Genomic DNA, 72089 nt, shown 5'->3' with positions numbered 1-72089 from the left:
GTGTACGCGGCAAAACATGTAATTTCTGTGGAGGAACCACAGGTGTCAGCACAGCCCATTAACCCTTCTTTAGCTGAGTCCAAAGCTGTTTGCCCCACTGCTGCTGAGGACTCTACAGCGCAGCATCAGGAGACAGCTGGTATTGCAGCAACTGTGACCATTCCTGATGGGAAATTTAACATTTCTGTGACTGATAACAATCACCCCGGTACCAGTGTGATGAACAATCGTCCTGCTACAGATCCTGCCAATTCACTTCATACAGTTGATATTAATAATAATGTACAGACTTATGTGACGCCTTGGCCCTGATAAGCCTACCTTCGCTCAGGTGGTACGCTCTGCTCCTGGTAGCTCCGCCCCAAGCAGGGTTTTCCCCTACAAGCTACCACCTTGAGCCCCCCCGGGATCTGGTATTGGGTCTCTGGCTTCTGCTGGGGGTCCCAGACATAATATAGTCATTCTGAAATAGAAAGGTGGTGGCCATCCCTCCAGCACGGCGTGCAGTGGTGGATTTGATATTGGAAATGGGTTTTGGGGCAAATGACCTGTATGCCTTTATACATGTATCAGGGACGCGAGAGTATACGGTCAGCTTCAACAGGCCAGAGGGTCTTGACCTGTTCTGGGAACGATATGAGGCTCGGTGCAGGTCAAGACCTGAATGGGAAAGTCTGGTCCCAGTTGCGGTTTCTCAGAGGTCAACAGTGAAAAAAAATCACAAGTATCCTTACTAAGGAGAGTGTCCCTGCTCGGGATCTAGAGGTTTTGACCAAGCCCAATAAAATCCTCGATGAGCGTAACATCTGGACTGGGGGATGGTCGGTAACAGTCAGGCTGGCCAGGGATGGGAATGTTGTCCGTCACCTGCCCTCCTCGGCTTTCATAGGGAGGGATAGGATGACAGTGTTCTACCCTGGTCAGCCGAAGCTGTGCCACCGCTGTGGAGAGAAGGGGCACCTTAGCTCCTCCTGTTCGGCCTTGATATGCTCAGTGTGTCGGGGGCAGGGTCATATGGCCAAGGACTGCACCCAGAAGATCAGGTGCAACCTGTGCCTGCGACTTGGCCACCCTTATAGCAGATGCCCTGAAGCCTGGCACAATATGGAGAAGGAGGTAGTGGATGAGATGTCAAGGCTGGACAGGATGGAGGGGGAGGCCCCTGGTGTACCATCCTCCGCTGCGGTGACCGACCCCCCTGGTCCTGCTCAGGATCCCTCCCCAGTTCCTGTGGCCACCCCTCCTGTGTCTGTAAGTACTCCTTCTGTATCTGTCTCTGTGTCCCCCCAGCCTATTGTACCCGCTCCTCTTGTGTCAGAACCTTCCAAGTCTGTGCTCCCTGAGTCAGTTACCCCCCGGGAGTCTATCCCTCCTAAGTCGGATTTACCCCCCCCATCAGGAGTGATAGCGGGTACTAAAAAGGTCGCTTCAAAGAAAAAAACAAGGGATGAGGGCATCTCTGAGGCTGACCTGCGGTACCTGGAAGAGAGAAGGAAGGTTGGGAGGCGGAAGAAGCAGGCGGTGAGGACGGAACGGGGACGGGAAGCTCCGGTGCCTGTCTCCACCCGTCGTAGGTCCACTAGGTGTGACATTTCCTCATCTGGAGCTTCATCAGAGCTAAGCTCCGATTCAGAGATGGAGTTTGAGGCGGCCTCAAGAAAGAGAGAGGCTTCTGGTGATGAGCAGCAGAGGAGAGCTAAGAAGCAATCCACCCAATAACCCAAATGGCGGTTCCCCCTCCGTTAAAAGTGGCGACAATAAATGTCGCCAGCATTAAGTCAGTGAGAGCTCGTTCTATGGCCTTCTTTTTGTTCAGCCAATTAGATGCTGAAATTTTATTTTTTCAGGAGACTAGGCTCACCTCCTTGACAGATATTCATATGGCCAAGACAGAGTGGAGGTATGGTCCATCTTACTGGTCTCTTACGGCCGAGCCTTACGGCGGTGTGGCGGTGTTGTTTAAAACCGGCATGGTAACTGTCCGGCGGGTTATTGAGGTGGAGATTGGGAGATGTAAAAAGGCATATCCTGTCCCACTTTGTGTGCGGCCCATAGATATTAATTAGGCGCAGGTCCTGCCCTCCCACAAGGACGTCTAAGACCATACAAGGATCAAGCCATTTCTTTTTACATCCCAGCAAGTGGTCTTTGGAGGTGACTTTAATACGGTAACTAGGCCCAAGGACAGGAAGGACTGGGATATGATAAATAGTATGGTTAGGGATGCTGGTCTTGTGGATGTGCATATTGCGCACCTCCCGGATGACACCGGGTTCACCTTTCATCGTGGTAATATTCAGAGTAGGATAGACAGGTTTTTTTTGAAGGAGGCCTCTGCTTTCTCACCCCCAGTGGTGCAGGCAGTATAGTTCTCTGATCACTGTATGCTATCTGTGGCCCTGAATGCTTCAGACGCCCCTCAGAGAGGAAAGGGCATCTGGAGATTGAATTCGACTCTACTCAAGGAAGAACATGTTGGACAATCCTTTGAGGAATTCTTTCAGGCACAGGTGACCCTCCTGGACTTTTGTAGCAGCAAGGCTGAGTGGTGGGAGCTGACCAAAAAGAGGATCGCTGGATTCTTCAGGGGCCTAGCCAATAGAACACAGTTTAATAAATACATGACCTACCAACGTTTGCGGAGGAAGCTGGATATTCTTGTCTCGAGAGGAGGAGATCCTGGGGCAATCTCCGAAGTGAAACTCCTTCTCAGGAAGTGTCAATATGACCGGCATGCCTCTTTGGTTCTGGAGAGGGACTATGGGAAGTACCACTCGCCTGACCCTTACCAGAACTGCAAACAAGGTGTAGCTGTTAAAGCGGTCGTTGGCCTTAAGGACAGGACAGGTTCCGTGACAAAGTCCAGGTCAGGGATTCTGGAGGTCGTGAGGTCCTTTTACGCCGACCTTCTTGGAAGGAAAGAGCTTGACCGTGACAAGATGGAAAGCTTTTTGGACTCTACTCCAGGTCTAAATGGTAGAGAGGTTCCATTGATGAATTTGACAGAGGAGATCACAGTTTAAGAGGTGATGAGAGGGCAATTGAACAGCTTTTGTTAGATCACTCAGGGGACGCACATATTCATGCACTATTTATATAAAGTATATTTCCCCTATTATTATTAATAAATATATTTTTCACATAATGCTTTCACCCTACAACTAGGATTTAACACATATGCAATTATTATTATATATATATATATATATATATATATATATATATATATATATATATATATATATATATATATATATATATATTACATCAAATCTGGTTTATTTAATTTTAATTAATTTTAATTATAATTTATAAATTTGGCATTTTTTTTAGGAATGTAATTTCCATATTTCACCACAAGATGGCCTCAATACTTGGCACTAACTTTTTGTATATACAAAAAAGATTTTTTTTCTTTCGGCCACTAGAGGGCCATCCCGTTTTTCCTCTCTATTGTTTACATGTATCTATCAATGTTCACTGCTAATATATGTTTTTTTTTTTTTTTATGATAGTTTCTTTTATATCAGTCTAAAAAAGTAATTCAAGCGGTGTTTTTGATGAAGAGATGTTTGAAAGTAAAAAGTCTAACATAATTAGGGTCGGCTATCTTGACCAATTAATCTATATCCTTTTTGAGGGTTGTCATGCATTTGTTTCAATATAATTTTTAAGAAATCTAACGCATCTATTGTTATAACATTTGAAGTACTTATCTGCACTATGGTTGTCATGCCTTTGGCCTACAAGGAAATACAGTAATATCTTCTGGACTTTTAATTCAAATATTGTCCACTAGAAGTCACTCTTAACAAAGGACTGTTGATGGGCAAGTTCTATGATAATGTACATTTCCTGTCGTGTTATTGAAAACTGTCTCCAGTTCCTATCATCTCTCTTTCATCTCCTTTCCACTGGACAGTCCACATGGGGTCAGCTAAGCCTGCACCACATGTTTCCTAAGTCTTGATCCTCCTGGGACAGCATCGCTGGTATGATAAAAAAACGTTTATCTATATGCTTAGTAGACATTTGTTTGTGTTCATATAATTCTTATATGTTCATTTACTTGTTTATTTCTAGTTTCACCATTATTCATACACATCTTATATGGCCACCATCTGTTCATCGTAATAAAGATCCAAAGTTACAGACAGTCTGGTTATTTAGGATGCAAAGTTTAAGCTGTATGTTGAGCTACATACACACCAGGGGCAAACGTGTAGCGAGAACAGGACAATGGTCATCTCATGTCGCTTCCCCAACCATCTTCAATCACCCAAAACAAATATCAAAAAAGCAAGAGACTGTTCATTGACAATAGGAGTGTGTCTAATGGATGTCTGACAGCAGGGCGAAATGTGTGGATGTAGTAATTTTTAGCAACCAACGCTACACATTTTTTATGTTGTATTGATAAAGAGTAATAGTGATATGACTACGGGAGTCTGAAGGAATGTTGATATTCCTTCACACACACACACACACACACACATTATCTCTGTCTGTGTGTATATATATATATATATATATATATATATATATATATATATATATATATATATATATATATATATATATATATATATATATATTATATATATATATATATATATAATATGGCTGGTAAAAAGCAATGATAATAAATAATATGAATAACAGCACATTCAGTCCAATAAAAGGTTTGTAGCAGCACCACCATGTGTCTGCAAAACTTCAGTGTGAACACACCACCACCAAACTGAAAGCCGCTTACCAGACCCACCCAAACTAGGCATGTAGACAGATTCTATTCAATGGGCTCCACATCAGATTAGCATCAGACTGGGGAGGGATCCAGGGAGCAGATCTCAAATTGCATCACATCGATGATTGAACAGCGTGATACCGTACAAAATATTTAATAAAAATGCATAAGACATGTACTTACAAACATCTCATGATTAAAAGCGTGTATGTATGCCGGCCGGCAATAGGAGCCCTTCCTCCTTCAGATGGAACACGGTGACGTCAGTGTGCGCCTTCCCAGACGACGTTTCGTCATTAACAGACGTTCTCAATGGGGCCGGCATACAAACACGTTTTTAATCATGAGATGTTTGTAAGTACATGTCTTATGCATTTTTATTAAATATTTAGTACGGTATCACGCTATGGTCTGTTTTTAATTATATACCGAGGATATGTTCAATCATCGATGTGGTGCAATTTGAGATCTGCTCCCTGGATCCCTCCCCAGTCTGATGCTAATCTGATGTGGAGCCCATTGAATAGAATCTGTCTACATGCCTAATGTTTGGGTGGTTCTGGTAAGCGGCTTTCAGTTTGGTGGTGGTGTGTTCACACTGAAGTTTTGCTGACACATGGTGGTGCTGCTACGAAGTTATCTAGAAAGGAACTGCACAAGAGCATATACTATCCTCTTTTCCCACACTACTGCGAGGTATAGCCTATATTGCAGATGCCTCAGCAGAACTAGTGCGCATGGCGGCCAGATCATCCGCACTAGCTAATTCCACAAGACGGGCCTTATGGTTAAAGACATGGCAGGGGGACTGCGTGTCTAAGACCAAACTATGTGGCATCCCATTCACAGGGGATTTGCTATTCGGGCCAGGGTTGGAGAAGGTGCTAGATTGAACAGCGGACAAAAAGAAGGCATTTCCGCTGAAACGCAAAGCACCCTGGAATCTGCCACAACAAAGCAAAAAGAGGCAGAAAAGTGCAACTTGGATCCCCAGAGGTCCTCGTTACACTACTCCCAAGGTAGACAACAAAAAAACATGTTGTGTATGTTCTGCAATGTCCATGTAATCTCATGTACGTTGGTCGGACTAAGAGAAAAATGAGAGTACGCAATGCAGAACACTTACACAATATAGAAATAGGATACAAAGACCACAGTGTCTCCCTACACTTCAAAAAATATCACAATCAGGATCCTTCATGTTAGAAGTTTTGGGAAATTGATTGTATTCACCCAAATTGGAGAGGCTCTAATTTAGTAAGGGAAATATCCAAGAGAGAAACACGATGGATACATTTTATGGACACTCTGACTCCTAAGGGTATGAATGTGGAGTTGACTCCTAAGGGTATGAATGTGGAGTTGGATGTGAACTGTTTTATGAGTGACCATTTAGGGTATGGTATAATCAGCCATCCATATGAAATCTTTATCTAACTTTATCAATTTTTTATTGAATTTTGTATTTATTATATTTACTATTTTTTTTTAATTCTATTATTTTATGAATATTTTAGTCTAGTTTTTATCTTCTATTTCTTATTTTATGCCATTTCTACTATGGAACTTATAATAGCAGTAATATTAATGGTGACATTAGAGATTATCTGCATTATATATATAAATTAAGTTCACTATTAAGGAGCATAAGATTGCTGTGAATGAAATTAAAAATTATCTGTGCATTAGTAGTAGCATTCTCTTTTTTACCCAGTACGGGGCAGAGAATGCTTTGTTTACAATATCGCCTGTATAACATGCTCAACAGAGATGAGCCATCAGGGCGGGCGTCGAATAAAGTCCACATTGGCCTATGTTAATTAGCAGTGAGGCGAGCGGGGTGTATATATACTCCCACTAGCATCGTACAACCACACCCACAGATGAAGTAAACTCTATGACGAAACGCGTCTGGGTTGTTAGTACGACTGTCCATCATAGTGACGTCATCGCGTCGATCGAGACTGGCGTGATCACACAGCGCAGCGGGAGAAACAAACCATGAACCGAGTGGTGGATGCCGCCCTGGATGCTCGTTTCTGTGATTCGATCGAATGATGACCGTAACTTTTATTGCCTGACTTACTCTGCAAAAGTATAAGTGCACATTTTATATTATATTGTTCTTTTATTAAACCAAACGGAATTATGCTATGGGCCACTGTCTGTTTCTTTTCTCACATGGGAGAGGATATCTAATGAGGATTGGATTGGATTTTACCCCTGCTGTGATTTAAGTTACGATACAACGCTTATTACCCAGCGTTGTCTGGTATGAGTTTTACTTGCTCATTGCACGAGTGGTGGTGGATTTAAGGATATCACTGGATCGTCTCTATTGGAGATTTCTTCTAAGGCCCCATACACACGATAGAATCCATCCGCTGAAATTTATCCGCGGATCGGTTTCAGCGGATCGACGGATTTATCTGTTGATCCGCTGGAACGTACACACTAGCGCCCAAAAATCTCCGCGAACCAGAACGTATGCAACGTAAACCACGTAAGACGTCACTATAAAGGGGAAGACCAAAGTCAACGGCGCCGCCCTCTGTTCCGCTTTTGCTAGTTCCGTGTGACCGCGTGCTAGTGAAGGTTTGGTTAGAGCCGATTCGTGCTTTTCAGTCTCCGCGTTTTGACAGTAGGTATTCTCGGGTTCAGTGCGTTTGCTTGCGGGTTTGCAGTTGGCATTCGGGCACAGGCTTTCAGCACGTTTCCGCGTACTGTGCGCTCGTATCTGTGTGTCGTGCGGGCTTAGCAGGTTGTGCTGGATTTGCGAGTGCTTTCTGTTGGAGTGTGTTCTTGACTGACCAGCCGGCCGGTTTGAATCCATGATGGAGCAGCAGCGTAGATTCTCGCGAATTGGTGCTGGTTATGGGATTGCTTATGGCCATGTCCAGCGAACCTGTTTATTGGCCAGGAACACTGGGAGGAGGCGTTTCTGGACCAAGAATTGGTTGCGCCAGCGTGACCAGTTTTCTCATATGCCTCTGCTTAGGGAACTCCAGGAGAATAATCCGGATGATTTTCGGAATTTTCTCCGCATGACGGACCCCGTATTCAACCGTCTGCTGGAACTTCTGTCCCCCTATATCACGAGGCAGGACACTGTGATGCGCGATGCCATCACGGCCGAGCAGAGGCTTATTGCCACGTTGCGGTACCTGGCAACTGGGAGGAGCCTGCAGGACCTCAAGTTCTCGACAGGCATCTCTCCCCAGTCACTTGGGGTCATCATACCGGAGACGTGTACTGCCATCATACATGTTCTGCAGGAGGAGTATATTAAGGTAAGTTCCCTAATTTGAACAACACAATTTTTTTTTTTTACATGTGTGAGAAAGTAATTTTTTTTCTCTTCCCTAATAACCCTGAGATTGTAATCTGCTGTGTGTGGGATGTTCCCTTTTCTCCCCATGCATGTTGTTAACCTTTACATGTTTGTTTTGGGCCTACCTGCATATTTTGTCCTTACCCACCATAAACCTGTCCAGCATGCTTTCCTAGGCCCAAACACACCTAGCCTAAATTGTTGGTTATTTTTTGGCTAATCAATTGTAGCTCTGCCCCCCCCCCCCCCGAAAATAGTTTCTTGCTCTATCATCAGAGGGATGTGGAGTCTGATAATTAAGTGGGCCTATATTTTCCAAAAAAAATACTCACTTCACAATGCTTGTGTGAAATGTGAATCCTGTTGTTGATGTTGCACAATGATGGTTTTTCGATTATGTTTGCAATGTTTATGTGCCAAAGTACTAAATCTCTTTTTTTGTTTGTCCCCACAGCTACCCTCCACACCACAGGAATGGCAGTCTGTGGCTTCCCAATTTGCCCAGCGTTGTGATTTTCCGAACTGCGGTGGAGCAATAGATGGGAAGCACGTCCGCATTGTGCCCCCACCCCACTCGGGGTCCTACTATTATAACTACAAGGGTTATCATAGTATTGTGTTGATGGCGGTGGTGTCGGCACAGTATGAGTTTCTCTATGTGGACGTGGGGAAGAACGGCCGGATGTCAGATGGGGGAGTGTTCTCACGGACTGAATTCTACGATCGTCTCCAAACTGGTGATCTGGCACTGCCACCAGATGAAGACAATGTGGAAGGACTTCCGTTTGTGTTCCTAGCGGACGAGGCTTTCGGGCTTGGACCTCACCTAATGCGGCCTTTTCCCAAGAGGACCCTCACCTTAGAGAGGAAGGTGTTCAATTTTCGGTTGGCCAGGGCTCGGAGGGTAGTCGAGAATGCCTTTGGGATCCTCACCAACCGGTTCCGCCTGTTCCTGACAGCTATACATCTGGCGGAATATAAATTGAACACCGTTGTATTTGCCTGCTGCATTTTGCACAACTTTTTACGCAGGCATTCCCAGACGTACCTATCCGACAGCGTTTCTGAGGCAAGACTACTCTCAGATCCTTATATAAAAGCAGAACAATAAAAACGGCTCGTACAGAGCTGATATAAAGTCCTGCAGCAGCGCTGCAAACCACTGGTTTGATGTGTATGCTGTGTATGCTGACTCGATCAAAGAAAACAATAATATGTGCTCCAATCACCAATCAGGATTTCACCACGTGGGGGGATAAAGGGTCCCCTTTGGGGAAAGAACTCACCAGATGGCTACTTTAAAACCGCATATGATATAATGTATCGCTGTCAGATGGTAGATTGGAACAGCATACCCCTTTCCTCGATCACCGCATAGATTTCCACTCTCCAAGTAATAGCAGTTTATGTAAGGGAAGAAAATATCCACATAGCGCAATATAGTTTTGATGATGTTTAATGTAACCCAAAACATACATGCGTATCCCCTTTAAAAAACATGCGTACCAGATCAGTGAAATAGTCAGGCAGAATGTATAACAAGTATGGGTGTTTGTGTCACTCTCACTGTTTCTCGGGACCCCTGAAGACCGCTTGGATATCTTTCCTGTGGCTTGCTTCCTGGTTCCCTTCCACGAGTGGAGCGCACAACGTCACTTCCGGTTTTAGGATGCTGGATAGCAGCTCTGACGTTTCGTCCGTTCGGACTTCCTCTTAGAGCATGCCTATCACAGTCATCCTCCGGACTTAAGTAGTAATGCTCCGCCCCCCGACCAATGACAGAGCTCCGGCCGGTGTAGACACATCCTCCGTGTGTCATTGGTGCAGTCCTCTCCTCAGGGCGCCGTCTTAGCCACGCCCCGAAGGGGAGGAGCCATGCGGGACATAGCTTTGTACTGCGCTCCAGTTTCACTCACTGTTCTCCCCATAGAGCGAATTTGTGAGTGAAGACAGAGAGGTAACAGTAAATACTACTACATACAGGGGCCAGCACTGAACAAAGAACTTCAGCGCCTAGCATTTTAATACAGTGAGGAGATATCTACATCTGCATAAACGCTTATGTCAAAAAGTGTGTGGCCTGAGAGCAATTAACCCTGGGTGTCACACATAACCTCGGCAGTGTTACTGTGAAGTTTTATACTCATCTATGTGATACACTGTAGGCACATAGTAAGCATAAATGTTAACATACATTAAGCTGGATTCAATAATCATTAAATACATAAATAAACATCAATGATATATCGATAAATATATATATGTACATATACATACAAAATGAATTATATATATATACAGTTAAAAATATGGTACATATATATAAAGATATTAAAAAAATTGTTTAAAATGTATAGACCATGATTTTATGAAATCTTATAAAGGTATAAAAATGCAGCATTATTATATATATTAAAAATATATATTAAAAAAAGTAGACCAAATTAGAAATCTAAAAAATAGAAATCTAAAAGAATATATTAATTTTATATAGATAAAAATCTAAAAAATAATATATATATATATATACATATATAAAAAAAATTATATATATGTATAAATGTAAAATAAATTACGTAGAAACACGAAATTGTTACACATATAAAATAGAGGATGTATATGTATATATAAATATCCGTACATAAGTATATCCATTAGACATATTGGAATCTAGGTCTAACCTTATGTGAAACTATATACCCATATTGGACCAGCAGACCTTTTAGGGTATATAGTATTATACAAATAGTCCATTCTAATCATTATAATGTGCAACCTTGTATATTTAATATGCATGGGATATGTTCATTGGAATTTATATACGAAAAAATGTGTAGTGGAGCTTCAATGAAGGATGTCTATCAGGTGAGCCAAAATGTCTGAGGTAATGGTGAACTTATTAGAACCCTCTTTGTTATCCTATATATTTTGGCTACACCTTTGATCGTGCTTATAAGGACTCTTGCTCTTACATGTCATGACTCTATATTTGTCTATTTTCATTTAAGTGTCACTGATAAAGCAATTAATGTCCAGCTCAACGTTTAATCCTTTAGGCGTTAATACATCCGTCAAAAAAATCCAGTTCGTTTCTCTTTTTGAAAGTTCTCGTACTCTATGGGAGCCTCTCCAGTGGGTTTCCACATGTTCGATCCCCCAAAATTCCAAACCGGATGGATCTTGGTTATGTTTTATTTTGAAATGAAGAGACACGTTATGATCAGTGTATCCTATTCTGATATTCTTAATGTGTTCTCCGATTCTGATTCTAAGCCGTCTCTTTGTGCGTCCGATATACAGCAGGCCGCATGGGCATCTAAGTGCGTATACGACATGAGTAGTATTGCAGGTAATGAACTGCTTTATTTTGAATTCCTGGTGATTTGTTGGTGATGTGAAGCTATCCAAACCTCTCTTCAGTACTCTAACTTCTTTGCACGGTTTGCATCTTCTACAGGCAAAGAAGCCATTTTTATCCCAAAAACTTTGGGGTTTAGCCGGTAGGTCCAAGATTTTTTTCACAATCGTATCACCATAGGTAGGTGCTTTCCTGTAGATGAATTGTGGAAACTGAGGTAATATGGGGCCTAATTTTTTATCCAACAGCAGAATGTGCCAATGTTCATTAAAAATGGACTCTACTTCTTTATATTGGCTGTGAAATTGTGATATGAACCCCCATTCTGCCGGATTTGATTCCTGGGCTGTATCTATCACTTTCTCTTCTAAACATTTGTCTCTAGGAATTTTTTCTACTTCTTCCACAATTTTTTCCAAAAACTGTGGATTGTATCCTTTCGCCTTGAACCTGTCTGTCAGGATTTTAGATTGGCTGAGAAAGTCACTATTTATAGAACAGTTTCGCTTAACTCTCATAATCTGACCCTTCGGGATGTTTTTAAGCCATTTGGGGTGATGTCCACTTGTAACCGGTAAATAACTATTTCTATCTGTTTGTTTAAAAAACACCTTTGTTTCTAATTTGTTGTTTCTTCGGAAAATAGTCACATCTAAGAAATTGATGGTGTCATTGTTCCATTCGGATGTCAATCTGATGTTATTATTATTATTATTTAAAACGTTTAAAAACACATTCAATGACTCCTCTGTTCCCTCCCAGATAAAAAACAGATCGTCGATAAAACGTTTATAAAAAATCAGTTCAGCTTTCTTTTCTTTAAAAATTGACTTGTCCTCCCACTCGGCCATGAATAAATTGGCAATACTTGGGGCAAATTTAGCCCCCATCGCCACGCCTCGTTTTTGCGTATAAAACTTATTACTGTACCAAAAATAGTTATGTGATAAACAAAAGTTTAAAACATGGCCAATAAAAACTTTTTGATTGTGGGGTATATCATCCCTTTGGCTAAGAGCCCAATTCAGGGCTAGTGAGGCATCGTCGTGCTGGATGATTGAGTATAGTGAGGACACATCTGCTGTGACTAGTAAGACTTGCTGGTTTTCTGTAAAAGTGACATTGTGCAAACAGTTTAAGAGATCCTTTGTGTCCTTTAGATAGGACCTGGTCATTCTAACACTCTTTTGCAGGAACTTGTCGAGGTATTGGCCCATTCTTGCAGTTATTGAGTCTATACTGTTGACAATCGGACGAGCTGGAGGGTTAATGGGATCCTTATGAATTTTTGGCAGTGTGTAGATTGTTGGGATCTTACTGCTTGTTGGTGTTAGGTACATTTTTTCTTTCTGAGAGAGTACGCCAAGGGAAGAGCCTATTCGTACCAATATTTCCAATTGGTCCCTGTAGATATGTGTTGGATCTTGGTCCAGTAGGCCATATGTGGCTTTATCCGATAACATTTCTGAGATTTGGCCTTGGTAATATTCCTTCGATAGTATCACAACACCCCCTCCTTTGTCAGCTGGTCTGACTATTATGTCTTTTCGTTTTTCCAGTAATTTAATACCATCTTGAATATGATGTGAACCTACATTCTTTTTTACTTTTAATTGATTTAAATCACGCAAGATCAGTCCTTTAAAAACTTCAACTTGATGGTTGGGGTTGTTAGGTGGATTAAACAAGGATTTGTTTTTTAAGCCACTGTTAATTACCCCTTGATGATTATTAATCGATGCTGTTTGTGTGTTTAAACCAACAAAGTATTTTTTGATGTTTAATTTTCTGATGTATTTGTGTACATCGATATATACATCAAATTTATTTATTGTTTTTTTTCTTCCACATTTCAGCCCCATATTTAGGATATTCAATTCTTTGTGTGTCAGTTCTGCTTTACTGAGATTAAAGATACCATCTGTTACTGGTGACGACTTCTTTTCCTGGACCCTCCTTCCAGCCCTGCATCCTCTGGAGCTTGGTTTCTTGTTTGGGGGTATTGCGTTTGTTCCCGGGTCCAGTAATTCTGTGGTGGTTGTTTTACAGAAAACCAGCAAGTCTTACTAGTCACAGCAGATGTGTCCTCACTATACTCAATCATCCAGCACGACGATGCCTCACTAGCCCTGAATTGGGCTCTTAGCCAAAGGGATGATATACCCCACAATCAAAAAGTTTTTATTGGCCATGTTTTAAACTTTTGTTTATCACATAACTATTTTTGGTACAGTAATAAGTTTTATACGCAAAAACGAGGCGTGGCGATGGGGGCTAAATTTGCCCCAAGTATTGCCAATTTATTCATGGCCGAGTGGGAGGACAAGTCAATTTTTAAAGAAAAGAAAGCTGAACTGATTTTTTATAAACGTTTTATCGACGATCTGTTTTTTATCTGGGAGGGAACAGAGGAGTCATTGAATGTGTTTTTAAACGTTTTAAATAATAATAATAATAACATCAGATTGACATCCGAATGGAACAATGACACCATCAATTTCTTAGATGTGACTATTTTCCGAAGAAACAACAAATTAGAAACAAAGGTGTTTTTTAAACAAACAGATAGAAATAGTTATTTACCGGTTACAAGTGGACATCACCCCAAATGGCTTAAAAACATCCCGAAGGGTCAGATTATGAGAGTTAAGCGAAACTGTTCTATAAATAGTGACTTTCTCAGCCAATCTAAAATCCTGACAGACAGGTTCAAGGCGAAAGGATACAATCCACAGTTTTTGGAAAAAATTGTGGAAGAAGTAAAAAAAATTCCTAGAGACAAATGTTTAGAAGAGAAAGTGATAGATACAGCCCAGGAATCAAATCCGGCAGAATGGGGGTTCATATCACAATTTCACAGCCAATATAAAGAAGTAGAGTCCATTTTTAATGAACATTGGCACATTCTGCTGTTGGATAAAAAATTAGGCCCCATATTACCTCAGTTTCCACAATTCATCTACAGGAAAGCACCTACCTATGGTGATACGATTGTGAAAAAAATCTTGGACCTACCGGCTAAACCCCAAAGTTTTTGGGATAAAAATGGCTTCTTTGCCTGTAGAAGATGCAAACCGTGCAAAGAAGTTAGAGTACTGAAGAGAGGTTTGGATAGCTTCACATCACCAACAAATCACCAGGAATTCAAAATAAAGCAGTTCATTACCTGCAATACTACTCATGTCGTATACGCACTTAGATGCCCATGCGGCCTGCTGTATATCGGACGCACAAAGAGACGGCTTAGAATCAGAATCGGAGAACACATTAAGAATATCAGAATAGGATACACTGATCATAACGTGTCTCTTCATTTCAAAATAAAACATAACCAAGATCCATCCGGTTTGGAATTTTGGGGGATCGAACATGTGGAAACCCACTGGAGAGGCTCCCATAGAGTACGAGAACTTTCAAAAAGAGAAACGAACTGGATTTTTTTGACGGATGTATTAACGCCTAAAGGATTAAACGTTGAGCTGGACATTAATTGCTTTATCAGTGACACTTAAATGAAAATAGACAAATATAGAGTCATGACATGTAAGAGCAAGAGTCCTTATAAGCACGATCAAAGGTGTAGCCAAAATATATAGGATAACAAAGAGGGTTCTAATAAGTTCACCATTACCTCAGACATTTTGGCTCACCTGATAGACATCCTTCATTGAAGCTCCACTACACATTTTTTCGTATATAAATTCCAATGAACATATCCCATGCATATTAAATATACAAGGTTGCACATTATAATGATTAGAATGGACTATTTGTATAATACTATATACCCTAAAAGGTCTGCTGGTCCAATATGGGTATATAGTTTCACATAAGGTTAGACCTAGATTCCAATATGTCTAATGGATATACTTATGTACGGATATTTATATATACATATACATCCTCTATTTTATATGTGTAACAATTTCGTGTTTCTACGTAATTTATTTTACATTTATACATATATATAAGTTTTTTTATATATGTATATATATATATATATATATTATTTTTTAGATTTTTATCTATATAAAATTAATATATTCTTTTAGATTTCTATTTTTTAGAGATTTCTAATTTGGTCTACTTTTTTTAATATATATTTTTAATATATATAATAATGCTGCATTTTTATACCTTTATAAGATTTCATAAAATCATGGTCTATACATTTTAAACAATTTTTTTAATATCTTTATATATATGTACCATATTTTTAACTGTATATATATATATAAAATTCATTTTGTATGTATATGTACATATATATATTTATCGATATATCATTGATGTTTATTTATGTATTTAATGATTATTGAATCCAGCTTAATGTATGTTAACATTTATGCTTACTATGTGCCTACAGTGTATCACATAGATGAGTATAAAACTTCACAGTAACACTGCCGAGGTTATGTGTGACACCCAGGGTTAATTGCTCTCAGGCCACACACTTTTTGACATAAGCGTTTATGCAGATGTAGATATCTCCTCACTGTATTAAAATGCTAGGCGCTGAAGTTCTTTGTTCAGTGCTGGCCCCTGTATGTAGTAGTATTTACTGTTACCTCTCTGTCTTCACTCACAAATTCGCTCTATGGGGAGAACAGTGAGTGAAACTGGAGCGCAGTACAAAGCTATGTCCCGCATGGCTCCTCCCCTTCGGGGCGTGGCTAAGACGGCGCCCTGAGGAGAGGACTGCACCAATGACACACGGAGGATGTGTCTACACCGGCCGGAGCTCTGTCATTGGTCGGGGGGCGGAGCATTACTACTTAAGTCCGGAGGATGACTGTGATAGGCATGCTCTAAGAGGAAGTCCGAACGGACGAAACGTCAGAGCTGCTATCCAGCATCCTAAAACCGGAAGTGACGTTGTGCGCTCCACTCGTGGAAGGGAACCAGGAAGCAAGCCACAGGAAAGATATCCAAGCGGTCTTCAGGGGTCCCGAGAAACAGTGAGAGTGACACAAACACCCATACTTGTTATACATTCTGCCTGACTATTTCACTGATCTGGTACGCATGTTTTTTAAAGGGGATACGCATGTATGTTTTGGGTTACATTAAACATCATCAAAACTATATTGCGCTATGTGGATATTTTCTTCCCTTACATAAACTGCTATTACTTGGAGAGTGGAAATCTATGCGGTGATCGAGGAAAGGGGTATGCTGTTCCAATCTACCATCTGACAGCGATACATTATATCATATGCGGTTTTAAAGTAGCCATCTGGTGAGTTCTTTCCCCAAAGGGGACCCTTTATCCCCCCACGTGGTGAAATCCTGATTGGTGATTGGAGCACATATTATTGTTTTCTTTGATCGAGTCAGCATACACAGCATACACATCAAACCAGTGGTTTGCAGCGCTGCTGCAGGACTTTATATCAGCTCTGTACGAGCCGTTTTTATTTTTCTGCTTTTATATATGGACTATTTTATTTAAGCAGCTGCTTTTATTGTTTATATGGTGTTTTATTTGGACAGATTTTATTTCTTGGACCTTCAGTTTCATCCTAAGCGCAGGGCAGTACTTAAATAGGGGGGCCAGTGATTAGTACTTCTACATACTCTCAGATCCTCTCCCTGGGCTGGTCACTGGTCGCGCTGGCATTGGCACCCAATCTGCTCGTGAGGTACGCGACAAATATGTTGAGTACTTCATGGGTCGGGGGGCCATTGCTATGCCAGATCATATTTCTTTCTAATTTGGCCCCCCAAAGAAAGGAATATTCACAGAAATAATAAATAATTAGACCATTGGACTTTATACAGTTGTTTGTCATTACTGCTTTTTGTATTTTTTTCTGTCTTCCTGGTTAGCAAAAAAAATAGTGCACTTCTAGTGCCAAATGTAGGGTTCAGGTTTTAGTAAATAAACACAATTGCACATTATTCACTCATCTCCAAACTGGGTATTCAGCATCTTAAATAATCAAGCCACTCCTTGTAATGATTTTCAACACATTTTTTTTATTGTCAGCTTTTTCCTTGTTTTTTATTTAAGGGATTTTTTTGGTATTAAACATGCCAACATTTTTATTTTTCAATTTTTTTATTTTTTTGGGTTTTTTTTTTTACGTATACATTTTTTTTTTTTGGTTCAAAACCATTTTTTCGAATTTTTTTTGGTGTTCACAAACAATGTTGTACAATTTTTACCCCCAAAAATGGATTTAACAACTGCAAACGTCACAAAATCTTTTTGGTGTCATCAAATTTTTATTTTTTTTTTTAAAAACTATTGGTGCAGATTTTGGACCTTTTGGATTTGTTCATTCTTTTTTGGCGTAATTTTGTGTTAAAATATTGATCACATTTTTAAAACCTATTTGTTCACCCAATAATATTTTTATTTTTTTTTTGGAAATATTTCCAAACATTTTTTTTTTGATTATTTTGTACTTTTTTTTTTTTTTTTTTTGTGGTGTTTTTTTGAAATCCATTAAAAAGATTGATCTCATTTTTGGGATCGATGTGTTAACCAATCTTTTTTTGGTGATCTAATTTTTGATTATACCTCAGACAGGAGGCTCATATCGTATGCATTATCTTTCTTTAATAATGCCCATAGCAGAAATACAGTAAACATTTATTGTAACTTAAAAGAAAAAATTCAAAGAACTACCCTTACCAGCAGTCCCTGGGCCAGCGTAGCCCCTCCCAGACCGTAATCTATATAAGGGACTGTCTGAGGTAACCTATTCCTCTTTCTTTCTGCTCATGGCAGAGCACACAAGATAAGTATTTCATGTACCTTTATTATTTACAAGATAGGTATTTCATGTACCTTTATTATTTACAGGATAGGTACTTCTTGTATCTTTATTATTTACAAGATAGGTGTTTCATGAACCTTTATTGTTTGATTGTATATATGGTCTCTGATACCGAGTGCCCCGGTGTCGGGTGATTTTGTTCAGTCTTGACTGATATGTTTGAGGTATTGTGGGACATGGGGAGTTTCCCTGGAATTCCTCCCTGATACCGAATGCCCCGGTGTCAGGTATTTTGTCGGAATTGATTGTTCTGTAGTTTTGGAAGATGTGGAATACTGGGGGTTCTCCCTGCTATCCCCCGTTTCTGCGCTTTATTTCTGTCTGCCTGACACCGGAGCGGTGTCAGGCAGATATGTTTGAGAGGCCACGTTTGTTTCCAATTCTTTGATTCTTTGCTCGGGTTTTTTCCCTTTCTTTGATGCCGGAGCACTGCGGCGTCCGTGCGGGATCCGCGCTGTTTTTCATTCGCTCCCTCGGCGGGCACCATGCCTGGGCAACTGTCCCCCCCCCCTCCCTTCCCACGCTCCCCTTCGCGCGCTCAGGTGGGGGGCGGGGTCTCCACCGCGGCCGCTCCTCTCCTCCTCTCCTCTCTTTCGGTGCCTCTCTCGGTATCGAGAGCGAGACGGGGGAGAACGGTTCTCATCGACCGTTCCGTCCCTCACAACCTCGGGCCAATAAGAACTCCAGAGGCCGTAGTCTCGCGAGACTTCGCCTCTGGAGTTAGAATCTCGTCAGGCTCCCCTCACACCGCAGGATGTCCTTCCCAGCGGTGTCGTAGCCAGGAACCTGCTGCTGTTTCACCATGCTTTCAACCACTAGATGGCAGTACATCTTTTCAGATATATATATATATAAATATATATATTTCATTCCAATGAATCAATATCTAATAAATAAATAAATAAATAAATTAAATTAAATAATTTAAATAACCGAATCTACAATAAATAATTCAATATATACTCAAATTATATTTCTGAGGAATTTATTCCCTAGAACATATACCTTATTTATCCTAATAAATAAATAATCAATATGTAGATAGATCAATAAATCAATAAATTAAATAAAGAAATTATAGCATGTTTATCTCCGGGGAATTTATTCCCTACAACATACTCCTAATAAATAATGTATAGGATTGAATGAATAAATACATTTATTATTAATGATATTATTATTAATATATATTATTACTTATAATATATAACTAAATCCATTATTCAATTTTACAAATAATAAATTATAGATGGATTATACGAATTATATATTCATTATATAAATAAATTATACAAATATGTATAAAAAATTGCATTGAATTGTACAAAGATTCTACAATTTAATAAATATCATGGCATTGTTCATGCCGGTACCCCGGATAGGGTGGACACAGTCCTAGGAGGCCAAATCTCAACAGTGTTACACAGTTGCCAAAACTGATCGGTAGACCAATCTTTACGACCATGGCGTCGGTTACCCCCGCCTGCACACCATATGCCCCGACCATCCGGCAACGGTCTACCGCCCCTGAGAAGGGCTGGGCGTTCCAAAACGCTGCCACGTTTCTGTGGCCCTTGACTCCCCGACAGGGGAAGTAAATAATATGTCCCAGGCAGTACCCTACCCGGACTGCCGACCCACTGCCCTCCCAGACTCCGACCGACCCCCGAGCCTCGGGGAGATGCACATGCAGAGGCAGCGATCCGTTAGACGGACTAAGCCAGACCCATTCGTGGACTCTTCCAGAGTTGTCCGCGGAGTCTGAGGCGGCTAACACCTTGAGTCTGAGGTTGTAGATGATGAGAATGATGATGAGTGTTAGGGCAGTGGGCACATGGCGCTCTATGACGACGCCAACCCTGTTCCCAGGGTGACACTCTATGGATTCTCGTAGAGAGCCATTATAGATCCGGGGGCGATATGCCATCCACACTGCGATGACTGGGCACCTCCGCCCGAGGTGATCCAATATATCACATAATGGACCCGGAGATCGGTCGAAAAACTCACCGAATCATTTTCAGGGCGTAACCCCCTTCCTTTACCATTTATGGCTGTGCACACTCCCGAGGTGAACCCCATACCCTGGGGATATCCCACCATACACGGGAAATCCCCCAAGCTGGGAATAGAGAGGTCCTTCGGATCATACAGACCAGGGCCTTGGATCTTTGGGACCTATCACCATCATCCCACACCTTAGTGAGCAGGCCACGCCGCTGAACAGCCGACTGACCTGTCCCAAATCGGGGCTGGGCCCAACGGGCGGTCGCCTCCTGGGATGCGTGGACACTACGGGTCCGACTGGACACCGCCGCTTGAATCTTAACGTGGCTTGTTCCCCAGCTGTCTCACCTAGCCGAATCAGACCCCGGTCCGACCACCGAGGGCAGGCTAGTCGGGATCACGCTGATTAAGATATTCCAAGACGGCAGGGCTCTATTCCATCCCGGATGAGCCCAAACGTCATCAAAGTCTAACACGGTACAGTGCCGGTCTATCAGGATTATAGGACCGGAGATGGACCTAGTCCCTCTTTCCTCGGTCTTTAGACCTGAACACCGCCCTAATAGACAACGAATTGCAGGGCCTCTGGTTCACCCAAACGATAGTGAAGACGGACCCGCTCTCCCCGGGTTTCCCCAACAACGTCTTCCTGGTCAGGAAAGGAGGGCGGTTATCGCCCGGTAGTAACTTGAGAAATCTCTCGTAATTACTGTATACAGTGACGACATTCTGCGACACAAAGGGTGAGGTTGATTATCTACTTGGACGACCTACTCTTAATGGCTCGTACCCCTCGCCTGGCGAACGAACACGCCTCCGGGACAGTTCCCCATAGATCACAGGGAATCTATCCTCTCCCCATCTCAGGAGGTAGAGTTTTAGGGTTCTTGGTGGACACCAACCTAGTGATCCTTCGGCTACCCATGACCACTTGGCCGCCATCTGCACGAGGTCAGTATCGTGCTGGGCTATTGACGGGTATCCTTACGCGGACTGGCTCGCCTGGTCGGCCTGTTTCCGGCGTTAATCCAGGCCATTTGTCCAGCTTCTTTTCACTATCGAGACCTTCAGAGTCTCAGTCCCTACGTCTTTGCCAGGGGCTTCACTGTGCAGACGTCATCACTCTGGACACGGAAGCCATAATTGAACTACGGTGGTGGCTACGTCAGGTCGACAGACGGCACGGCAGGTCCACCTGCAACTCCACGACGGATTCATCTTGGAATAGGTTGCCAACCACCTCGGTTGGGGTACTCGATGTGGTCCCTCGTCCACAGGAGGGGCGTGGCCCACAGCGGAGTCTCTGCTGCACGTTCACACGTGGAAATCCTGACGACCGTCTTGCCATCAGGACTCTAATGCCACACACGTCCACCTACGGTGTGTTCTTGCGTATGGACACCGTATCCGCGGTCCAGTACGACCTTCGCTTGGGGGGTCCTTGACCCAAAATCCTAACGGATCTAGCAAGATCTCTGACATTTCTGCCTGGAACGCGACATCGTTCCAGCTGCGAAATGTAACACCATAGCGGAAGTGCCTGGGGTAGATTGGAATTCTCGTTACCCGCCCAATTCCATCGACTGACGACTGCACCGGTCAGTGTTCCTGGCCCTTGCTCCCTTATGGGATCCTTTCTCTCCCCAGTCTGTACGGGGATCTGCACCCTCTATTCACGACGCACGTCCTACTTCTCTTCGCATGGTTGGGTTTTCGGGGTGTCGGTCACGGACAGCGACCTTTTCTTTTAAAACGGGGGTTCCACTTGCCTTGATCTAGGCCTTGGGACTAGATATACATTTCGATCATCCGGAGGACTCTGGGTTAGTTGGTGATCAACGACAAGTTAACCTCATGAAGCCGTTCGTCTGAGATGACCAACTACCTGGTGGACTCGTTTGAGTCCGGGAGGTCCTATAGCTCCCCTGCGCCTTCCGCGCTGCGAACTCGGACTACCGCTCCCTTGTAGACTTACTACCGGTGGGATAACACCCATGGTGTACCGACTTAGTAAGCGTTAAGTTTCAACGCCCATCACACCCAGGGTATCAACGCTCTTGGGAGGTGATCAGTGGTCCTGACCACGCGCCAGGACTGGGGGGACAATCTCACTCTGTCGGAGGTTATTGTCGTTTGAGCTACTGCCCCCTCGTGTCTGATTCCGTCAGACGCATATCGGGTGTCACGACGTTGGCCATTCCAGGCGTCGGATCCCGCCTCGGAGTCGGGGTTTTTCCGTCGTGCGTAGGACAGCGGCGGGACTTCATCGTTTTTTTCTACCCGTTCTTCCCCGCACATCGTACTCCGTTATCTACGGATTTCTTAGTCCTTCATGGTCCCACTGCGATCTTCGCATCTCTTCCTACTCCTCATTCCTACGCTAAACCTCAGTTTCCGGTTTCCTCAGCTACGCTAGCCAGAGGGGTACGATCAATCATGGAAATGGCAGGGTCTTACGTAACCCCGTGGGCGCCCACCCCTCCAGAGGAGCGGTGGCTCCTAGGTCATCACCCCGGGCGGCTCCCTATAGGATTTACGGCTAGCGGCGGACTGGTAACCACGATTGCTTTTCGCCAATTCTGCTTGGATCGGAGGAACACATATCTATATCAATTTTGTAGTTGTTTCATTTGTTATCATCTATATATGCATTGTTATAGCTTTGAACTTGCATAAGATATGAGCCTCCTGTCTGAGGTATAATTTGAGATTTTCCTAGCTTGTGACGGAAAATATTGATTATATGAAGACAGGAGGCGAGTATCTTCCCTCCCGACCCAACCCTGTCACGAGGTTGTCTCTCTCTCGTTCTAGACTGTTGAACCACACACCCTGCAAGTCGGAGGCTGGTACGCCCTGGGAGTTCGTTTTCACTAACCCCGTCGGGATTGCTGTTCCGTTTCAATCCATGGGTTTAGTTCACCGCAGATGGAGGCTCCTACTACGTTCCAGATCCGGAGTCGGGATGCCGTTGACTGAATCCGTTGGTCCATGTTCCTGAAGACGACTGACCGGTCGGCTCCGAATGGTTTTGGTTTTCCTATAGTCCCCGTTGGGATGAAGTTGGTCCGGATGAAGTTGGTCCGTGTTGGCCTTGTCCTTTCGTTCCCTCCAGATTCAGATGTTGTGTTCCCGTCGGAAGGTTCCCGGCAGCCGCGGAGATGTCTAATTGGACTTTCGGTTCCTGTTTACACTAATTCGCATGAAGAAAGAGGAATAGGTTACCTCAGACAGTCCTTTATATAGATTACGGTCTGGGAGGGGCTACGCTGGCCCAGGGACTGCTGGGAAGGGTAGTTCTTTGAATTTTTTCTTTTAAGTTACAATAAATATTTACTGTATTTCTGCTATGGGCATTATTAAAGAAAGATAATGCATAAGATACTTGCCTCCTGTCTTCATATAATCAATATTTTCCGTCACAAGCTAGGAAAATCTCAAATTTTTTAACATTATTTTTAAATTTTTTTGTTCACTTTTTCTGTTTTGTATGGCTTGTTGAATGGAAGCCATTTTTAAACTAAAAAATATAAAACATGTCCCAAAAAATAAAACCACAAATGTGTCACTTTTGCATTCCCAAAAACAGTCATGGTGTGAGGTCACACCGGAACACGCCAAAATTTGAAGATGCACACATTCAGTGCTTTTCGCCAAATGTCAGTTATACCACAACAAAAGACTTTAAAATGGCGACATGTGCTATCTGCCATCATGGGTGAACAATGTCTGGGTTTTGTGGGAGCAAACCCTTCCTCGAACAATATTTTACAATCGAGGAGGGGGTTGTACCCACAAAGCACAGATATTCTATATTCTGTGATGGCAGATAGCACATGTTGACACACTGTGTGTGCATCTTCAAATTTTGGCGTGTTGCTGAGTCAGACATAAAAACAGGTTGGGGGATGGGCGGGGGGGGTTGGTTTAGTCTTTGACACGGCCCATCATGTCAATGATGTTCTCATAGTTTTGCTCTATAACCACCATTCTTTGCCGCATAGTGTCCAGCTCGGCACAGCAGTCGACAATTATATTGCGCACATTCTGTTCCATCTGAACCATCTGTTGACGCATATTCGCCATTTCGCTGCTGCACTCCATTACTTGCTGGATTATAATTCCCGCACTTGCCCGAGAAAAATGTGGAACAGCATCTTCATCCCCTACAAAATTATGAAAAAATATAAAATTAGCCATTTGACCGGCCTAGATACATCTAGGGTTGCCACCTCATCCCTTTAAACCAGAACACATATTAATTACACAGGTTCTGTGGCTGATTAAAAGGTGGTAATTTAACTCACCTGGTGCCATATCTGCATTACATTACATTACATCACAGAACATGTGTAATCCATATGTGTTCGGGATTAAAGGGATGAGGTGGCAACCCTATCTACATCTGTTTTGCCCTATCAAGCTGGGATGACACTGACCTGATGTCGTGTTGATTTCCTCCTCCACCACTTCTCCATCTTCAATAACTCCTCCTTCTTCTTCTTCCACCAATCCACCATCTTCAAAATCTCCAAAATCTTCTTCTGGAATTTCATCTTCCTCCTCAACAACTACCAGATCTAAAATTACGCCATCATCCTCTCTTCCTTCCTCCTCCTCCTCCACATCCTCATCTCTTCCTTCCACCTCCTCCTCCACATCCTCATCTGTTCCTTCCACCTCCTCCTCCACATCCTCATCTCTTCCTTCCACCTCCTCCTCAACATCCTCCTCCTCCACATCCTCCTCTATTCCTTCCTCCTCCTCCACATCCTCCACATGGCCAGATGGCAGATCCCGGGCGTGTCTGGCCCTCTCTGCCTCCTCGAATTGCTGGCGTCTTCTTTCCCCTAGAAAAAATAACCAAAAAAAAGGTATACTCATCAGCACACAGATCTTGTAGAGCAGAAATCGCACACATTGCATTGAAGTTTAGAGGCTTTTTTCTAAAAATATTTAGTTGTCTTATCACCCCAAACCTAGATTTTATGATGACTTCTAGGCCAAGCTCTGATTAAGTCCCTTTTTAGCAAAGTGACACACATGGATGTCCCCCCCTTCAAATTTTGAGCTGAGACCATCCACATTTTAGTGTAATCTTTTGGGGGAGACACAGGTGCTCTGGATTACAGATATGAAAACACCTGCTTAGTAGCACTGTTTGCATTTCCCATTCTTGGATTTAATTGTTCGATTAATAAATTTTTCCACAGTGTTTTTGGCAAGAGAGGCATGTCCAGGTGTGTTGTTCCTGGGCCAACATCGTATTTTTGAGAAGCAACCTGATGTGAACAAGGTTTCCTATTAACAGTCGTTGGCCAAGCAAATGATATTTTGATAAATACAATTATTTAAACAGGTTTTCAGAAGTACAACCAGGCCAAGGATACAGATGTAGAAATATACCTGACCAAACATTCAAATAATACAATTGTCCCCACCCCTCAAACCAAAAAAAAACTTACTTTTTTTGAGGATTTTTTTTATTTTCTTGAGTTGATGTGGCTCACGGAGCTTTAAGTCGGACCACAGCTTCCGTAGCTGCTCCTTGGACCTTGCGATGCCAAACATCCTCTGCATTTTACGTGCCACCTTCTCCATAATTTTCCCCTTCCTGCGGTTGGGGGTCTTGTATGGGCCATATTGCCCATCATAGTCCTTCCTCCGCATAATCTCTACCAGCTCCACCATTTCGTCAAAAGACATATTAGTTGCCTTATAACGTTTAGGCCGGGATCGGGACGTTCCTGCCTCTGTCCCCTCACTTCTGGCCTGAGAGCTCCGTGCATGCTCGCCTGTCATCGCCATCTTTCATCCCCACAGAGATTAGGGGCGTGGAAATCTGGAAATGTCCCGTCATGGGCGGGGACCAGGGCGGCGGTTCATACATACGCGGAGTGTAGAGAATGAATAAGACGTGATTACGTAGGTTACGCGGAGATTATTCGCCCGTTTCATCTCCGTTGCTTACGCGGAGATTAGTAGAACATTTGACAGCAGTAACACAGTTAACGCCAGATTTGGAGAATTAACATTGATTAGGGGGCATGGCAATGGTGACGATGTGTCACGCACACGCGGAGTCTGTTAAAGGGAACCTACGTGATTATGTTGCTTACGCGGAGATTAGTAGAACATTTGACAGCAGTAACACAGTTAACGCCAGATTTGGAGAATTAACATTGATTAGGGGGCATGGCAATGGTGACGATGTGTCACGCACACGCGGAGTCTGTTAAAGGGAACCTACGTGATTACGTTGCTTACGCGGAGATTAGTAGAACATTTGACAGCAGTAACACAGTTAACGCCAGATTTGGAGAATTAACATTGATTAGGGGGCATGGCAATGGTGACGATGTGTCACGCACACGCGGAGTCTGTTAAAGGGAACCTACGTGATTACGTTGCTTACGCGGAGATTAGTAGAACATTTGACAGCAGTAACACAGTTAACGCCAGATTTGGAGAATTAACATTGATTAGGGGGCATGGCAATGGTGACGATGTGTCACGCACACGCGGAGTCTGTTAAAGGGAACCTACGTGATTACGTTGCTTATGCGGAGATTAGTAGAACATTTGACAGCAGTAACACAGTTAACGCCAGATTTGGAGAATTAACATTGATTAGGGGGCATGGCAATGGTGACGATGTGTCACGCACACGCGGAGTCTATAAAAGGGAACCGACGTGATTACGTTGCTTACGCGGAGATTATTTCATTGAGCTGCACGAGGAGCTAGAGATAAGGTAAAAAATTTAAACATGGGATCAGCAGAGGCCTAGAAACTTGAGAGCCATGGTATTGTGGTTTTGTCTGTTGTTTGCAGCCTTTTAACGCAACTTAGTATGTTTATTGTGTCCCCCAAACTGAATTTAATTCTCACAATGCTTTTACACATCACTTAAATCTAGATGTGAAGAATGCTCTACCTATTTTTAGTTTTTGCCAGGTGTATTGTGATCATGCAAGTATTGTTCTGTGTTGGTTGGCCAGAGGTTATTAGGAAGTGTATTTATATGTCCGGAATGATGAGGGGCAGGCTAAGTACACATTAAATACTGCCTTCATGAAAGGTCTCAATCTCAAAATTTGTGGATGGGTCTAGATTACACGTATTTAGCAAAATGATTAGAAAAAGGGTCTGCATGTGAACTAATTTTGGGTCACAACAATGGGGCAGAGCTGGCCAGCATTTTGGCTGCAGGAGACACTGTGTTTGCATAGTACAAGATCAATCTGGGGCCACATATGAATACAATGTGAATGATGGGCATTTTTTAATGTTTTTTTTTTTGGTTTAACAGTGTTCATCCTAAATTTTCATACTACAACTCCCAAATGGAAACTATCGTGGGAAAGGAGATAATTTCTCGTCTCATTGAGAAGTTTAGGGAAATGCCCCTACTTTGGGATTCAAAACATCCAAACTATTCAAAGCGGAACCAACGAAAGGCAGCACTTGCTGAAATAGCTACATATATGCAGACATGGGTTCCCGGCTGCACAGGCAACATGGTGAAGACCAAAATGAATAACCTGAGGGCCGCATACCGATCAAAAAGAAGAGAACTTCGGGAGCAAAGATCAGGAGCAGCAGCAAGAGAGTCCACGGAGCCAAGTCTGTGGTACTACCAGGAGATGGAGTTTTTGGGGGATCAAATGGAGGGCCGGCAATCAATGTCAAGCCTTCCTCCCAGACAGCATCGCAGCAGACCTTCCACGGATCACCACAGCCAGGATAAGGACGGTGAGGGGCTGGCTGGCAGGCATGAAAATCTGCGACTCTCCACTTCTGATGAGGTAGAGTATTTAAAAAAATGTTTTTGGGCTGCTAATTCTTGTTTGTTTATTGAGTTGATATTGTAATCCCAAACCAAAAAATGGACTATAAAAGTCATGGTCATAAAAATAGGGGTCATGGATGCCAAGTACAGGGATCAGAAGGAGAGTCTATTCAAGTTTAAAGTAAGATAAAACAAACCAGTCTAGAGCATGAAAATGTGTGTGATTTGCTTGTGCCAAATTGTAAAACATGTCACTTTTTTTGACACAGGAAGAAGGGAGCAGCCAGGAAATATTGGCTAATGATGCTGAGCTGCCTGCCAGCCAGGAGGAAGGGGTCATTGTCAGCCAGGAGGAGGAGGCCGGGCCCAGCACCAGCCAGGAGGGCCCCAGGCCCACGGTCAGCCCCACCAGGCAACTCCCTCCCCCCCGGGTCAGGCAAACAGGCCTAATGAGGCGCAGGAGGCAGGTGGAGGATGAGAGCCTCCGAATGATAAGGGAGGCTAGCGCCTTAATGAGGGCCCCCCTCAACCCCACTGAGGCCTACAGTGCGTATGTGGCCCACGAATTGTCCCAAGCGGGGGAGGACGGTCAGAGGCGTGCCAGGAACCTCATGAACCAGGTGCTTTTATGGCTGCACCAGGGCTGGCTGACCGATGACACTGAGCTGAGTGACCCGGCCTATCCTGCACAACACCTGCTAACTCCTCCTGCTGCCACATCATCCCGATCTGCAAGGGGCCGTGGACGGGTCCGTGGAAGATCTGCTGCAAGGAGGGTTACAAGGAACAGGAGAAGATGATTGCCGGCCTTCCATTTGATCCCCCAAAAACTTTCGGTTTTTTGGAGTACCACAGCCTGGGCTCCATTGGCTCACTTGCTGCTGCTCCTGGTTTTTGTTTTTGTTGTTCTTTTTTAGTTCTCGGTATGCGGTCCTCAAGGTTTGCCATTTTGTCCTTGACTATGTTGCCTGTGCAGTCTGGAACACAAGTCTGCATGTATGTTGCTATCTCAGCAAGTGCTGCCCTTCTTGGTAATTTATTTTTGTTTATGGCCCAAATAAATGGTTATTTGATTTACTGAAATACCTTGTCTATTGTGTTTTAATACTGTGGTGATTAGGCATGAAACATTTTAGCAAATAATATGTGTCATTTAGAAAGGACACCAGCTCCTTGGGGGGGGGGGGGGACATTTGGCGTACCAACTTGGGAAAACAAAAAAGGAAAAACACACGCCTACATAAAATGGTGACATAACTTGACCAAAACGAAAGTAAAAAAAAATGGGAAAGAAAAAAGAATGGGGACATAAATTGCAAAACCAAAAAAAAAAGGAAAAAAAAATGGGAAAGAAAAAAGAATGGGGACATAAATTGCAAAACAAAAAAAAAAGGAAAAAAAAATGGGAAAGAAAAAAGAATGGGGACATAAATTGCAAAACAAAAACAAATACATTCACATGTGGATGAAAAAAAGAAAGTTCAAACATCTGGATAGATAGCATCAGCAAGAGAACGGGTTTATTCTAGCAAGAGAACGCGGAAAAAACAAGAGGAAATAAACGACACACTATATAGTTAAAATGACGAATGTGCCATATCACAAACAAACGAGAGTTTTACCTGAACGAGTGCTCCCATCCCCTTATTTTGTCTGAGCATGCGCGTGGTTCTTATCCGCGGATAATGTGTACTAACCAACGGATCTATCCGTCGGATAGATTCGCAGCGGATAGATTTGTTTAGCATCTCAGCAAATATTCAATCTGCTGAAAAGCCATTCGACGGATAAATATCCGCGGAAACAGATCCGCTGGAGTGTACACACCATAGAATATATCCGCTGAAACCCATTTGCGCGGATTTATCCGCGGATGGATTCTATCGTGTGTACGGGGCCTAAGTCTTCTCACGGAACATCTTGTTTGTGACTATTCTTTCTACCATAGGCTTTTCAAACTTTTGGACTGTCATATAATAGCATTTAAATTCCATAAGGAGCGCTGCTGTATATATATATATTGTTTATATGTTGTTTTTTATTCCATGTCCATCTGTCTATGTGACAGAGATTAAGTAGCAGCTCCAGCTTTCATTAGCTTGATTGCGAGGGAGGTGCATTATAGATCTGCATATTACCTCTCGCATGGTTTGGTTATATTTGTGTATATTTCTTTTATCGGTTTTCATAAGCGCCGAGAGCTTGGGGAAGGGCTGAGAGCTTTTGGTTAACAAAAAAAAGACCTTGGGTCCCGAAAGGGAAAGGTAAAGGAGGAGCGTTTTTTCGTCCTCCTGAACAAACCTATGACAAAAAGTGACAAAGTGATCAAGGTAGGAGGAAGACTGGGGGCCTTCCTACCACAATGGGAAAAAATAACTTCCAATCACTTCATTTTGAGAACAATAAGGGACGGTTACCATCTGGAGTTCTCAAAACCACCCCCAAACAGATTTTACGCAACAAGCTCCCAAAAAACAAGAGGAAGGCCGACGGCTTAATGAGGGCCATAGAGGATCTCAGGAGGCAGGAAGTAGTGATAGAGGTGCCAAAAGAAGAAAGGGGATTAGGGTTCTACTCCCATATGTTCGGAGTAGTAAAACCCACCGGGAAGGTCAGACCTATCCTAAACCTCAGACCCCTGAATGTGTCCATAACCTACAAACGGTTCAGAATGGACTCAATTTATTCAGTCAAGGCCCTACTACCACCAAATTGTTTTCTGGTTTCCCTAGATTTAAAGGACGCATATCTGCATGTCCCAATACACAAAAATTGCCAACAATTTCTAAGACTGGCAATAGAAACCAAAGACAAGACCAGACACCTACAGTTCCGAGCCTTGCCCTTCTGCCATTCCTCTTCACCCAGAATCTTTACAAAGTTTCTGGCAGAAGCCTTGGCACCCTTGCGAGTCCAAGGCATATCGATCATTGCATATTTAGACGACTTACTACTGTTCGCAGAAACTCCAGGAATCTCGAGATCACGCAAATATTTCTAAAAGATCTAGGTTGGTTAGTAAACATGGAAAAGTCCAATCTACAACCGACACAACAACTAATATATCTGGGATATGTACTGGACACGGTCCAACAAAAAATATTCCTGCCCAAAGAGAAGATAGCAAAAAAACAAAAGGAAATAAGTACACTACAAACAAACTTATCATGCACCATCAGGAAAGTGATGTCAACCCTGGGGCTATTAACTTTTAAAATCCCAGCGGTACAATGGGCACCCTTACATTTCCGTCCACTACAGATGTTTTTACTAAAAACATGGGACCACAAGCAAGAGTCCTTGGACACCCAGGTTCTTATACCAACAAAAGTAAAAAGAACCCTGTGGTGGTGGAGGACAAAGGAGAATGTAAACCAAGGTCGACTTTGGACATTCCCCATTTCCAAGATCCTGACCACAGATGCAAGTGGCACAGGTTGGGGAGCGCATCTAGGCTCCCAAATAACACAGGGGACATGGAAAAAAGAGGAACGGATGAGATCATCCAACTGGAAAGAATTGAAGGCAGTAGGGTCGGCACTTCAATCCTTCCAGAAAGACCTAAAGGCTCATCACTTACAAGTCAGATCCGACAACGCCTCAGTAATAGCCTATATAAACAAACAGGGAGGAACAAGGAGTGGAACCCTGTGGGCACTTGCACAGAAAATCCTGACATGGGCAGAGAAGAACACACTCTCGATATCAGCAGTCCACCTAAAAGGGGACCTAAACAGAGTGGCAGATTTTCTCAGCAGGAGGCAAGTGAAGGGCGCTAAATCAAGAGGTGTTCAACCAGATCACACAGAAATGGGGAACACCTCAAGTGGACTTATTTGCCTCGAAAGAAAACAAAAAAGTCAAGCTATTCTTTTCTCTAAAGAGAGAGGATGGGGCCTTAGGGGTGGACACGTTGGCACAGAGGTGGCCATTCAAAATGTGTTATGCCTTTCCCCCGCCAGTACTGATACCAGCGGTAATAAGGAAACTGTGCATAGAGAAGACAACCCTAATCCTCGTAGCACCCCATTGGCCCAGGAGACCATGGTTCTCTATGCTAAAAGAACTAGCTATAGAACCCCCCTGGCTACTCCCAGTACAGGAAGATCTGCTCTCCCAAGGGCCAATATACTGCCCCCAAGTAAAAAGATGGGACTTGGCTGCCTGGTGTCTGAGGAGCAGCTGCTGAAAGCTAAAGGTTTCTCAAGCCACTTAATAGAAACACTGCTAAAAAGCAGGAAGGTGGAGACACGCAATATATATCAAAGAGTATGGAAGTGCTTTAATAACTGGTGCACAGAAAATACTTTCAACATACAGAGCTCAGTGGCAGTCTTAGGCCCCGTACACACGGCCGAGGAACTCGACGTGCTTGGCACGTCGAGTTCTGGGATGAAGCCGCCGAGGAGCTCGGCGGGCCGCCTTCTCCCATAGAACAACGAGAAAATAGAGAACATGTTCTCTATTTTCTCGTCGAGCTCCTCGGCGGCTCCATCGAGCCAAAACTGTACAGACGACAGAGTTTCTCGGCAGAATCCGGGTTTTGACCGAGTTTCTCGGTGAATTCTGCCGAGAAACTCTGTCGTGTGTACGGGGCCTGAGAGTTCCTACAGAGTGGTGTAGAGAAAGGACTAAGCATGAGTACCTTAAAAAGCCAAGTGTCAGCTCTATCAGTTTTTCAGGAAAGACGTCTGGCATCTGATCCATGGATAATCAGATTCTTCAAAGCCCTGAGCAGACAAACACCCATACGATGTACAGTTTTTCCGAAGTGGGATCTGTCATTAGTGTTGCAAACGTTGACAGGAGACCCCTTTGAACCATTAGAAAATTGTAGCCTAAAGACGTTGACGTTAAAAACAGTCTTTTTGGTAGCAATTACGACAGCTAAGAGGGTCAGTGAGATAGAGGCGTTATCTATCAGACCCCCCTTTTTTCAGGTTTTTGCAGACCGTATTATTTTTAAGATGGATCCGGGCTTTCTGCTGAAAGTGGCCTCGAGATTCCACAGGGAACAGGAAGTTGTGTTACCTTCATTTTGTCAGAATCCTTCTAAGGATCAAGAAGTTAAATTTCATAATTTAGACGTCAGGAGATGCGTTTTACATTATTTAGAAGTGACAAAAACACTCAGGAAGACAGATTCCTTATTTATTTTACACACTGGAGCTAGGAAAGGGCATAATGCCACTAGACGCACCATAGCCAGATGGCTAAGGGAAACCATTGAACAGGCTTATAAGTTAGGAGGCATACAGATCCCAGAGGGTATCAGAGCGCACTCCACAAGATCAATGGCAGCCTCACAGGCAGAAAGAGCTGGAGCAACGCCGGAACAAATTTGTAAAGCGGCAACATGGTCCAGCTTCGCCACCTTTGTGAGACACTATAGGGTGGATCTCCTATCAGTGAAAGATCAGACCTTTGGACGTAAGGTCTTACAAGCTGTGGTCCCGTCCTAAGGGTAAGTGCTCGGTTATCCTCTCAGGTGGCTGTCCTGAAAGACGATTAGGGGAAAAACAAAGTTACTTACCGGTAACGTTCTTTCCCGTAGTCTTTCAGGACAGCCGGGTAACCCACCCAAAAGGAAATGTGATATAGTTAACTATTTGTATCATATATTCTTGTGTCTCCCCAGCAACTGTGCTCTTTAAAGAACTGAGGAGCCAGCAGGGGAGGAGGAAATTTATAGAAGGCTGGCACGGTGTTTCCTACAGAGGGGAGGAGCCAAGGTCTCTCAGGTGGCTGTCCTGAAAGACTACGGGAAAGAACGTTACCGGTAAGTAACTTCGTTTTTTATATATATATATATATATATATATATATATATATATATATATATATATATATATATACACACACAGTTGTGTTCAAAATTATTCAACCCCCCAATGCTGTAAAGGGTTTTAGGGAATTTAGTGTACATTTGTAATTGTATTCAGAATGAAATCCTACAAGGACTTCTTAAAGAACCATATGCAACTAAAATGCCATCAATTGGTTTTGTAATACAGTAGTAAATGTTTATTTTGTGAATTCTTCATTTACACAATTATTCAACCCCTTAAAGACTACCACTCTGAAGAACAGAGGGTCATTGAAGTGTTTTCAATCAGGTATTGAAAACACCTGTGGATGTCAGGGAGCAGCAATAAAGCCTAATAAGCACCAATCAGGCAGCTTTAAAATGACTGTGATACTCGGCTCCTTCTAGACATTTACTCGTGTGGTTACAAACATGGTGAAGTCAAGAGAATGGTCCGGGAAGACAAAAGAGGCGATTACTCTTCACAGGAAGGGCAATGGCTATAAGAAGATTGCAAAGATGTTAAACATACCAAGAGACACCATAGGAAGCATCATTCGCAAATTCAAGGCAAAGGGCACTGTTGAAACGCTACCTGGTCGTGGCAGAAAGAAGATACTGACTTCGACTGCTGAGCGCTACCTGAAGCGTAGAGTGGAGAAAAGTCCCCTTGTGACTGCTGAGGAACTGACAAAATATTTGTCAGATGTGGGTACTGAAGTTTCTGCTCAGACAATACGGTGCACACTGCGTAATGAAGGCCTCCATGCCAGAACTCCCAGGCGCACCCCCTTGCTGTCTCCAAAGAATAAGAAGAGTCGACTGCAGTATGCAAAAATCATGTGGACAAACCACAGAAGTTTTGGGATTGTGTTCTGTGGACTGATGAAACAAAATTAGAAGTGTTTGGGCCCATGGATCAACGCTATGTTTGGAGGAGGAAGAACAAGGCCTATGATGAAAAGAACACCTTGCCTACTGTGAAGCATGGCGGGGGGTCAATCATGCTTTGGGGCTGTTTTGCTTCTGCAGGTACAGGGAAGCTTCAGCGTGTGCAAGGTACCATGAATTCTCTTCAGTACCAGGAGATAGTGGATAACAATGTGATGCAGTCCATCACAAACCTGAGGCTTGGGAGACGTTGGACCTTTCAACAGGACAATGATCCCAAGCATACCTCCAAGTCCACTAGAGCATGGTTGCAGATTAAAAGCTGGAACATTTTGGAGTGGCCATCGCAGTCACCAGACTTAAATCCGATTGAGAACCTCTGGTGGGACTTAAAGAAAGCAGTTGCCGTGCGCAAGCCTAAGAATGTGACTGAACTGGAGGCTTTTGCCCATGACGAATGGGCGAAGATACCCGTAGATCGCTGCAAGACACTTGTGTCAAGCTATGCTTCAAGTTTAAAAGCTGTTATAACTGTAAAAGGATGTTGTACTAAGTACTAAGATTGAATGTCAACTGGGGGTTGAATAAAACTGATAATGATGTGAGCACAGAAAAGACATTTGTGGTTATTTCATTATAAATGTTATGTTATATTTGTCTGACCTACACCTGCCTCTTTGATTTAATTGTAAGCAGAATGACTGAATGATCAAAATCAATGTCAAACTGGGCAAAACAATCAATTTCAGTGGGGGTTGAATAATTTTGAATACAACTGTATGTATATATATATATATATATATATATATATATATATATATATATATATATATATATATATATATATATATATATATATATATATATATATATATATATATATTGTAGGGGGTTAGGACGGTAGCGGGGTGTGTGACCCCTTGGATGAGTTCACCACACACTGAATTTATACAGAAAGGCAGTCGAAGACGGTTGAAAACAAAGATTTTGGTTTATTCTTCCATCTTGCTGGAAACAAGTGCAAGCATCCAAACAGCATAAACAAAATCATACATAAAATAAACCATGGCCACTTTGGGCGTCTATCTTCACCACACAGGAACCTATCTATGGAGTCTGGCTAAGCCTAGTGGTGGGCAGACAGTGCTGGTCATACAGCAGAAAAACAATAGTCTTTTGATTTTTATCACACAGAAAAATCAATCCTCTCTTGGCCTCCTCAGAAGACTTTCAGTACTGCTCTCTTTTACTCAGAAAGCCTCAGCATGCAGCAAATTTGTGGTAATCCTCTGGACTACTTATAGAGGCCTTAATTGCCTCATTCTGAACAGCTGGAGTCTTCCAACGCCCTTAGACCTTGTCTGGCTATTTTTGCAGCCGACGCCTAACAATTGGTGTATTGTCTAAACAAGGCAGAAATGTATGTCCCGTCTGTGACAACACCCACAGATTTACCTGACTTCCTGTCACAATATACACATACATATACACAGGTGTAGCATAAGGGTTTGCAGCGGTCAAAATCACAACCCGGCCGCTAGCTCCATGGAGCCCCCTGCAGCCTCCCTGTTATATTAGGATATCCTCCACAAAGTCCAGCTCCAAGCTGACCTAGGGCCCGACAGCCATGTTTCAGTACTGGGCTTTCCGCAGTCCACACCCCTCCATTCTCATTTTCTTACATGCTAGCTATGAGTAAGCACTGATTGTAGTGCGAAACGTCAGCTGTATGCCCCTGTCTTTGCTGTGATGTATGGCAACCAAGAAGGTTTTTCCAGAATGCGGCTGTCCAAACATTTATTTCTACAATTGCTTCGTGCATTGCCGGCACCTGGGTTTCTCTGAGAGGATACGGATTCATCCACATACCTAATTGGAGCGGGGACTATCTTCCCTCCATTCTCATTGGCTGGGGAGAAGCTGGGAGCCATTTCCTGAATGAAAAGGCGCACAGGGTGAGAACAGCCCAGGATGGGGAACGTGTGTGCTGGCAACGTGGAATGGTAACTAAGCTCAGCAAGGCAAGAGGAGGAGAGTTCCGTCCTGTAGTCTTGATGGGACTGATGTCACCGGTAAGGCACCGCTCAGTGTCTCCCAGTCACCAGCTTGGATTCTCTGTACTCAAACGCCCTGGGGTGTCTGCTTACCGCACTACCCTGACGATGCGGAAAAGATGCACACCTCCAGGAGGTGAACTTCTGCCAACACTGACAGAGAAACCGTCATGTGCAGAGGCGGGACTTCTAGACGATTGCAGACAGGCCAGCCCCACGCCGCACATGACCCCCATATGCCCAATCACAGGGCACCGGACACCAAACATGGTGGGTGAGATCGGCGACACAGGAAATGAAAATTAGGAGGGGGCACTGAATGTCGCCCCCCTAAATGTCGCGCCCGGGGCCCTGTTTTCCGGGACTCTAGTCTAGTCCGCAGGACCCCGGGACACACTTGGAATTGCGGGAGGGTCCCGCGGAATCCAGGACGGTTGGGAGGTATGTATTTGCAGTGAAACATTTTCCTTAAAGTGGAGATTCACCCAAAAAATCAATTATTAACATTACATTCAGCCGAGTTGTCCTAATGACAATTGGCTGTTTTTTTTTCCGTACATACCGTATTTTCACCGCCGCTTCCGGGTATGCCTGTCGGATCTAACACAGATGCCGTCGTATCTTGTTTGGTGGATACCAAAACAAAGATACAACGCAGGAAATTTGAAATTACGCGACGTATCAACAGATACGCCGGCGTAATTTGTTTGAGGATCTGCCCCAATAAGTCTACTAGTAATTACAACAACAAAAATTAAAGTAAGAATAATAGAAAAGGTAAAGACAAAAATGGCAAATTCCAATCTAAACAATACTTGTTCATATGCTTACAACTCTGAGCGAATACCGTCCTTAGAAGCAGGATCAGCTGGGAGTCATATCTCTTATCCTACAGAGATTAACCACTTAAGACCTGGACCAAAATGAAGGTAAAGGACCCGGCCAGTTTTTGCGATTCGGCACTGCATCGCTTTGACAATTGCGCGGTCGTGCGACGTGGCTCCCAAAACATAATTGGTGTCCTTTTCCCCCCACAAATAGAGCTTTCTTTTGGTGGTATTTGATCACCTCTGCGGTTTTAAATTTTCGTGCTATAAACAAAAATATAGCGACAATTTTGAAAAAAAACAATATTTTTTTCCTTTTTGTTATAATAAATATCCCCCAAAAATATATAAAAAAAACGTTTTTTTCCTCAGTTTAGGCCGATAGGTATTCTTCTACCTATGTTTGGTAAAAATAAAAAACACTATAAGTGTTTATCGATTGGTTTGCGCAAAATTTATAGTGTTTACAAAATAGGGGATAGTTTTATTGCATTTTCATTAATATTTTTTTTTTTTACTACTAATGGCGGCGATCAACGATTTTTTCCCATGACTGCGACATTATGGCGGACACATTGGACAATTTTGACACATTTTTGGGACAATTGTAATTTTTACAGCAAGAAATGCTATAAAAATGCATTGTTTACTGTGAAAATGACAACTGCAGTTTTGGAGTAAACCACTAGGGGGTGCTGAAGGGGTTAATTGTGACCTAATATGTGTTTCTAACTGGGGGGCGGGGCTGGACGTGTGACGTCATTGATCGTCTTTCCCTATATCAGGGAACACACGATCACACGATCAATGACAGCGCCACAGTGAAGAGCGGGGAAGGTGTGTTTACACACAGCTCTCCTCGTTCTTCAGCTCCGGGGACCGATCGCGAGACTATAGCGGTGATCGGGTCCCGTGCCCCACGGCTGGGCACTTAAAGAGGACGTACAGGTACGTGCTTGTGCCCGGCCGTGCCATTCTGCCGACATATATGTGCTGGAGGCGGTCCTTAAGTGGTTAATGTACCATCACAGTCAGTTCCGGTACAGATTACATCCTCTGCTTCCTTGGACACCGGACTGACTGATATGAACTTTCCGATAGTAGACCCTATGGTTGCTATAAAGCCCGGCAGAGGGTCTCCTCAACCACCACTTTATTTATTTGATGTGGTTATCGTAAAACACAGTCCATTATCAAAAGATTTGGATGTTCATATCAAAGAAGGTGCTTGTCCTAGACACAATGGGCTCTCCGCATTCTCAGGTAATAATATACATAATCATCATGCAAATCGTGATAGTTCAGATTATCGAGGATTTTTTAGACCATCCTCCAAAGGGAGTCTCAGAACTGAACGAAAAAATAAAAAACTAGACGAGCTAGAAGAGGAGGAGCACAATCTAAGAATATACAAAAAAGAGAAGATAGTACTATCAAGATCTATAACTTATCCTCACTTAACCTTACTGTAGTGATATAAATGTATAGTGTAGTCTGGTTAGATAATTGATATTTAGGTGTTAGTATGACATACGACGACTATAAATTATGTTGTTCCGCAGCAACACACCAGGCTCTCCAGAGAGTGCATTTATTTGAATTACTCTGTTGGATTTGGATGTTATTCTGTATTGGAAGTCAAAGTCCCATCTGACTAGATCAGCTCTAGACCTGTGCCATACCCAGAGAATATTCTGATCACTTCTAGACCTGTGCCATATTCATACAGAGAATATACAGAGAATATTCCGACAAGACTCACACCTCCAGAATTATATTCCCTATTCACTGAATAGCTGAGGAATTTGATTGGCCGTCTTTGATCTACGGTTGACCCCAACCAAAGGTTTCTCATGAATGAATACCCCCTCAAGTCTAATTACCATCAATAAATACTTCCTTATGTATGTAAACAATGTACCCGTTGAGGTGAACGGGCCATACCTCACACCTAGGTAGTCTTAGGTAAGATTAACACATCAAAGGGTCTTCAGCTGTTCCTTTGATATGTTAGAATTCAGCTGGCTTGGACGGTTCAACTGAATTCCTGGTCAATATGGTAATGCAATACAATATATTGTGCAATACATATAACATCATATATAAAATACCTACACATATAACACTTATATCGGTAGAATCCATCCTCTTGAGGCAGGGACTTAGTTTCTCTCCCTCGGTTAGGACCAAATAAGTTTGGTCTTTTCAAAAATGTAAAGTTTTAAATAAAAATTTGGTAGCAGGAACCACTAGTAATGAGACCATTTCTCAGTCACAAAACCATAATGATGATGAAGTGTATGATGCAGATGGAATGTTACAGATTTTGGAAGATCTCTGGAAGGAAGGCAATATAGAGAGTCAATCTAAAGGCCCACATATAGAAACTTTTTACCAAGCTGTCTATAAGGATTTTATTTCTCTAGGTCAGGGGTGTCCAAACTTTTTTCAAAGATGGCCAGATTTGATTAAGTGAACATGCGTGAGGGCCGACTATTTTGCCTGACATTCTTTGAACCATTAAAATTATCTTGCCTTTGTGGCTGTGTGTGGTGAAGAGATGAGCTCGGGAGTGGTATGTGGAGATACTGTATAGATTTCTTTTGTGGCCCCAACGAATCCCAGAGCGCTGCTCAGGACTAAGGATGAGCTTGGGCGTGTTATTTGGATATACCGTATTTATGGGCGTATAACACGCACGGTCTTACCATTGCCATGAATGCAGCCTCACCATTGCCCTGAATGCAGCCTTACCATTGCCATGAATGCAGCCTTCCCACTGCAACCAATGCAGCCTCACATGTGCCATAAATGCAGCCTCACATGTGACATGAATGCAGCCTTACCATTGCCATCAGTGCAGCCTGAACGATGACCATCTGCAGGCCTGGGACTTGTTGCTCAACATGAAGATGACCTAGGCCAGGGGTGTCCAAACTTTTTTCAAAGAGGGCCAGATTTGATGAAGTGAGCATGCGTTAGGGCTGACTTTTTTGCGTGACATTCTTAGAACCATTAAAATTCAGCCTAAGTGTGTTTGTCCGAACAACTAATACACGGCCCAACAATAATTCTCTTCCTTTGTGGCTGTGTGTGTTGAAGAGATGAGCTCGGGCGTGTTATTTGAATTTACTGTATAGATTTCTTTTGTGGCCCCAATGAATCCCAGAGCGCTGCTCAGGACTAAGGATGAGTTTGGGCGTTTTATTTGGATATTCTGTATTTATCGGCGGATAACACGCATGGGCTTACCATTGCCATGAATGCAGCCTTACCATTGCAACCAATGCAGCCTCACATGTGCCATGAATGCAGCCTCACATATGCCATGAATGCAGCCTTACCATTGCCATCTGTGCAGCCTGATCAATGCCCGTCTGCAGCCTCGGAGAGCAGAGGGAGGGGGGCGGGACGAGTGCCGACAGATTACAAACAGGAGAATCTCTTGTTTACCCTGTGGCCTCTTTAATACAAAGTCCCCCCTCCTATGATAGACAGAACAGTCGTCCAATGGCATCCCAGGAGACGGGACTTCCAATAGAGATGCTGCTGAGTAAACAGAAGATTTTCTTCATGTAATCTGACGGTGCTCGTCTTGTCCCCTCCAAGGCAGCGCCAATAAATACAGTGTATATCTTTTGTGGCCCTGGGGGCCACAAACAATATATATATCCAAATCCCCAGGGGGGCCATATTAAATTCAACAGGGGGGCCACATTTGGCCCCCGGGCCGGACTTTGGACATGCCTGCTCTAGGTGATAATTAATTGAAATGGAGTTCTCCTAATCTTGATAGAGCCGAGTGTCAGGCACTGAAAGATCTTACGGCCAAAGATATTATAGTAAAGCAGGCGGATAAAGGAGGAAGTCGTGTCGTTCAAGATACATTAGATCATCTTCGGGAAGCCTACCGGCTATTAGCCGAGTTCTGATCCTCTTCCCATGTACCAAGTTTAACTTACTACGTGTTGGTGGATATAGCTTATAATAAGGGGGTTCTTAACTACTTGCCGACCAGCCGCCGCAGTTATACGTAGATCGTCACCTCGCAAATCAGCCACTAGGGGCGTGTGCGCGCCCCCGGAGGAGCTGCGCCCCTGGTCCCGACGTGCGTGATCACCGCCGGGCACACGCGATCGCTCGTTACAGAACGAGGACTGGGAGCTGTGTGTGTAAACACACAGTTCCCGGTCCTGTCAGCGGGGGAAATGCCTGATTGTCTGTTCATACAATGTATGAACAGCGATCTGTCATTTCCCCTACTTAGACCATCCCCCCTTCAGTTAGAACACACCCAGGGAACATGATTAACCCCTTCCCTGCCCCCTAGTGTTAACCCCTTCCCTGCCAGTGACATTTTTTACAGTAATCGATGCATTTTTATAGCACTGATCGCTATAAAAATGCCAATGGTCCCAAAAATGTGTCCAAAGTGTCCGCCAAAAGGTCACAGTACCGATAAAAATCGCTGATCGCCGCCATTACTAGTAAAAAAAAAAAATATTAATAAAAACGCTATGGCCCAGATCCACAAAGAAATTACGCAGGTGTATCTATTGATACGCCGCATAATTTCTAAGATGCCCCGTCGTATCTTTGTTTTGTATCCACAAAACAAGATACGACTGAATGTAGGCTCGATCCGACTGACGTACGTCTTAGTACACCGTCGGATCTTAGGTGCATATTTCCGCTGGCCGCTAGGTGGCGATTCCGTCGATTTCCGCGTCAAGTATGCAAATTAGCTAGATTTTTTAACATCGTTTACGTAAGGCTTTTTTCGGCGTATACCCCTGCTCTATGAGGCGTACGCAATGTTAAGTATGGAAGTCGGGCCAGCGTAGAATTTTCCGTCGTGTACGCCGTTTGCGTAAAACGTTCGCGAATAGGGCTTTGCGTAAATTACGTTCACGTCGTCTAGGCATTGAGCGGGCGTAATTTAATTAAAAAATCCGACGCGATACTGCGCATGCGACGTACGAAAAAAGCGTCATTTACGTGGGGTCAAGCTTGTTTTACATAAAACATGCCCCCCTGTTCATCATTTGAATTCCGCGCCCTTACCCCGGGAGATTTACGATACGCCGCCGTAACTTTAGAGGCAAGTGCTTTGTGAATACAGCACTTGCTCTATTTGTGGGGGAAAAAAAAGGACGCCAATTTTGTTTGGGAGCCACGTCGCACGACCGCGCAATTGTCAGTTAAAGCGACGCAGTGCCGAATCGCAAAAAGTGCTCTGGCCTTTGACCAGCAATATGGTCCGGGGGTTAAGTGGTTTTGTAAGGATGGGAAATTTGCCTTTTTAACATTTGAATATATAATGGAGTTGTTGGATGATTTTCATGGTTTGCCGTCTACAATGACTCAGCAATCTGAAAAGAGTCATAAGACCTGCTGGACCATGACGGCAGAAGGGTACAATGTAACATTCCTTGCTTCGGAGCACTCCTATAGGCTAGAGGGAGGTCACATGACACTTCAGTATGTAATTTAGTGGGAGTGATCAGGAACCACCGTACAGGACGTGGAAACGTGTCCATGCTGCTCGTCTATCAGGTAGAACATTGCTGATTTAGAATGGAATTTCTACCATACAGTGTATAGAGAGAGGCCGATGTTCGGGAAGACCCATTTTATACATATAATGTTACTATGTTGTAGGGAACAAACCAAGATATTTGGGGGTCACCAGAGCTGGAAGCTGCTCTCATCAACTTGTATGTAGCTGCTAAAGCTTCAGCGGAAGGAACTAGAACACCCAGCATGTCTCTAGTCAAGAGAGAGGGTGAAGAACTACACATCTAAGCATGCCCTGGTGTTGCAAAATCCTAACCTTTGCAGTGTTAGAGAGATTTCAATGTTTTGAGGGGTGGGACTACAAACCTCAGCATGCCTTGGTAGGGGGGAGGAGTGCAAGTTTTAGTTGTGTAGTACAAGAAGTCCCTGCATGTTCTGGGGTGGGACTACAAACCTCAGCATGCCTTGGTAGGGGGGAGGAGTGCAAGTTTTAGTTGGTTAGTACGAGAAATCCCTGCATGTCCTGGGGTGGGACTACAAACCTCAGCATGCCTTGGTGGGGGGTGCAAGTTTTAGTTGTGTAGTACAAGAAATCCATGCATGTTCCGGGGTGGGACTACAAACCTCAGCATGCCCCCTGGTGTAAGTTTTAGTTGTGTAGTACGAGAAATCCCTGCATGTCCTGGGGTGGGGCTACAAACCTCAGCATGCCTTGGTAGGGGGGGGGGGGGAGTGCAAGTTTTAGTTGTGTAGTACGAGAAATCCCTGCATATCCTGGGGTGGGACTACAAACCTCAGCATGCCTTGGTAGGGGGGGGGGGGGAGTGCAAGTTTTAGTTGTGTAGTACAAGAAGTCCCTGCATGACCTGGGGTGGGACTACAAACTTCAGCATGCCTTGGTGGGGGGGGGGGGGGGTACAAGTTTTAGTTGTGTAGTACGAGAAATCCCTGCATGTTCTGGGGTGGGACTACAAACCTCAGCATGCCTTGGTAGGGGGGGGGGGTGCAAGTTTTAGTTGTGTAGTACGAGAAATCCCTGCATGTCCTGGGGTGGGACTACAAACCTCAGCATGCCTTGGTAGGGGGGGGGGGGAGTGCAAGTTTTAGTTGTGTAGTGCTAGAAATTCCTGCATGTCCTGGGGTGGGACTACAAATCTCAGCATGCCTTGGTAGGGGGGGGGTGCAAGTTTTAGTTGTGTAGTGCTAGAAAGGTGGGACTACAAAGATCAGCATGCTGTGGCAGAATTACAACTCTCATTTTCTGTAGTGCTAGAGATCCCTCCATGTCTTGGAGACATGGGACAACAAAGCTCAGCATGCCTTGGAAAGAGGACTACAAGTTTCAGCTTGTGCAGTGCTAGAAATCCTTGCATGGCCTGGGAATAGAGCTTTAGATCTCATCTTGACAACTGCAGGTCCTAATTTGTACGGTGCTGGCAGGGCTGGACTGGGGCAAAAATTTGGCCCTGGACTTCATCCAGACTGCCCCACTTTGACAGGTCTCTCCCATGGCGGTCAGACAACTCCCGCACCCTCCCCCCCCCGGCCACCCAAGCCCCCTCTCCCCCTTCACTAGCCACTCGTCGTTCTATTTATTAGAGTAGAACGGTGGTACTGGTACTTTTATAGGCAGTACCAGTGGGGAAGCTAGACATTATTTCACCCGGGGCAAAATAATTAGTTCGGTGCCCCACTTATGGGACAAGATTAGGTAGATGTGAGAAACTCCCAGGCCATAGCGGTTGAGTCAGCTGTCTGTCCCCTCCCCCGTGCTCCTTCTGGTTCCCCCCCATGCTCCTCTGGTCCTCCCCCTGCATCTTTGTCCCCCCCAGGTCAGCGCTGCGGGAGGGAGAGGAGGTGAGCACTGCGGGGAGGGAGAGACAGAGGGGCAAAGGGGGCGGCGGTCCACTGTCGCTGAAGCCAGCCCACTGAGCCATCGGCCCACCGGGGAACTCCCTGTAGCCCCAATGGCCAGTCCATCCCTGGGTGCTAGAGATTCCTGCATGTCCTGGGAGTGGAACTACCAATTTTAGCATACATTGACAGGCGGAATATATGTTATGGGGGTGGGACTACTAACCTCATCATGCATTGTTGAGTAGCCTCAGCTTGTAGTCCACTCAGCATGGAACTAAAAACTCAAATCTGCCTTTGTTGGGGATTACAAACTCCAGCATGCCTTCGTAGGAGGACTACATGTGTTTTGGGCACTAACAATCTCAGCATGCTTGGTCGGGGGGGGGGGGGGGTATAATGCCGCGTACACACGATCGGAAATTCCGACAAGAAAACCGTGGCTCAAACTTTTGTCGCGCACACGGTCACACAAATCTTGTCAAAAATTCTGAACGCCAAAAACATGGTGACGTACGACAAGTCGAGTTCAATGAAGTTCAATAGGCAGTTTGGCTCTTCTGCTAGATTCCGAGCATGCGTGGATTCCTGTGCGTCGGAATTGCATACAGACTAGCAGATTTTCCGATAGGAACTTTCTCTATCGGGAAAAATAGAGAACCAGCTCTCAATCTTTTGTTGGTGGAAATTCCGACAGCAAAAGTCAGTTAGAGCCTACACACACACACAATCGGAATTTCCGACCAAAAGCTCACGTCAGACTTTTTTTGACGGAATTTCCGATCGTGTGTACGCGGCATAAGTGTCACTTTTTGCAGTGCCAGAAATATCTGCTTGTCCTGAGGCTGGAACATCAAACCCCACCATTGGTTGGGGCGACTAAAGTTTCCACTTGACTTGTAGTCTAGTTACCCGCTTTGTAAGTTGAAAGCCTGTTGGTACCATATTTTTGGTGATGAAAGTCACAAGTGCCAACATGCAGGGCCGTCTTTAAGGCAGGGCAAAAGGGGAAGCTGCCCTGGGCCCTGTCACTGTTGTGGGGCCCAAAGCAGCTGCCTCATACTTGCCAACTATCCCAGTTTAAATTCCCATGAAGTTTTAGTCCTGTGCTGTGTCCCGATATCTCAGTGTTAAGTGGTAGTACTAATGCTGCCCAGCTCTGTCCTATTGTTGTGTACAGATGACTCACCTGCAGACCCTGTGTTTACATGTAAATAGCGGCAGCATTCATATGTAAATACAGGTGGCATTCATATGTATAGCATGCACCTCTGCAGTGGAGAGATGATGTCCTGTAACCTCTAGCAACCAATCAGTGAGCGGTATTACTGTACAGTAATCTCTAGCAACCAATCAACAAGAAATCATGTGCTGTAACCTCTAGCAACTAATCAGTGAGCCGTAATGTGTGCTGTAACCTCTAGCAACCAGTTAGTAAACAGTAATGATATGCTGTAACCTCTGGAACCAATCACAATCACTGCCTGATGTGATACAGTAATATGATACTTATTGTATTGTCTCAGAGCAGGTGGAGATCAAAATTGCATGGGGGGGGGGGGGTCCAAGAATTTTTCTCAAATCGCCTTTCAGGACAACCTTGGAGAGAGCGCAGCTCCACCTCCTCAATAGGAAACACACCCAGGCTTTAAATCCCTCCTCTTCCACCATGGCTTCAGTTATTGTGTTTTCTCCGCCATGGTGGAAGCAACAGGCTGGAGCCAGGGAGATGCGCTTCTCTCCAAGGTTGGAGGAGGTCAGGCTTTTCCCTCAATGGTGGCAGTTGGTTTGCCGTTTTTATATGGACCATCCCAGCTCCCCCCTTTTTACCTTGCAGAGGGGGTGTTCCGGAGTCCCTAGTCTTGCCTGCTCACGGGAGCAAAGCGACCCACAGGAGGCTCAGCGTCCATGCACCCGGAATCCGCATGTTATGGCTCTGGTGGTTGGGCGGGTGCCGCATGTCGGTTCAGGGTCACGGCCAGCGGGTGACGTCACGCCGGCGACGCTGTTTCCTGTGGAGGCGGGGCGCGGCGCTTGTGGCTCCAAGCTTTTGGAACGCAGGGACTAGGGGGCAGGTCCTCCGAACGGCACTTCCGTTTCCAGAATGGACACGATTCATTCCATAACAAAGCTGTTATCTCCAGACTGCTTCATGGCATCCCTGGATAGGAGAGACGCCTATCTGCATGTACCGATAGCGCTGGCTTCCCATTGGTTTCTTCGACTGGCCATCAATCTAGGGACTTCAGTCTGGCATCTCCAGTTCAGGGCCCTGCAGTTCGGGCTTTCATCTTCCCCCAGGATTTTTACAAAAGTAATGGCGGAAGCCCTGGAACCTCTGAAACTGAGGGGGATCTCGGTCGTTCCATATCTGGAGGACCTATTGTTCTTTGCGGATTCCAGAGATCAGGTTGTGACAAACCTTCAAATGTCAGACTCATCTGAAGAGCCTAGGTTGGTTGTTAAATCTGGAGAAGTCAAATCTAGATCCTACACAGGAGATGAGGTTTCTGAGCTAGACCTTAAATTCTGTATTCCAAAACGTGTTCCTTCCTCAGGAAAATATCTTTTCAGCAGTGAGTCAGATTCAGACGAATCTCTCGGTTTCAGTCAGATCAGCCATGTCAGTGTTGGGCCTTCTCACGGCTACAATCCCAGCAGTCCAGTGGGCAAGATTACATTCCAGACCTCTCCAGATAAACATTCTATAGGTTTGATCGCACCAGAAGTCGCTGGAAAAGCACCTCAAACTATCATCGAAGGTGAAATGAGCACTCTGGTGGTGGAGGCACTCACCCAATCTGACAAAGGGTCTCTCATGGGTCTTTGGATATGGGGGTCCTCTCCGATCCCATGGACAAGAGAATGGATTCTCTTTTTAAAAAATCCTGGGACTCCTCTCAGGGTAATCTTAAACCCGCTATGGCAGCCATGGTGGTGGCTCGCAATTTGGAATATTGGCTTACTCAAGTAAAGGCACATATTGAAGCGGGTACAACAAAGGAGACTATTCTCTCCTCTTTTCCCATGCTGCTAAAGGGTGTGGCTTATCTGGCAGACGCCTCAGCGGAATCAGTGCATATGTCCGCAAGATCGGCAGCACTGTGTAACTCGGCTAGAAGAGCCTTGTGGCTTAGAACGTGGCAGGGGGGCAGTGCTTCCAAAGTAAAGCTCTGTGGTATTCCTCTCACAGGGGACTTATTGTTTGGTCCTGGTTTGGAGGCCGTCTTGGATCGGACTGCCGACAAAAAGAAGGCATTTCCCATCAAAAAAAAGTTTGGGGAACAAACAAAAAAAGTTTAGATTTCGAAGGAAATCGGAAGCCCCTAAGACAGGTCTCCAGAAGAAAGGTTGGGGACAGAAGGGGAAGGGCCGAGAGGGTGTGATTTTTCGCCCTCCTGAACAGCCCAAAACGACCCAGTGACAGGGTAACAGTGGGAGGAAGGTTGGGGGCCTTTCTCCCACAGTGGGAGATGATCACCTTCAACCAATTCATCTTGGGAATCATCAGAAGGGGCTACAGGCTGGATTTTTTAAATTCCCCCCTTCTTGGACTGTTGGTTACCAACTTGCCGAGGTGTGTGGAAAAATCTTTGGCCCTCCTTTCCTCTCTGCTGGAGTTGGAATAACAGGAGGTGGTTGTACAGGTCCCAACCCCAGAGATAGGCAGAGGCTTTTGTTCCCACATTTTTGTGGTTCGCAAACCCTCGGGAAAATTCAAGTTCTAAACCTGAAGCCCCTGAATGTTTCCGTCAGGTACATGAGATTTCGAATGGACTCAATCTATTCGGTAAAAGCTCTTCTTCCACCAAACTGCTTTATGGCTTCAATCGATTTGAAAGACACGTACCTACACATCCCCATAGCGGAGGACCATCAGAGGTTCCCAAGGCTAGCAGTAAAGACCGGGGAAGAGGTACTACACCTGCAATTCAGAGCTCTCCCTTTCGGCCTATCATCTTCCCCCCGCATCTTCACCAAGGTGATGACGGAGGTTTTGGCTTTCCTGTGACTCAGGGGAATCTCAATAGTCGCATACCTGGATGACCTGCTCTTGTTCGCCCCTTCCCCAGAGCGGCTGAACCGGGATCTGCGGGTAGCAAGGGACATCCTGGAAAAATTTAGGATGTCTCATAAACCTAGAAAAATCCAACCTGGTTCCGTCCCAAAAGGTGTCCTTCCTGGGATACATATTGGATTCAACAGGGCAAAGGGGTTTTCTTCCTCCAGAGAAGGTCCAGAAGGTAGACAAAGCCATCTTGTTTCTTCAGGGCAGCGGCCAGGTCTCAGTAAGAAAGGCTATGTCAGCCCTGGGGCTATTGACCTCCACACTTCCAGCAGTTCAGTGGGCGGGGCTACATTTTCGTCCTCTCCAACTTTTCATTTTGAGGGTTTGGGACCACAGTCAGGGGTCAATGTATTCCCTGATCTCGGTCCCAGGACAGGTCAAACGGTCCCTCTGGTGGTGGAGCAAATTTGTCCCAGTGTCTGGAGTGGATTCTGCCAGTATCCAAGACGGTCACAACCGATGCCAGCGGCACAGGTTGGGGAGCACACTTGGGTCCCAGGTGGGTACCTGGGAGACAAGGGATGCAGAGAAGTCCTCCAATTGGAGGGAGCTGAGGGCAGTAGCTTTGGCACTCATCTCGTTTCAGAGAGAACTTCAAGGGCACCACATGCGAGTTCGCTCAGACAATTCCCCAGCAGTGGCCTACATCAACAAGCAGGGGGGTACAAAGTGCAGCTCCCTCTGGCTACTGGTGGAAGCCATTCTCAAATGGGCCAAGCACAATGTCCTGTCCCTATCAGCATTACATCTAAAAGGGGACCAGAACTTGATAGCGGACTTCCTCAGCAGAACAGGAGGTCTTTAGTATGATAGTCCAGAGGTGGGGAGTACCTTGTGTGGACCTATTTGCCTCAAAACAAAACACCAAAGTAGATCTCTTCTTTTCCCTAAGCAGGTGGGACGGAGCATTGGGGATAGATGCACTGGCACAGAAGTGGAAATTTTCCAGGTGTTATGCTTTTCCCCCTCCGGTGTTAATCCCTGCAGTTCTGAGGACGTTTCAGCAGGAGAACACAATCCTCATTTTGATTGCCCCACATTGGCCCAGGAGACCATGGTTCTCAATCTTAAGAAACCTGGCCATAGAACCCCTTGGATTCTACCGGTTCGGGACAACCTTCTCACTCAAGGTCCAGTCTGCTGCCCTCACATGGACAGGTGGAACCTTGCGGCCTGGTTTCTGAGGAGGAGTTGCTGAGGGGCAAGGGTTTCTCTGATCGCCTTGTTGCGACCCTTTTAAGCTGTAGAAAAAGAGAAACACATACCATTTATCATAAGGTATGGAAACGTTTTAATACCTGGTGCTCAGAAAGCTCCTTTAGTGTACACAGTTTTGTAGCAGTACTAGAGTTCCTGCAGTCTGGGGCAGACAAGGGGTTAGCTCTTAGCACCATGAAGGGTGTCAGCTTTGAGCGTTTATTTGGAGAAGAATCTAGCGATGGATCCTTGGATAGTAAGGTTTTTTAAGGCCTTAAATAGGCAGAGGCCAGTTGTAGTCGCCTCGTTCCCAGTGTGGGATCTTTCCTTAGTTTTGCAGGCCCTTACAGGAGAACCTTTTGAACCATTGGTGTCCTGCACCTCAAAGTTAATCACCCTCAAAACTGCGTTTTGGTTGCGATTACTACGGCTAGACGAGTAAGCAAACTCGAAACCCTCTCGATTAGGGCTCCCTTTTTTCAGGTCTTTCCGGATCGGGTGGTTTTTAAGACAGATCCAGCCTTTTTGTCAAAGGTGGCCTCGAAGTTTCACAGAGGCCAGGAGATTAGTTTACCTACTTTTTGTTCGAACCCGGTGAGGGAACAAGAACGTACCTTTCATAATTTGGACGTTAGAAGGTGTGTCCTTCAGTATTTAGAGAGCACTAAAGAATTTAGGAAGTCAGATTCCCTTTTTGTTTTGTTTTCAGGAGCTAGGAAGGGTTCCAGAGCTTCCAGACGTACTATAGCCAGCTGGTTGAAAGCAGTCAAGCTTATGTGATAGGGGGATTAGAACCTCCAGAAGGGATCAGGGCACATTCTACCAGAGCAGTGGCAACTTCGCAGGCAGAATGGGCTGGTGCCTCTCCAGAGCAGATCTGCAGGGCGGCAACGTGGTCCAGCTTTGCAACATTTAACACTATAGATTGGACCTGCTGTCAGCACAGGACCAGGCTTTCGGTCATGCTACAGGCAGTGGTCCCAAGGTAAGGTGATTGCTTATCCTCTCTAAGGTGCCTGTCCTGAAAGACGATCTAGGGAAAAATGGAGTTACTTACCGGTAACATCCTTTTCCAGGAGTCTTTCAGGACAGCACCAGTACCCACCCAGGTATCGAATATTGGAGGACTCATCACATAAGACCGTCAGGTAAGATGGAAAGTTTGTGTATGACGTATTCTTGTGTCTCCCCAGTTGGCCGGAGGTACTCTTGAAGAACTGATGGGCCAGTGGGAGGATGAGGCTTTAAACTTCTAAAGGAAGGCAGTGTTTCCTGAATGGGGAGGAGCCGGGATCTCTCTAAGGTGCCTGTCCTGAAAGACTCCTGGAAAAGGACGTTACTGGTAAGTAACTCCATTTTTTTTACTAGTAATGGCAGCGATCTTTTTTCGGTACTGCGACATTATGGCGGACACTTCGGACACTTTTGACACATTTTTGGGACCATTGGCATTTTTATAGCGATCAGTGCAATAAAAATGCATTGATTACTATAAAAATGACACTGGCAGTGAAGGGGAAGGGGTTAAGCATGTTCCCTGAGTGTGTTCTAACTGTAGGGGAAGTGGACTGACATGGGGAAATGACAAATCGCTGTTCGTCTGTTCATACAATGTATGGTCAGGCATTTCTCCCCCTGACAGGATCGGGAGCTGTGTGTTTACACACACACAGCTCCCAGGCCTCGCTCTGTAACGAGCAATTGTGCGTGCCCGGCGGCGATCGCGACCGACGGGCACGGGAGTCAGGGCAGAGCGGGGGGCGTGCGCGCCCCTATTGGCTGCTGGGCGAGGCGACATATAGCTACGTGCTCTCGCCCAGCAGAGCCAACCTGCCGCCGTAAAACTGCGGTGGCTGGTCGGCAAGCAGTGTGCTTGCACGCAGAAGCGAACGCATACGCAAGTCCCGCCCAGATATGAAAGCGGTGTTCAAACCACACATGTGAGGTGTTGCCACAAACGTTAGAGCGAGAGCAATAATTCTAGCCCTAGACCTCCTCTGTAACTCAAAACATGTAACCAGAAAAACAATTTAAAGCGTCACCTATGGGGATTTTTAAGTACCAAAGTTTGGCGCCATTCTACGAGTGTGTGCAGTTTTGAAGTGTGACATGTTAGGTATCAATTTACTTGGCGTAACTTCATCTTTCACACAATGCAAAATGAATTAAGGCTTACTTTACGTTTTTTTTTTTTTAAAGCATTTCCCCAAAAAAATACGCGTTTGAAAAATTGCTGTGCAAATACCGTGCGAGATAAAAAGTTGCAATGACCGCCATTGTATTCTCTGGGCTGTCCCTGCTAAAAAAAAAAAAAACATATATGTTTGGGCAGGGCTCGACAAAACCCAGGTGCCAGGTCGCAATGGCGACTGGAAATGGAGTCCTGGTGCCTGGGCGCAGCAGCTGTAGGTATTTGGACTTCAGCCTGGGGCTAGCCAAAATTGAGGCCGTCACTTTTTACGAATCAGCGCCCTCTGGTAGACTGTGCTGTGACGATCGCAGCTTGCTCTGGCTGCCTGCCAACTTCCGACATCATCTTCCCAGTTTGACAGCTAGGCAGGCATGTACTGCCCCCCCACCCCCCCCAGCGCTCACCGCTCTCGGGCTTAGTTAAGCAGCACTTCTGGGCCGGCGCAACCACCAGGCGGACCAAGCGGCCGCTTGGGGCGGGCAGGTCGGCAGCCTGGGATGGGGCGGAAAAATTACCTTTTTTTTTTAATTTCTTTTTTTTAATACTTTATTGTCCGGAGTTGCCGCCGCCCGGTGTCCCGCTCCGGTGTGCTAATGCGCCGCAGCGCCTGGCAGCTGCTGTCACTGGATGTGGCCCGGGCGCAGCAGATTTGGATCAGGAAAAACAAAACAATAGATGCTGCATACCAGAGATTTTTGACAGCAGAAACACAACATTGGCAAAATGTTGTAAAGAGGCTTGTAGCCATTGTAACATAACTTGGTCGCCAGTGCTTGGCTTTTAGAGGTAGCAATGACACATTACATAGTGAAAATAATGGAACTGGTAGAAATGCTTGCCACATTTGATACGGTTATGCAGGAACATCTGAAGCGTATCAAAAATAAGGAAATTGTACATCATTATTTGGGGAAGGACATTCAAAATGAACTAATCGGCCTTATAGCCAAAGAAATAACTAAACAAATACAGCACTCACTGAAAGCTGCAAAGTATTATTCTATAATACTTGATTGCACCCCAGACATTTCACATATTGAACAAATGACTATAATTGTTCGATTTGTGTCCATCAAAGAAGGGGGGTCCCCTACTGCTGAACCAGAGGTCTGTATAGAAGAAAGATTTCTTGGCTTTATCAAAATCCAAAGCTCAACTGGAGAAGGTCTGACCAAGGCAATTTTGACAGAACTTAAAAAACAAAATATTCCACTTCGTGATATGAGAGGACAAGGCTATGATAATGGTTCCAACATGAAGGGCAAACACCAGGGTGTTCAGAAGAGGATCCTTGATTTAAACTCGCGGGCCTTTTATGTTCCCTGCAGTGCGCATACATTAAATCTTGTGGTGAATGATGCGGCCATGTCATGTAGGGATGGAGCGACATTCTTTTCTGTTGTGCAAAAAATATATGTTTTTTTGTCGGGATCTATCTACACTTTGTTGGAATGTCTTGAAGAAGTACATTGGAATACTAACAGTTAAACCTTTGTCTGATACCAGATGGTCTTCAAGAATAGATGCTGTTCGGCCATTTCGGTTCCAGGTTGGAGAAATCTATGATGCCTTGACAAGTATTTCTAAGGATAGCTCGCACACAGCAATGGCACAATCTGAGGCGGAATCCCTTGCAAAAGAGCTAAATAACTACAAATGTTATGTTTCATTGTATTGTGGTACAACATTCTAAAGAGAATTAACTTTGTCAGCAAGCTGCTTCAAAGCAAAAGCATGTACCTTTCCAGATGTGATCGATATTTTGGAATCTACAACAACCTTTTTAAAAGAATATCGATCAGATCAAGGATTTGAAGATTTGCTGGATGAGGCTAAAGAGCTAGCCACAGAAATGGAAATTGAGCCTGTTTTCCTGCATTACTGCGGCAAATAAAGAAAAAGAGGAGGTTTTGTTATGAAGGTGAAGATGAACCGATTGACGATCCTGCAAAAATTTTTAAAGTTGAGTGCTTCTTTAGTATTTTGGATGTTTGTTTTAATTCTCTTGATGAGAGATTTGAGCAAATCAAGCATCACAGCAAGCACTTTCAGTTTCTTTATAATGGTGTCCGTTTATGAAGCAGTGAAATCTATTCACTGCTTCTTTCTCCGGCATTCACGGTGAAGATTCTTCTCCCCTGTGTGCCAAGTTTATGAAGCGGAGAAGATAGCTTCACCCTTGGAGGAGTGAAGTGATCTTCCAACGCTTCAAACAGTGGAGAACGGACCAGAAATTCACAGAAATACGGAGATGTCAGTTTATTGAGCAGTGATAAATTATCACCGCTCAGTTCACTGAAAGACACGTGGTTAATGTAATTAAAATAACGAGTCCCCCTGCATAATATATAAGGGCCTGATCCACAAAAGGGATACGCTGTTGTATCCCTGTTTCTATCTATGGAACTGATCCACAGAATCAGTTTCTCATAGATAGGCAGAAGATCCGACATCTGTAAGGGACTTACACTGTCGGATCTTAGGATGCAGTACCACAGCCGCCGCTGGGGGCATTTCTCGTCGAAATCCAGCGTCGGGTATGCAAATTAGCACTTACGGAGATCCACAAAGCTTTTACGCTTCGTTTTTTCTCCATAAGTATTAGTTTGCCGTCGCAAAATTAGGGCTGCTTTTACAAAGTGTAAACTGTTTACACCTTGTAAAAGTAGATCCTTCTATCCCGCGTCGCTGTCATTTAAAAAAAAAAAAAAAAAAATTTCCTGCCGCAACTTTTTTTTTTTTACGCCCGTCGCGATTCTCAAAACCTGGCGCAACGTAAATCCGCGCAAAGCACGTCGGGAAAATAACATCGGGAGCATGCACAGTACGTCCGGCGCGGGAGCGCGCCTAATTTAAATGGGACTCGCCCCATTAGATTAGGCACGCCTTGCGCCGGACGGATTTAAGTTACACCGCTGAAAATTTCTAGGTAAGTGCTTTGTGGATCAGGCACTTAGGTAGAGATTTTGCGGCGGTGTAACTTAAATGACAAAAGTTAAGTTACGGCAGTTTTTTGTGGATCAGGCCCTATATATACACACACACACACACACATTATATATATGTACATGTATACATTATATATATTTATGCATATATATGTATACACATAAAAATTACAGGGGGACATGGTTACAGTGTTGGGGGGTCTGAACGAGGTAGAAGGAAGTTAAAAATCTTCCTCCTCAGAACCCCCGGGATTTCCTCTTTACTCCCCGCTTCACCAGCTCTGAGATGGTGAATCGGGGAGAGAAAGGCATGGAGCAACGCATTTGGGGGAGGGGCCGCATGACAGGGAGGGACCGGCGTGACGATTGGCCAGGGGGAAGTAGGGGATGGGCTGGCTTGGCAGAGGGGCGGGGTCGGCAGAAGGTTCTGGCGTGGAGGAAGTGACGTGGGTCACTCCTCCATTTTACAGCCAGGAAGAAGCTTGTTAGAGATGGCGGCGGTGGCGGAGTTAATTGCGCAGTTGCGCGCTGCGGCGGCCGCCGAAGGGGCAAATTGGGTGAGAGAACATGTAGCAGCAGCATTGGAGGCTCCGACCGCGGCACCCGCCGAGGGGGGGGAACGCGCCACGCGCTAGGCGGTCGAAACCGCCGGAGCGGTACAGTCCGGGGCCTTCCCCAGGCACAGACCGGCACACACGGAGACCCGCCAGGGGCCCTCCGGCTCCATCCCCGCAGCGGTCAACAGCCAGGCCCTCGGGGGGGGGGGGGGGGGGCGGGAGGAATCCGCGTCGCGGACGTTGCGCCGCAGTGGGGGGGTCAGACAGCCCGCCCGGACAGCGCGGTCGGGACTGCAGGAGACGGTCGTGGCAGTCGTGCGACCCAGCGAGTGGAGTCCAGCCAGCGGGCCCGGGGCCACTCTCCCGTGGCGGCCAGGGGCCCGGCAGCGATAGGAGGGAGTTCGGAGCGGAGTGTGGGGGCGACGAGGAGTGAGGGACGTGGACGGGGAGCGGAGGCCCGGGCCAGCGGGCGCTCACGGAGTCCATCTGCGGAGGTCGCAAGCAGGTCTGGTGTTCCGGCACAGAGGGGTCGAAGTTCAGCGCAACACAGGCCGTCTACAGCAGCGTCACGACAGTCCGAGGTCCGGCAGAGAGACGTTTCGCCAGCACGGAGTGAGGACCGGTCCGAAGGGGAGCTGTCCGGGTCAGAGAGCGATGATGGTCCGGGACAACGAGCAGCGGTGGATTCCATTCCGGCGGCGCGTGGACCTAGTCCAAGGCAGCCTGGTAAGTCACATTCTACTTCTGTTTGTAGCTTATTGCTGGATTTGTTAGTGCAGAGTGGTGCGGGGGGGGCTCTGGGAAAGACGGGGCTCAGGAGACAATGGGGGGTGCCACGGGCGGGGCAGTGCCAGGGGGTGAGGCTCAGGATCTATGGGCCGGGTTGCGGGACTTGGTTAGAAGGTTCGAACCAGGGGCTGTCAGCACGCCCTCTCCAGCGGTGGCGTGGTCCCCGCTGGGGGGGGTCCGTTCAGGCGGAAGGTGTTCAGGCAGCAGTGTCGGTGGTGCAGGAGGGCTTGAGCGCGGGGGCGGCGTCGGCAAGTGGAGCGGCGGTTACAAGTGGTTCGGGGTCGGTGGCGCCGGTGGTTGCGCCGGAGGCGGTGAGTGATAAGAGGGATGTCGTCAGGTTGGCAGATGCCGTGCAGAGCGAAATGTACATTTGCTTTGAGGCTACGTTGGGGGCTCATCTGAAGCCGGAAGTTAGGGAAAATATTTGGAAGGGGGAGTATGTGGAGATTTTCACGTTGCTTCCCCCCGAGAAATTTAATCTAACCAGGTTGAAGCCGGAATTGAACAAGAAGGAAGACGAGGAACGACGGCGGTATCGCCTGATCCCCCGTACGTTCACCAATTGGCTACAGGCGTTTGCGATCCTGGCCTGCGTGGTGGGGGAGAAGGCTCCGGAACACTGTTCGGGTTTATTTATCTACTTGGAGGCTATCCGGTCGGCGCACCAGATGTATGGCGGTACGGCGTGGTTGCAGTATGATGAACAGTTCCGTCAACGGATGGCTTTCCGACCGATGCTGCGCTGGAACCAGAAGGACATTAACCTGTGGATGACGTTGATGACAGCGGCGCGGGCCCCACAACAGTTTTTTCAGGGGGGGTCGGGGGTGCACCTGCCTCAGGACTACCGGCCGGAAAAAGATGGGGCTATTGTTGGCAATTTAATGAAGGGACGTGCAAGTATGGCGCGAACTGCCGATTTAAGCACACTTGTTCAGGGTGCGGAGGCACCCACGCGTTGGCAAAATGCTTCAAGCGGAACAAGGGCCGTCCCGGCGAGTCTGGGGGAAAAGGGGGTGACTCCGGTGCGGGTGGGAAGGATGCTCCCCTTTCTCAATAGATACCCTGACAGGCGCGCGGCAAAGTTGCTGGAGGAGGGCTTTGCCAGCGGTTTTAGGATACCATGTTCTCTTTCAGTTGTCCCCCCGGAAGCAAATAATTTGAGATCGGCGGTGCTGCATTCTTCGGTGGTTTCGGAGAAACTTACCAAAGAAGTGCGTTTGGGTAGGATGGCGGGGCCGTTTGCGACGGCCCCGGTTGATGACTTGGTCGTGTCCCCGCTGGGGGTGGTCCCCAAGAAGGAGCCGGGCAAGTTCCGGTTGATACACCATTTATCTTTCCCAAAGGGTGGCTCGGTCAACGATGCCATTGCGCCGGAGGATTGCACGGTGTCTTATACGTCATTTGACGCAGCGGTCTCGTGGGTGCGCAAGTGCGGCCGGGGAGCTCTCATGGCGAAGGCTGACGTGGAATCGGCTTTTCGGTTATTGCCAGTTCATCCGGACAGCTTTCGGTTATTGGGATGCAGCTGGGATGGGGCATACTATGTGGATCGTTGTTTGCCCATGGGTTGCTCCATCTCTTGCGCGCTGTTCGAGACGTTCAGTTCCTTTCTGGAGTGGGTGGTGCGAGATGTCTCAGGGCTCAGTTCCGTCATCCACTACCTGGATGACTTCTTGTGCGTTGGCCCGCCTGGGGCGAACACGTGCGCGGTGCTGTTAGGCACGCTGCAGTACGTGGCTTATCGGTTCGGGGTTCCCCTGGCGCCGGAGAAGACGGAAGGCCCCACTACCTCCATCGTTTTCTTGGGTACCGTGCTGGACTTGAGGAAGATGGAGTGTCGATTACCGGAGGATAAGCTGGAGGCATTGAAGGCGGAAGTTCGAGGGACCATTGGGCTGCGGAAGATTCAGCTGCGCAGTATGCAGTCGCTGCTGGGTAAGTTGAACTTCGCTTGCAGGATTATGCCCATGGGGAGGGTGTTTTGCCGCCGGTTGTCGGGAGCGACGGCTGGCGTGCGGAAGCCTAAGCACTTTGTTACCCTTACTGGGGAGCACAGAGCCGACTTGAGGGTCTGGCACGAGTTTCTGAGTTCCTTTAATGGCCGTGCGTTGTGGATGTCCGGGCCTGTGAGCAACTTTGACTTGGAGTTGTTTACGGACGCCGCAGGCTCTACAGGGTATGGAGCGTTTTGTCGAGGCAGGTGGAGCGCCGAGGCTTGGCCGAGGCAGTGGCAGGAGGCGGGATTCTTGAAGAATCTGGTGCTCCTGGAGCTCTTCCCGATTGTGGTGGCACTGGAGCTGTGGGGTGAGACGCTGCGGAATTCGAAAGTGCGCTTCAATTGCGATAACCTGGGGGTGGTGCAGGTAGTGAATCGTATGTCGGCGGGATCCCCGCCGGTGGTTAGTTTGCTGCGCCATTTGGTGCTACGTTGCTTGCACTTAAATGTCTACATGTATGCTGTACACCTACCGGGGGTCGAGAACACCTTGGCTGACGCTTTGTCTCGTTTTCAGTGGGACAGGTTCCGGGAGTTGGCACCAGCGGCGGAGCAACACGGAGTCCCCTGTCCCGCTTGGATGTGGGACATTGTTTTCACAGCGCAGCAGGGTGGATCCAGCGGTCGGTGAGCACGGCGACATGGTCAGCTTACTCCAAGGTATGGCGAGAGTGGGTGGAGCTGGCGTTGGGACTGGGTATCTCCCCGGTCGGGCAAGATGCGGGCATCGCTGTCCTCTATTTTCTCACGTTGAAGATGGAGCAGGGGGTGTCGGTGTCAGCGATTGATCGGGTGTTGGCAGGTTTGACTTTTTTCTTTAAGTGGCACGGGGTGACGGATTGCACAAAGGAATTTTGGGTGAGGCAGACGGTGAAAGGGTACAGGAAGGGCAGGAAGGCGGCAGATCGACCGCCGGCCGGTGTCGTTTGGGATGCTTCAGAACCTCTTTCTGCGCTTACCGGCGGTGTGTTCAACGGCATACGAGTGTGCACTTTTCAAGGCCGCCTTTGCACTGGCCTTTTTCGGAGCGCTAAGGGTGAGTGAACTAGTCAGTTCCTCGCGAGGGGTGTAGGGTGGTTTGTTGGTTCAGGATGTGGAACTATCGGGGGGAGGTTTAGGAATCTGGGTGCGTAGGTCTAAGACAGACCAAGGGGGGAAGGGAATGCGGCTCCAGTTGTTCAGGGTCCCTGGAGCGGCAATTTGTCCGGTGCGGGCGGTGGAATCGTTTCGATCCATGCGTCCTGGTTCGGCAGGGTCCTTCTTAATGCATCAGGATGGGTCGGCTTTGTCGAAATTTCAGTTCGTGGCGGTTTTCAGGAGATGTTTGAAAGAGACCGGGTATGACCCGAGAGATTATTCAGCGCATTCGTTCCGGATCGGGGCTGCTACTGAAGCCGCCCGGGCCGGTTTGGCTGCGGATGTGGTTAAAAAGATTGGGCGGTGGGACTCGGAGAGGTTCAGGATCTACATCCGCCCTCATTTGATTCTTGAGTAAGTTTAGGGCAGGGGAGTTTATCAGGGGCAGTTGTTTGTTACACAGTGAAAGTTGGAAAAGGGGATTGCTGTTAGAAGTTTATGTCTGTTTACTTGATGTTTTTCAGGTGGTGAGACTTGCCTTGTATGGATACTAGGCCACTCATACGTGCATTGGGGGGCCAGACAGGTGGATGGTCGGCCAAATGGCAGGCAACTGGGTATCCCTTTTCGAGAAGCCCAGGTCAGGTGGATTGGGTTCCCTGGGTTGGTATGGAGCAGGGTCATGCCGGAGATGCTGAGGTTCGCGCGTTTAGATAGGGCCCCGGACGTCCTGGTACTCCATGCAGGCGGGAACGACATGGGTTCCAGGTCCATGCATCAGTTAATCCGGGACATAAAGTACGATTTTCTTCGGTTGCGCTCTCTGTTTCCGGACATGATTATTGTCTGGTCGGAGATGGTGGGCCGAACAGCGTGGAGGTGGGCCTGGTCTGTGGAGAAGGTCAACAAGGCGCGGCTTAAAGTCAACAAGGAGGTTGGGAGGTTTTTTATGCGCAATGGTGGATTGGTGGTGCGCCATAGGGAGTTGGAAGTCGAAACATGGCGTTTTCTGCGCAGGGACGGGGTCCATCTCAACTAAGTGGGCATCGCCCTATGGGTGCTAGGGCTGCAGGAGGGAATCCAGAGGGCCCTGGGGGTTTGGAGGTGCTCGCAAGGGTAAGGCTTTATCCTTGTGAGCTGTGGCGTGTTTTTGGGTCTCGGTAAGACTAAAAAGTCTGGTAGTTGGGGTAAGATAAAGTTTGTACCCATACGTGGTATGGGAGGTTATGGTGTACCTTTTGGTTGGCGGGTGTTAACCAGGAAGGGGTTAAAGGGTTAAGGTCACTGAGGACGGTTATACTGCCTCCGAGTCGGTGTCTTGCGGCTGAGGCCTAGGTTAGAAGTATTGTCCCAGTGTCCAAGTTCGAGAGGGGTGGTCCTTTTGACCACCAGGGGTTTTGATAGGGTATATATAGTTATTTAAAAGCTATTTAAAACAGTTATTTATGTTAATGTTATTGGTTTAATAAAGAAGGCCGGAAGGCCAATTTTACTCCACAACGTGGTCTTTGGCATTATTGGGGTTAGTGGGGTAGTACATAAAGGGGGGTGGTAACATGGGGGGTTTAAGGGGTTAAGTGGTCACTAGGATCGGTCCTTAACATGTCATGTGAATTCTGACTCAGATCACCAGTGAAGAGCTCAGATCACAGCTTCATAAACTGTCCGTTTCTGTGTCAGTCTATGAGACTTCACTGTGTGAAGAGATAATCGGCAGGAGAACAAATTCAAACACTTCTCCCCCCGATTATCACTGTTTCATAAACTGTTTGTGGGCTGTGATCAGTGGTGATCCTTGGGATCACCGCTCTTCACTGCTTCAGAAACGGACACCAATATCCAGAAACTTACAAATGTACCACATGAAACACTTCTGAAGTATTGTCTGGATTTGCAGAGTGTATTGACTGATGAAAACTCAGAAGATACTGATCTGGATGGAGCACAGTTATGTGAAGAACTCACCATATTGGCTCCTATCTTGAAACCGACAATGACCCCTACACACATTTTAGCATATGCACTTAAAAATGACTTTGCTCCCAATGTCTCCATAGCACTGCGGATATTATTGACATTGCTGATATCTGTTGCATCTGGTGAACAAAGCTTTTCAAAGCTCAAATTAATAAAAAAATTATCTACATTCAACAATGTCACAAGAGAGATTGGTGGGACTTGCAATGATTTCTATTGAAAAAAGAATTGTACAGGACATTGATTTTCAGACTTTGCTTTCTGATTTTGTGAGCGCAAAAGCAAGAAAGGTTAGATTTTTATTAAAATGGAGCTTTGCTTGTGTAGGCAGAAATCCTTGCACCGGCCCTGAGCAGCACGACTGAATGACGTTCCTCGGGAGTCGGCACTGAGAAGCTCATACGATCCGGAAGGAGGGCTCACGGCAGCCACACACAGCTGTGATATAAGCTTCCTCGTCACCCGTTCTTCTGCTATTTCCTTCCCCCGCTCTCCATCCTGTCTGCTGCCACTGAGTCTCTAGATGGAGAGCGGGGGAAGGAAATAGCAGTAGAACGGGTGACGAGGAAGCGTATATCACAGCTGTGTGCGGCTGCCGTGAGCCCTCCTTCCGGATCGTATGAGCTTCTCAGTGCCGACTCCCGAGGAACGTCATTCAGTCGTGCTGCTTAACTAAGCCCGAGAGAGGTGAGCGCTGGGGGGGGACGGGGACAGAGGAGACCAGAGAAGCATGGGGGGGGGGGACAGAGGAGCGGAGGGGACTGAGGAGCGGAGGGGCCAGAGCAGCATGGGGGGGCAGAGGGGACCAGAGCAGCATGGGGGGGGGGGCAGGAGCGGAGGGGACCAGAGCAGCATGGGGGGGAACAGAGGAGCGGATGGGACCAGAGCAGCATGGGGGGGGGGGGGAACAGAGGAGCGGAGGGGACCAGAGCAGCATGGGGGGGCAGAGGGGACCAGAGCAGCATGGGGGGGCAGAGGGGACCAGAGCAGCATGGGGGGGCAGAGGGGACCAGAGCAGCATGGGGGGGGGACAGAGGGGACCAGAGCAGCATGGGGGGGGGACAGAGGAGCGGAGGGGACCAGAGCAGCATGGGGGGGGGGGACAGAGGAGAGGAGGGGACCAGAGCAGCATGGGGGGGAGAACAGAGGAGCGGAGGGGACCAGAGCAGCATGGGGGGGAGAACAGAGGAGCGGAGGGGACCAGAGCCGCATGGGGGGGGGACAGAGGAGCGGAGGGGACCAGAGCAGCATGGGGGGGGAGAACAGAGGAGCGGAGGGGAACAGAGGAGGGGACCAGATCAGAATAGGGGGGGCAGAGGAGCGGAGGGGACCAGAGCCGCATGGGGGGGGAGCGGAGGGGACCAGAGCAGCATGGGGGGGGGAGAACAGAGGAGCGGAGGGGACCAGAGCCGCATGGGGGGGGGGAGCTGGGCAGCTGATTTAAAAACTGGCTCCTAACTTTTTCAGTTGGCTCATAGATTCTAAGCAAATTTGTCAAGCCCTGTGTTTGGGGGTTCTGTGTAATTTCCTAGCAAAAAAAAATATATATGATTGTTACATGTAGGAGCAAAGTGTCAGAATTGGACTGGTTGGCAAGTGGTTAAAAGGAAATGTAACATGATTTACTGAGCAAATGTGTCTGTCTTCATAGCCAACATTATATCATCAGGCCTAGCATACTCTGATAGATTAGTCTAGCAATAAAGGGACATACAAATGAATACATATGTAGCACTACCTCCCCGGGGGAGCTGATGGTTTAGATTTGGGTTTTGCACGTTACCTCTAAGTTCGTTGTCAGGGGAAGAAAGTCTGTAGAGATTGCAATGTCCACACAAGATGTAAACTGTTGGGTTTTATTTTTGCTGCATAAAACTTGTGAAGAAAGTAGAAGGAAAGAAGGGGAAGGTTCAGGTACGCGGTACAGAATGCACACATATTCGCCACTCTTTCCTGAGTGGGTATTGCCCACCCGGATAGACCCCTCTCACATGGCCTAGCAGCCGGAATGACGCACGGACAGCATGAAAACAGTCTCTGCCACAGACCGTCTGAGAACAAAAAATGGATGGCCAGGGATCCTCTGCCTCAGGATTTCAGTCCAGAACTTCCTGTCTTACAGCAGAAGACCCTGTAGGGTCTGTAAGACAAATTGAGTAGTGAATTACTTTTATAATGAGGTCACCAGGCCTATCCCGAGACATCAGCTTGCCTTGCTTGGTTTCCTCCAAGGCAGGTCCTCCCCCCCCGGCTTCCTTCGTTAAGCAGATTCCCCCACTTGGATGGACAGCTTGAGATGCCTTATAGAATCATAGGCCCCAGCCAGCATAGCTGGACTTACTCAATAGAGATGCAGCCTCGGTCCAACGTAGTCCCGGGACTGGAATCGCATACATTGTGCCAGGAGGGCCACAAGGCTTAGGACCCCAAAAAGCGGCGCCTGCCCCTTAAGTATCCCTTCCCAAAATGCACGGCGGGGCACCACTCCCACTGGGCTGCTGCCGAGAAGGGTCACTTAACACACCATGGTTCGCCTAAGTTCCAACATGGGCCTTAGGTGGTAACGCCACCTACAGGCAACAAGGGATAACTTCTATCAAGCACAACCATAGCCAGAACAGAGGCCAATTTCCATGGAATTAGTAAAGTCTGAGCCCAACTATTGGCTCAGATGCCCTCTTAATTTAGCATAGCGCCCCAGTCATTGGGAGTAGGGCGATACACATATATGCAATAGCTATATAGGTTATAGTATTGCAACGTTTTTACTTCAAGGGGAGACTTCCCAGCGGTCAGGAACACACTGATCAGCCTTGCAGGATCAACAGTTCAACTTGTGTACAACCACCCTGTTGGAAAATCGTCTCTCGAATGGTGCCGCTGGCTATAGCCGGCAGTGCTGATCCAGGTATGTTTCAATTAAGGTATGGGCAGGCTGGTTGTACACATGTTGATCAATTGATTGATTAAGGTATGTGCAGGCTGGGTGTACACAAATCAAAGTTCATAGGTCCCTGCTGAACTGGCCACATTTTGATCATGTACAGCCTTCTATGTAAGGACGGTCAACTTTTGGGGTTAGCACTTTTTTTTTTATCCTTTGGGATAATTTGTCTAAATTTCCAATACATAACACCGATCACAAAATGAAATGTCTGAAACTGTGCTGAATATGTTTTTTTTTTTATGGTCTACAGAACAAAACATGTCTGACTACACCATTCGGCTGTACAAGGACTGTGACTACGATACAGTGAGGGAGCTGTTTGCGGAGGGAACGTTGGAACATACTCGAGTGGCCTTCAAACATGGACTTTCTCTGACACATATCCGGATATTTTTGCTGGCCGTTTTCCTTCTTCCATTCTTCACCACTGGATCACTGTCCATGTCCTTCATAGTTCTCCTCCTGGTCCTCACTGCCATGTGGTTTGGCACTAGGGACCTCTACGATTCCTATGTCCGACATTCCCTCTCCAATGACATGCTGGATATCCAGAAATACTACATGCAAAGGGACGGGTACTGCTTCTGGGTGGCCGAGTCCTTGGGAAAAGTCGTTGGGATGGTGGTAGCTATTCCATCAGCTCACCCAGGAGGAGAGAACCATATTGAACTGAGGAGGATGTCGGTTGCCGAGAGCCACAGAGGCAGAGGAATTGCCAAAGCGCTGTGTAGAACGGTCATTGATTTCGCTCGCCGGCGTGGTTGCAGTGCAGTGGTCTTGGAGACAACATGGGGCCATCGGGCGGCTCATGGGTTATACAAGAGCATGGGTTTCATATGGCAACATTCAACGTTTCTCAAACACCCACTGGCTAAATATGTCGATTTTAAATTTTTATTCTATAAATATGATATTTCAACATAAAAGTACTTTGAAAAAGTACTAATAAATGTTAAACCTTTGCAAATTTCTGTGTAGTGTGCACAATGCAAATCTGGGGACTTTTCACAAGAGTACTGCTGCCAGAAAACACTCCCATGTACCAAGTAATATGGCATTACAAGAGATCGTTTGAGGTTGTTCACATTACATTATTGTGATTACATAAATTACTGTATATAAAGTATCTGGCTTAAAAAAATGTATAAAAATCTTAAATACATCAACAGATGTACTGATTATCCATAATATTAAAAGTGAATACTATATGCCATTTTTTTTTTGGGGGGGGGGGGGGGGGGTTGAGATTTATAATAGCGGTACCAGACATAACTAAATACCATCAGGTGGCACACTTGGGTAGGGTCATAGATTGGTGTAGAAGTATTGAAATAAAACTATGGGTAGAACTGGAGCAGGAGGTAAGCCAGGTCCCCTTGAGAAGAGCACCATGGTGCTATGTAACACTACCAGACCTATTGAAAAAAACATCCTATTATAGGTCCGACATTAGCTATTAGCTTTAAACTCTGTCAAATTGGCAAACACTCATCAATGTATTCTCCATTATACCCAATATTGGGAAATCCACGTTTCCAACCAGAAATGGAGGGAGGGGCCTATAAGAAACTTAGAGAGAAGGGATTTACACAGGTCTCACACTTTATGCAATTCGAAGCGTGGCCAACAGTCGCCTCGCTCGTACAATCGGGAGGCCAATTTGAAGTAGAATACTGGCAAGCTTTACAACTCTGCCATTTTTTTACTTCATTAGGCCCAGTGAGAAGGTACAGAAGGGAACTGACACAGTTTGAAAAATACTGTGAAGAAAGGGAACCTCCCACTAGAATATCATCTAAGCTTTATAGGTTATTAATAACACCCCCAGACACAGAGGCGTATCTAGTGAAAATAGCGCCTATGGCAAGCACCTAAACTGCACCCCTGTCGAAACATTTGAACCCCATCTTTCAGATAACCTTAACAAAAAAACAACTAACAAAACTAGTGATATTTATCATCCCTTGTGATACCTTGGGTAGTGACATATCCTCTTTATGGAGAAATCTGGGGTTTATTAGACCCCTGATCCCTCCTCTGCCCTCCAAGGCCAGGTAAATGCAGAACCAATACTGGAAGTGATGAAATCTTCATCACCTAAGGCCTCAGTTTTCACAGAGGAGAGGGAGAAACTGGTGTTCCTCCTTCTTTGTGTGCTGCCAATCCGACCAGATGGAATGGGAGAGCCTGGGAGAACAGGGGAGGTCTGTGGCTGAATGCAGCAGGGATAGCGCTGCCATTGTCCATTAGCATAAGTGCTGAAAAGGAAATCCTGCCTATGCTCGGGAGGAGGGAAGAAGAGACCCTCAGACCCTGGTAAGTGCCTTGCTGCCCAGCCACTCAACAGCACCCCTTTCATATGGCGCCCATGGCTGCCATACCCTAGATATGCCACTGCCCAGACAACTACGAGGCATTCGCTATGAGAAAATGGGCAAGGGACTTGGACCAGAACTTTACTCAGGAACAACAGAAGATAACTTATCTTTCTATGAAAACATCAACCTGCACCAGAACCCAGGAATTTAATTACAAAGTTTTAAATAGGTGGTATTTTACACCGGCAAAATTAGGCAGGTTTTTCCCTGAAATCTCAGATAAGTGTTGGCGATGTAACAAGGAAAAGGGAACATTGTTCCATATATTCTGGACATGCCCTAAGATTAGGAAGTATTGGTCAGAAGTACAAAGGATCTCCCAAAAATGTACATCTTATCAAATATGGGATGACCCTGCTTTTTTTCTTGTTACATCTTTCACAGATTCCAACAAAGACATTTAACAATTCGATCATTTTGTCATCTGACTAACAAAGCCAAGGCAGGCATTGCCCGGAATTGGAAAAATCCTAGGCCACCCACGATTGCCGATTGGTGGCATAGGGTTAGAATCGTGAGGGCCATCGAAGACCTGGTGCTCACGGCCCAAGATAGAAAAGAACAATATAATGAAACTTGGGTAACATGGAATGTATTTGTATATTCAGAAGAAGGGAAGAGATTATTGGGGAATTCAAATGGGGAATAAATCAGTCTGCCTTATATTAGTAAACTGAAGGCCCGGAGCCTTCTTGAAAAGAGGGGGTGATGCGGAGGAGGAGGGAGAGAGAGAGGGGAATTGGCTGGGGTTTTTTCTTCTCGTTTTTGTGTGTAGATGGGGTGGGAGAGGAGCGGGGGGAGAGAGAAACAGGGGGTAAAAGGAAAAGGGGATGAGTAGGTGGTAGCTCGATATTTTAACAATGTGATCAGTAAAAATTGGAGGGTTAAGGGTTATCAAGGAAGGAATAGACCCTAGCCAGGCGCCACTGAAGGATTCAGGTAAAGTGGGCGAGGTGAATACTTTTTTTTTTCTTATGTTTCGTGGATTTATTTCCTTATGCCTATGAAGTGTTAACCTGATATGTAGTAGGTCCTAATTACTGATTGGATTTACATTTTTCAGTTGGGTCGGATGGCTAGATATGTTTTCGTTGTATTGTAATATGGGATTATTCCCTATCTGGATATTGTTGATATTGTTTATGTGTTTTGTTATAATTGGAAAAATCCTTGAATAAAGAATTATATTAAAAAAAATAAAAAAAAAATAAACACAAACAACAATGGGTGAAAGACTGTTAGATGCCCACACTAGCCTTATTTACAATAAGTCAGAAGGCTGGCCTGAATTTGCAGGAGAAGTCTGGGGGGTATACATCCCTCCTCCTCCTGCAGGTCCATCGTCGTCTCGTCTTCCTGGTTTTCACTTCCGGTGCGGCCCGACGTCACTTCCGGTTTCCATACAGCAGGGAGAATCGTGTGCTGGGGAGACTTTACAGCTTCGCTTGCCTCGTGGCTACAGGTATAATGCCGGGGGGGGGGGGGGGGGGGGGGTGCGGTGTCGGCACTCACCTTGTACTCCGGCAACATGGGGGAGGCCTCGCGCAGGACGCGGTAGGGGGGAATGCATGGCCGGGGGGGAGAGGAGCCCAGCTGGAGGTGGCGGTGTACTGTCATGGTAACAGGCTTGTTGGGGGTGGTTTCTGCTAGCCTCAGTGTTGGAACCCCACACATTTCTGTTAAGCAGCTGTCACAGTGATCAGTGGGGACTACAATGGGACAGAAGTTGCATGACCCATTATGCCAGTCACTCATCATTGACAGAGTCTGCTGTGTTTCTCATACTTTCAGTATCCTGCTGGCATGTTTGGCATGTCTCAGGGAAGGGGGGTCCAGCTGCCAAAACTTTAACAGGGGATTGTGCTGGTCAGCTGTGGGGGGGGGGGGGGGGTCACGCAGGGACACGCATTTGCCACATTGTTCATTGTGATCTGTCATGTGTTATCATGGTAAATCTGTCAGGTGTTTTATCATGGTAATCTGTCATGTGATTTGTCATTGTAAGCCGTCATGCAATTTGTCAATAGAAATCTGTCATGCGATTTTGTCATGGTAAATCCATCATGCGATCTGTCATGTTAGTCTGTCATGGCAATCTCATGCGATTTGTCATGAAAGTCTGTCATGCGATTTGTCGGTCATGCAATTTATCATGGCATTCTGTCATGCGATTTGTTGGTCATGTGATTAGTCGTGGCAGTCTGTCATGGTAATCTGTCACATGTCTATCATGCAATCGGTCATGAATGTCGGTCCTGTCTGGCTGTTATTGTATGTCATTCATACTACTTGTCATTGTTTGTCAGTATTTGTCATTTCATATGCGGCTGCATGATTCAGTTGCAAAGTGCCCCCCCTCCCCGGCCGTGCTCATGGGCGCTCATGGCCTCCATCATCGAGTTTGGTTATGTTCGTTATTTCAGTTTTCCACCCGCATTCATTTCTGTTCATGGTTGACGTATGGTTGCTTCACTGCAGGTATTTGTGATATTTCAGGTGGATTTCAGCTTTAACCACTTACCCCCCAGACCATATTGCTGCCCAAAGACCAGAGTACTTTTTGCGATTCGGGACTGCGTCAATTTAACAGACAATTGCGCGGTCGTGCGACGTGGCTCCCAAACAAAATTGGCGTCTTTTTTTCCCCACAAATAGAGCTTTCTTTTGGTGGTATTTGATCACCTCTGCGGTTTTTAGTTTTTGCGCTATAAACAAAAATAGAGCGACAATTTTGAATTTTTTTTATATTTTTTACATTTTGCTATAATAAATATCCCCCAAAAATATATAAAAAAACATTTTTTTTCCTCAGTTTAGGCAGATACGTTTTCTTCTACATATTTTTCGTAAAAAAAATCGCAATAGGCGTTTATTGATTGTTTTGCGCAAAAGTTATATAAAAGTTATATAAAAGTTTGACACATTTTTGGGACCATTGGCATTTTTATAGCGATCAGTGCTATAAAAATGCATTGGATTACTATAAAAATGCCACTGGCAGTGAAGGGGTTAACACTAGGGGGCGGGGAAGGGGTTAAGTATGCCTGGGTGTGTTCTTACTGTGGGGGGGGGGGGTGGCCTCACTAGGGGAAACACTGTTCCTCGGTTCATACATTGTATGAACCGAAGATCAGCATTTCCCCTGCTAACAGGACCGGGAGCTGTGTGTTTACACACACAGCTCCCGGTCCCTGCTCTGTACCGAGCGATCGCGTGTGCCCGGCGGCGATCGCGCCCGCCGGGCACACGCACGGGAGTCGGGGGCGCGCGCGCGCTCCCCTAGTGGCGGCTGAGAGAGAGGACGTCATATTACGTGCTCTCGCCCAGCAGAGCCACCTTGTGGACGTATAATGACGGTGCGCCGTCGGCAAGTGGTTAAACGCAATTCAGCAATTATGCCTCTTCTTTCACAGGTTCTCTGTTATTTATTACATTGCAGGGTCTGTCACGTCTACAGATCCGTACAGGCTGAGGTTTGCGTTTGTTAAGTTATTGGCAGACCACAATCTTCTCGCCTGTACATCATACGTCATATTGCACGATCATTCATTTCTTCCACACCTACCCACCACGGTCTGTGGGTATTATAGCCCTGAGTGTTCGTTTTTAATTGCCTGTCTTGGCGCGACAGGTTTCTCGGGCTCACTCATTTCTTACGTTAAGTCACATCGGTCGCTAATCTCATTTCACGCGCTATTGGTCTATCACACACGTTTGTACTTTGGCACGTAGGGGTCTGCTGGGTGGTACGGTTGTGTGTGTTATTACCAGTGTCTTTTCCTATTCCCGTAGATATCGCCATGTCTCACGTTTCGGAGAGCGACGAGTTTCCATTCATCCCACCTACCCCTCGCGGGAGGTCGGAGCATGGAAGCACACCATCATTAAGGAGTTGGACTATCCCAAGGCTTGTTGCGGAGCTTCGGCGCAAGGGCATTTCTTTCTCAGCTTCGGCTAGGAAAGCGGAACTTTTCAGGCTATTGTTTCCATCTCCGTCCCTGTCACTGCCATCCACTAGCGCTGAACACGCTTCCGTACACAACTCTTTAATCCAGATAAACGCAGTGTTGAATACACTCTCCACATCCATGGTGCAGTTACAGGGTAGGATGGAGGTGATGGAAGCTTGCGCAGTTGGTGCTGTAGTGTCAGCCCCTGCGCCGCCAGCCCCTGCTCCGCCAGGTAATGTCTCATTGTTGCCTTCCGCAGCGCCATTGGCAGCATTACCTTCTGTGTCCCCGGCCCATTTCATCCCGGCAAATATTAAGAAGGATATTTTGGAAGGGAAGGATGTAACTTTGGCCTCTCTATTAATTACTACCCAAGATGTCACCGAGAACAAGTCGTTCGCTTGTGGGGAGGTGTCGGTGGTGCTCAAAACCAAGGATCCCAGGCTTAACCGCAAGCTCAGTGTGCCGGAGTTCGTTTTGGCTTTCGGCATCTTCAGACACATTGTTTGCTCAGTCAGCCCGTGTAGGAGGGAGGAGTTTGACCTCTACCTACACAAAGTGGTGGATTTGGCACACAAATACGGGGGTTTTACTTTTTACGATTATCATTGTTCCTTCTCCGCTAAAATGGCGGCTACGTGGGCCCAGTTCCAGGCTGTCACATGATGGGCCAACATCGACATGGAACTCTTTTGCAGGCATTTTGCCAACCAAAAATCGCCCGTGTGTGCTAACTGCCAGTCATCATCGCATACCACAGCTTGGTGTCCAAATTCTGAACCTTCTGGTCATATGGGGTCCTCCAAGCAGGCAGCCGGCGGTTCTTCTGGTGGTGCGGGTCAGGTGGATAAATTGGGCAGGCCTGTCTGGTGTCTGGGTAAAGCACAATTATGCAACAATTACAACTACACAAGTTGCAATTACAATCAGTGCAGATTATTGCAAGTATGTGCCAATTGCTTTAGAGCCCATCCTAAAACCGCTTGTCTGGGCAAGCCGTTCAATGCATCATGACTATGCCAAGTAAACATTTCCTTGTTG

The 72089-nt window shown here is 45.9% G+C and overlaps 1 protein-coding gene across 1 annotated transcript; it reads left to right on the top strand.

Moving 5' to 3' along the window:
* Positions 1-43078: 43078 nt before the first annotated feature.
* LOC120924478 (probable N-acetyltransferase camello) lies at positions 43079-65926 on the top strand. The gene is made up of 2 exons (XM_040335468.1): positions 43079-43154; positions 64971-65926. Exon 2 carries the CDS (start codon positions 64979-64981, stop codon positions 65642-65644), a length of 666 nt encoding a protein of 221 aa, XP_040191402.1. The 5' UTR covers positions 43079-43154; positions 64971-64978; the 3' UTR covers positions 65645-65926.
* The last annotated feature ends 6163 nt before the right edge of the window (positions 65927-72089 follow it).

This window comes from Rana temporaria, chromosome 1 (genome assembly GCF_905171775.1).
Source record: "Rana temporaria chromosome 1, aRanTem1.1, whole genome shotgun sequence".
Lineage (NCBI taxonomy): Eukaryota > Metazoa > Chordata > Amphibia > Anura > Ranidae > Rana > Rana temporaria.
This window is presented reverse-complemented; position numbering and strand designations above follow the sequence as displayed.

Bases quoted from the DNA above. Each gene is read 5' to 3' on its own strand.
- LOC120924478 (XM_040335468.1), top strand. From the start codon at position 64,979: ATGTCTGACTACACCATTCGGCTGTACAAGGACTGTGACTACGATACA.